Source organism: Microplitis demolitor, chromosome 6, assembly GCF_026212275.2.
Source record: "Microplitis demolitor isolate Queensland-Clemson2020A chromosome 6, iyMicDemo2.1a, whole genome shotgun sequence".
NCBI lineage: Eukaryota > Metazoa > Arthropoda > Insecta > Hymenoptera > Braconidae > Microplitis > Microplitis demolitor.
Genome location: NC_068550.1, coordinates 12,502,662 through 12,574,750, shown reverse-complemented (window position 1 = coordinate 12,574,750; position 72,089 = coordinate 12,502,662). Strand labels below are relative to the sequence as shown.

At 34.0% G+C, this 72,089-nt stretch overlaps 1 protein-coding gene across 1 annotated transcript; it reads right to left on the bottom strand.

Moving 5' to 3' along the window:
- Positions 1-46,813: 46,813 nt before the first annotated feature.
- Positions 46,814-51,939, bottom strand: LOC103573045 (uncharacterized). Its single transcript, XM_008551899.2, has 2 exons — positions 51,579-51,939; positions 46,814-47,115 (listed from the first exon to the last, which is right to left on the bottom strand). Exons 1-2 carry the CDS (start codon positions 51,937-51,939, stop codon positions 46,814-46,816), a joined length of 663 nt encoding a protein of 220 aa, XP_008550121.2.
- Positions 51,940-72,089: the final 20,150 nt, after the last annotated feature.

The window sequence follows — 72,089 nt, the reverse complement described above, 5'->3', positions numbered from 1 at the left end:
TTATTTTAATAATTTATGATTTAAAACACGAATGCGTGACTTTTGGTTATTTTAAGTACGTATTTATAATTTTGAATTAGGTGGGACGCATAATCCAGCGTTATATTATGCCCCAACAATTGTTATCATATTGTTTCGTTGGAACTTGTCATCCAACTGATGACGTCCAGTGATGTTTATTATTTGGGTTATGATTAATTAATTTATTATCCGATATGAAGGATATAGAGTAATAGTTCATATATTTAATTAATTAATTATATATCATTCAGTTGTCTGTGAATTTATGTTTTATATTTATATTTTTAATTTAAGTAGGGCCCAGGGCTGACAAATGTAATTATAATAAAAATTAAAGGGGACAGTAGTGTTATGTGTGCGACGACCAACAGGTGGAGGTTGAGACAATTAAGTTAGAAAGATACGGAGACGCATTGTGGACGGACGTGCATTTTCTTTTGTCGCTAAGCCATAAAGTTTTTTTTATTGTTAAAAATAAATTAGTTCACTGGGTGAATTAATAAGAATAGTATTTCATTAGTATAAAATTCATTATTATTTTGCTGATCATTTGTTGTTTTTGAGTAAGTACTTTGTATTTATTTCGCTGGATAATATTTTTCATTTGGTAACCTCCCCCGGTAGTTGTTGGTCGCCGCGGAGAAAATTATTTATCTGTATTTATTAATTATTTTTCGAATGATACATGATAGAATTATTATTAATTATCATTAAATATTATTCCGTATGTTAGTGAAAATATTTGGTAAAAATATATATATATATTGATAAAGCGTATGCAACGTCGTGAAACGTTGCCGGTACATACATATATATATACATATTGGTAGTGTATATAGCTGTACAATACACGCAGTACTTATACATTCCTCAAGCACTGATGTCAGCACTCGGATGAAAAATTCCCGAGTTAATATAATTATTATTTTTCTATTTTATTTAGAATATTTGTATAAGATTATCAATTATTATTTACGTTTATTATTATTTAACATAATTGCATAGCATTGTATTATTTTATTCTGATTATCTAGTACCCCAGCGGTCATAAAAATTATTATTGATATTTTTATTTAAAAATTTATAAATTTGTTTCATATAGAGGAATTCATTTCTTTTTTTTGAGTGTGAGTGAGTAACTTCCGTGTCTTTCTCTCTCTCAAGCGTGTTAAGAGATAAAACTAAGTAGGATTATTATTATTATTTTTATTTTTTTTGTCTGGAAAAATTTAAGTAAAATAATTGTTTTTTTTTTCTATTGAATAATAAAATTAACAGTGTTAATTAAATCAAATTATATATTTATTTTGGATTGAATTTAGGTAATATTATTTTTTTTTATAACCACCGAGTGTTATTATTGTGGTTAATTTAACAAAAATTATTTATTGTAAAGTATTATTAATTATATTGAGTACTGTTTCAATTAAAATACGGAAACCAACAGCTGTCGGGGAAAATTTAATATTTATTGTCCTGGATCTTTTCCCTATTGCTTTATTTAATTTTTCTGATTTATTTATTATTTGGTAATATAATTATTTATTATATATTTACTATTTTTCTTTTTTTTTCTTATTATTATTCATTTTATTTTATTTTCCCCAATTGTTTGTCCGCTTTGTCGTGTGTCAGTTGCTCGGATTTTCCTCGCAGATTTTCCCCCTGAATTAAATTTTGTCCGTTTTGGGATAAACGGTCTGGCGCCTGCGTGCACTAACCCAGCCTGAGGAGCTGGTTCAGGCACTCCAAGAGTTCATTATTTATAATTTCATTATTGTTTATAACTTATTATTTATTTTAATTTGGAGGAAACATTTAAAATCATTTATTTATTATTATTTATTATTTTTATTTTCACACGTGGGTGACCGCATACGGTTTACCGGTTAATCCGCGTCTCCGTCGCGGATATTAATTACGGTTTACGTTATACATGATGTCAATTTGCGTCGAAATGATGTCAAAAGACCCCAGATAAGCACAAAATAATGTCAATTAGCGTCAAAATGATGTCATAAAGATCCCAGATAAGCACACCAACAGCCGACACATTGTCATCAATCTTTAACTTACCGTCCGTCGATACAACAGATCAGGGGTTCGTGTCCATAATGGGCCAGAACTCTCTTAGCCTATCTACTGATTTTATATAATGTTCAATAAAATCAGTGTATTAAGGCAGGAATCAATATCAGGAATCAAAATCAAGATTTTAATAAGTTTTGACGTATATCAGAAACAATAGGATATGAAATATCCGAGAAAAATATAAAAAACTGTAAATTTTCAATTTTTTTGTTAATAATACGATTCAAGTTAAAAACAGGTTAGATGACGTTATATGATGATTGAAAAAAACCATAAAGAGAACGAGTTGGTATGATTTTACACATAGACATATTTTAGTATATTGTATTATCATATATCTGGAAAAAATTACATAAAATGTTAATTTTTCAGTTTTTCAACGCCGATATATTTTAAACTAATTAAGCGATTTTGACTTTTGAGCTAGCAATCGGCGCGTTTTATTAAATTCTAGAGCTGATTAATTCGAAATCGATCGGTTTAGCTATTTCAAAGATATTCGCAAATAACTGTTTTTTTTCATTTCTTTTTCCCGTGATATCTCTCGATCAAATCAAACGATTAAGATGGCTAAGGCGGTAATCGACGCGTTTCAAAAATTTTAGAGCTGATTAGATTCTAAAGTCGATCGTTCAAGTCGTTTCTGAGAAATCACTAAAAAACTAAGAAAAATTTTTTTTTGTAATTCGCAAATTTTTTTCGAGTCTACTTGATCAAATCGTCTGAAATTTTTAGGAAAGTCGAAAGCCAACAAGCTCTTTCGATTGCTACCTCAACCATCTGAATCAATTCATTGGTTAAAAGTTATCGAGAGTTTACACACAGCACACACACGCACGCATACACATATACACACATACACGCACACACAGCCGGACATCATTCTGAAAATAGTCAGAATAGCTTTCTAAGACTTCAAACCGTCGAAATCTGATGAAAACTCGATTTTCGAAAATCGGGGCGAAAATAATAACTTCTCAAAATTTTTGGAAATCATCGATTTTTTTAGCGGGAAGTTAAAAAAATAATTTAGAAATTTTGTATCTCGCGGTATTTCTCATGTCTGTGCAATAGCCGGAGCTCTTAAAAATTAAAAAGAAATGCACCGAAACTACAGATTTCAAGCTATGAAATGCTTTTTTTAAAATCGCGATACAATTATTTTTCACCTAGTTACAGCTTTCCAAAAATCACTAAAAAATTTATACAGTTTTTCTGTTCCTTTAATTTTGTATGTTTGTGTTTTTATTCGAAAAAATAGAAAATAATTCAAAGTTGCGAACTCGTTTAAATTATTCATTAAATCGTAAATTAAACAATCCATTTATTTGTTGAGAAAAATAGAAACAAATTCAGTTTCAAATCTGTTTGAATTCGTTTGAATTATTCATTCGAAAGCAAATTAAAAAATTTATTCATTTATTGGAAGAAATAGAAAATAATTTAATGTTTCGAATTTGTATAAATTTATTTAAATTATTCATTAGATCGTTAATCTCGAACCATGGAATTTTAATCACTATTTAATTATTGTTGATTTTACTCGTAAATTTTGAAAAAGATTCATTTTTTTGGTTCTAATTGTTTTCAATCAATATTTTCAATCACGGTATTCATAAGATTATGTTTTTATTCATTTGATCATTTACTTTGTAGTGATCTTTATATTATTCTATTTTATTATTTATTTATTATTGTTGTTATTTTCTTTTTATTCAGTAATTCATTCCATATATATATATTGAGAGTTATATTAATGATTTATGATTATTTCTCAATGCTATTTCATAAGATTATTATTATGATTATTTTCCTTTTACTTATTTAATTTTATTTATATTTTAAAAAAATTTAATACACAATTTTGTGTAGACATACTTACTTCATTGATACATATGTATATAGTATATATTTTGTGGTACTACGACAGTATATCCATCGATAAAATTTATAAAGTAATAATGGTCTTCAAGTGAGTCTCCACCGATTTTTGACTATAAAATGTCTTCTGTATGCAAAAAAAAAATTATTTGCATTAAAATAAATTAACATTTGCGATTCGTTCATGATTCCAGTGCTATTTGTCACACTTTTTTGTGTGTGAGTATATTTTTATAATTACCCACACACACAAAATTCGTAAAAAAAGGCGCTATTTTTCATACTTTTTTTGTGTGTCGGTACATTTTCGTAATAGCACACACACGAAATTCGTGAAGAAAGGGCGATGTTTTTCTCAACTTTGTTGTGTGTGGGTATATTTTTGTAATTGCACACACACAATAGAAATAAACGACTATTTAAATGTAATTTAATCATGACAAATGTATACTCGAGAATTTAAATGTATTTCTGAACTCACATATTTATGTCATTAGATCATTATATTTGCAGGTCATTAATGATATTGTTGTATAATACAATTATTATTGTAAATATTACTAATGAAACTTTTCAAAACTTGCTTGATAATTTCCAATTATCCATTATTGATTAGGTATTTAAATATATTGATTTGACGTTTTCTTTTTGTCTCCTGATATTTCGTCGTGTGGTTATTTTGTCGCGGTTATTTCGTCTTCGGACATTTGGTTACGAAACTATACCTTGTTTATTTTTTTTTAAAATAAGACATCATTATTATTTTATTTTTATGTTACTATGCTTAAACTAACTTATTTATTTTGATATCTCAATTATTGTTTATTCTGATATATATTTCTCTTTGTTATTATTATTATTATTATTATTATTTATTTCATTATTTTTTTTTACATTTATCATCATACTTACTTTTTTTTTGTTTTAAAATGAAAATAATCAAATCTAAAAATACTTCAAATTCCATTAATATATTTTTTTATAAGGTAATTTATCTCACTATAGCAGTAGTAATTTTTTTTTGTTTTTTGTTTGTTTCATGGTTATATTTATTTTTCTCATACAATTGTTTTGTTACACATATTTGTAGTGCAGTAATAGTGTTACATGTGCTGCGCATGCAATAATGATTTCCATTAGGATATAATATGTTGTTATTCATAAGTTTTTTTTTTTAAATATTAACTCTTATTTTTCATTTGTTATTATTTTTAATTATTCAACATTTCATCCCATGGCTTTACTACATACAATGATTTTTTTTTTGAAATGTTCTTCCTCTTTCCACAGTAATAGCTGTTTACATTTATCTCATGTTCTGGCTGGTTGAATTTCAAACAGAATTTCTCCACAACGATCACACCCCAAATTTCCCTCCAGAATTAATTTATAGAACTGAACAATATCTTCATATTCACGCCATTCTTCATTATTATTATTTAAATATAGCTCGCATAAACAAGCCTCGAAAATTTTATTTTCGTCAACCTGACCTTTATTTCTTACAAGTATTAAATTAGCGCCTTCACTTTTTTTTACGCAAATGAATCCTCCTATCTCCTTGAAAATAGACGGCAAGTTCTCTGTTATCAAATTAAAGTCTTAAATTCAAGCGTTTTCCTTTTTTTTATATAGAATTTGATTCCAATATAATATTTACCTTTCTTAATTACGATGTTATTTTGTAGGTGTTTTGTAATTATTACTGATTTACTGATAGACAATAGCCTTTCACGTGGGATAACGCAGCTACCGCACTGAATTAATTATTTGATTTTATCAATTCTTTGGATCGCAAGTATATTGCCAGTAACGTAAAGTAAGATCTAATTTATTTAAATTTTATTTATGCTATTTATTAACTAAACAATAAAGTGTTATCGCAAGACAATTGCCAGTGATGTATAGATAGTACTGGAAGTTAATTGCCGGGATTGATAATGAGTATACATGTAACTTGTCTGAATTGCAATTCAATAACAGAAAAATATACGTCTACACGCTTGTTGATCCAGGATCGAAGTGATTGACCGATTATTAAGGGTCTAGGTCTTGCCCCGGGACTCTGTCCCCACTTCACCCTTACAGATATGCGTCGACGTGGAAACGAGTCATGTGACCACGTCACTATGACGTACTAATTCAGACGGCAACGAGACGGAGAAAAACGGGAACCGCAAGGCTGAGGACGACGAAGACAATTCACATTGTCTCAATATATATATATATATATATATATATATATATATATATATATATATATATATATATGTAGTGACTGGGATGAGGTTCTTGGAACTTAATCACTACGATAAATAAATTATCTGACTCCAATTATTAGTGTTAACAAAATAATAAATAATTAGTTTCATTTGATTAATTAAATGATACAAAATAATGCTGGTCGCATTAGATACGTGTTAGCTAGTTTCCGTGTATGTCTCTAATGTACGCGTGTACTGTACTGTGTACTCGTGTGTACTGTTGCTACCGAATATCGTATCTGCGTGGAGGAATTATTCGGCGATCGATGATGATTGATGATTGACGGACTTATCCAAATTTATGAATATCAAATAATATAAGTAGTGACGTAGCCGCTACATATTGTGACCGGTTATTTAGTTCGCTCGGAATCCATCAGTCGAACTATCTCCGCACAAACTATTTGGCTTACCTTGTTCGGCTTCTGCAGTTGTTGGACGCTAGGTGACTTAACAATTACCAACGTACAATTATCGGAATAAGTCAGCTCAAGGTGGTGAATCAAGAATAGGACAGGCACTTAAATTAACGTCAAATAATTATCGGCCAGATATACAAGTAATCAGTATCTTTTAATAACAGGTAAATAATAACTCGATAATATTAAATAAAGAAGTACAATATAATATAACAACGAATAGAGTACAATAATGCTGACGATGACTCGAGCTAAGTATTGTAAACAACAAAATTACTCCGGGTATTACACGGTATTGCAACTTCACGGTAATGCGATGTCAATTCAATCGACAGCTGCACTCACTGGTAACTCGGTTTATCACTTTAATTAAGGTCAAAATGTTATCTTGACTAAATAAGATAATAACAATAATACTAATATAATAATAGTAACCGGGGTTCGGTAAATACGAAAAGAAACGCAAATAACGAGATGCGAAATACGCAGTATCAGTTAAACAATAATGATAAAAAAAATTAAAGAACTCAAATTCCACAATAACAACGTAAATCTCAATGTGATCAGTACATACCAGTACGGTATCAAAACACTGTCAATATTCAAAATACTACCAAAAAAAAAACAAGGAAATCTACAGGATTGGAATTTTCCCAAACAGATAAGGAAGTCCGAACTTGACTTGTTCAGTCACCGAATGGTGCCGATTTGGATCAATTGCTCAAAACATAAAAATCAATCTATCCGAACGCGAATTTAAAATCACCGATATCAGTTTATGGGTGCAATGATCTGCACTAACTGCTCGTCCCGATTTATCAATGACTTATGATATTACCGGATTCTCTGTGAATTAAGTATTGACACTCGAAGTTGATACTATTGTATTAATTTATTAGAGTTTTAATTACCAATCAATTTCGTAAAATCACGTGCTGCCAACAACCAGGTACGATCCAGAATGGCATCGTCTGTTTTTTTGTTTCAACCTCTTGCCTTCAAGTTCAGGACTCCTTTACTCGGCGGCGTGTCGGTAGCGTCACGAGCCAGGCTGCGAACCCCATTGGCATGGTTGATTTTATGAATGGGATTTCAAATCCCACTTGAAACGGTCGATGTCTAGTTACTTCTCGGGTACTCGATATCAATCTCGTTTTGACTATAAATACGCAGTACAAGCTACTATCTGCCGTAGAATCCTTTGCTCGATCTGTTCGTGCCCACGAGTTCGTGCCTACGAGTGATCTTGGCTGTAGTCATCGTTTCGGTCATGTCCTCTTGGGCTTTGGTGACCAACAAATGAGTAACTGTATCTTAAAACTAATGATACCAACTTAAAATAATTTAATTAGTAAGTAACTTATTACTATTATTATTATTATTATTAATATTTCGAGACTCGAATCTTTCTCGTACCAAGCTGCCAACTGAACGGATTTGTTAATATATATTACGCGGGAGAATCATTCGAACGTCGGGATCTGCCAAGTCAAAATACGGGAGCTGACAAAATAACATAACCTTACATTATTTAAAATAATGTAAGGATTAAACAAATTAAGTGACCACGTGTCGGCGTCGAATTATGCAGTGAAATTTGAAATGTCACAATATATATATCAACCACGTCACTACTTATTTTATTTGACATTCATAATTTCGGATAAGTCCGTCAATCATCGATCGCCGAATATTTTCCCCCACGCGGATACGATATTCGGTAGCAACAGTACACACAAGCACACAGTACAGTACACGCGTACAATAAAGAGATACACGGCAACTAGCTAACACGTATCTAATGCGACTAGCATTATTTTGTATTATATAATTTATTAAATAAAACTAATTATTAATTACTCTGTTCATATAATCAATTGGAGTCAGATAATTTATTTATCGTAATGATTAAGTTCCAAGAACCACATCCCAGTCACTACATATATACATATACATATATATTATAACATGAGGAAAAATTCGACATCGACTCGTGGTTCAATATTATTTGAATATAACGAAATTTTTGGTGACATCTATGATCACCATTCCGACTTTGAGCGAGCAATCGATCGACCGCATGGATTGAAACGAGAGATCCGGCTGAGACGTTGAATTGAACAGCTACGTTTTGGTATTTTAAATGAATTGACCACGAACGAACGAACAATTCTCAATTCCGTCTATTGAATAACGCTATTTACGTCTTTACGACGATTCCAAGTTTAATCAACGAACAATTACTCGCAAAAATAATTTTAACCTACAATAACCACCTTCGTAAACATGTAAATAAGTCAAAGCCTCGGCACGAGAACTGAATTAAGTGTACGACTGATTTTTTGAAGTTGACTCCTTAAGAATCGATTTTCATATAAGAAACCCGGTATGGAAAAAATATGAGGTGTAAAATCTACTCAACGAATGACCTTGTTACGTTTTTGTGCATAACTAATCCTGTGCACCTTTCACTTCTCCGGCGTGAATGTTAAGACGTGCATAGGGAATGCTACGGGGTAGCGTACGAATGTATTGTGTGTGTATAATATACCTACATTTATAATATATATAGGTATATAATAAATACTCATAGCGTCTTCAAATGATAAATATATATTGAGACAAACCGCTTTTCATTTCGCGATTTTTACCAGCAGCCACCAGAATTCGCGGGTTGAACCCTGGCTTAGGCTGGCCTCTAACAAATTTTATTTTACTTGGGACAGAGCAATGGGCTAGAGTTCTTGCAAAGCAAGGACCCGCACTTATTCAAACTCGGCAACGTATATAAAATTCTGTTAACTTACCTCACGGCTTATTATTTATAAATTATTCCTTATAATTAATTTATTTATCGTATATAACTTAGTCAATCAGTCTTATGTCTTATTAAATAATTTTACCAGTGATTTAGGATATGACTAAAAGGTAGTAGATAGAATATGAAGTTATACAGAAAATATGCAAGTTTATTGCCAGTTATAATAATTCTCAATTACTTACAATAAATGTCGCTGAACGATACAATTTAGGTGGTCCGAACAATGGATGGCCACGTAGAAAGCGTTGGTTGTTAATATCAAAGAATACACTGATTTTATATTTTATAATTAATACGCTGATACTACAAATGTATCAGCGGTAACGTACTAATGAACTTAACAAATTAAATATAAATCAAATAAAATATATGATATATAATGAAATCGCAAGCTAAGTTGCCAGTTAGATGTAAAGTATAATAAGTAAATTAAATAATAAATGAATATAATGCAAGTAAATTGCCGGCTAATATTAAATTAGAATATTCGAATACGTCTAGACGCTAATAGATCCAAGATCGAAGTCTGAATTGTCTAACCGATAATTGAGGGTCTGGGACTTGCCGCTGAACTCTGTCCCCACTTCACCCTTACGGTCATGCGTCGATGTGAAAATTAGTCATGTGACCACGGCACTATGACTTTGGTAGTTTCAGACGACAAGAAGACGGGGAAAAATGGGAACCGCAAGGCTGAGGACGACGAAGACAATTCACATTGTCTCAATCCCCCCCACTAAGCCAAGGTTACCCTTTTGACCTCTTGTCTAGGTTGTCTGAAAATATTGCGAGTAGATCGCCAGAGATGCAAGTAAATTGCCAGATATGCAAGTAGATTGCCAGATGTGCAAGTAGATTGCCAGTGATTCTTATACAATAGTAAAAAAAATATGTACATTTAATTATTTACATTAAATTATTTACAGCAGTGCGAATAAATCGCTTGAAATTGCAAGTTTCAAAAATTTTGCGAGTTAATCGCTAGTAATGCAAGTAGATTGCCAGTATGAATTTTAAACTTGAAGTGCGAGTCGATCGCCGGCTGTGCAAGTATATTGCCAGTGAATCTGAGTGTTTAAAAATGCGAGTCGATCGCCAGCTATGCAAGTATATTGCCAGTAAAAAATAATTTTGAAAGCGATCGCAAGCCGCTAGGAGTATTGTGACTTAAATTCCAAGTCCAGCCACTCTAATCTCAATCCCACTTCGATCCTGGGACCTCGATCTGGATCCGGAAATCTTTACAACTTACGAACTAAAAAAAATAAAATATACAATAAAAATAAAAATATAATTTTAAATATTTGTTTCCTACAGCCTCTGGGCTGTAAAGAAAGAATAGTAAAAAAAATTTTTTTTTTTTTTTTTTTTTTTTTTTTCTCTCTGCTACTAACTGCTACTGGACTCGAAGCTGTAATTGAAAATTATTACAATTGGCAACAATAATAAAATGAATTAATGAGATGAGTATGAGATTATGTATGTGTTTTTATTTAGATTTACAGTCTAAATCGGTAACGTAAGATATTTTATTCTAGTTTCTTGGTAGCGCGCAGGTGACTACGATGGAAGCGCTCAATGTCCTCCGGAGTGTACTTCGTTGAGATCCAATCTTTGTACCCCGGGTATCTGCGATTACAAAAGTTGCAGTGTGGGTCAAATAATTGGCTTGGGATGCCACAGCCTTGACAACGTCCCCGAATATAGTCTTTGTAGTTCTTGTCGTGTGGACGGAAGCACGTTGCCGTCGTCACTTGGTCCTGATAGCAAACATGGCACATGTCGGGTCGCCATGGTAATTGACATTCGGCAATTTTGTGGTCTCGTTGCCGACAATTCTGACACGCATTGGAGATGAACAACGACTGGGCTTGAGTCGTTACCGTCTGTGTCCATGATTCCCTCAATTCGGTATGGCATATTCTAGGCTTGACAGTAACACAAATTTTCTCAATTGCTTTACAGAAACTTGTGTAATCCAGAAAGTGAATACCATTATGGATCACAACTTGTGGTGTTGGATCGGTTGTGGCTGCGATGGAGTTTGATGCTGGAGTAGGTGGTAAGCCAGACAAAAATTGTTTATAAGCCTCTGTAGGTTGCAATGGAACCTCATACCTTGGCGCTGGAGCTGTCTGCGAATACGGTAACGAATTGGCGAACGTTACCATCTGGATCTTCGTTTTAATGTCTTTGGAGATGGCTCCCGAAGCTCGTAGTGTCGAAACTTCCTTTTCCGATAGCTCTTGGCGAGACATTCGCCTAGCAAGCAGTGATGATGGTGGAAATCTGGCATTTTCCGGCGGTGGACGTTGGTATGCACCATCGCGGGTCTTGAGTCCTGGATTCGGACCGCAAGCAGAAGCTTGTTGAGCCAGTAATGGCAACACCGCTTTGTTGTTTGGCGTGATTCCGATGTCATACTCTACTTTGACTGGAGTAGAGGTTGTGGCTAAGGTCGTTGTGGTTTGACAACTGATATCGGTAACGGTCCGTTGCGTTTGCGAGTTGATCGCCTGGAATTTCTTGGCAAGTTCTTCGGGGCTTGGCAATTTAATATTTGCAATCATCTCCTGGCTTCGCTGGACTTGCTCATTTAGTTGTTGAAGTTGAGCCGTGAGGTGAGCAGTAGCACCTGATCCTTGAGCAGTTGATGACGATTTTAAAGAATCAAGCTGTTCTTTCAGCTCCGCGACTTGATCAGTGTTGGTCTGGATGACAATTTGAAGGTCCTCTAATTTTTCATCGATGCGTTCCATCCACTGGATGTCGAATCTTGATGTCCCAGATGATAGTGACGTGACCGCCGGACGGTGACTTATGGCACGGTCAATGCGAGCATGTAACTTACTAAATTCATCTTTCATGAATTTAGTCATCGTCTCGAACATTGCTGATGTGGGCGTGGCTGATGGACTTGACACGTAGAGTGCGGATGATGGACGACCAAAGTCGAGGCCAGTCGTAGTTTGCCATGGCGGCAACGCAAATTGGGGTCCAGTCGATGTTGCTGACCCAGTAGACCATGTTGGTGATGCTGCAACGGTGGTTGCACTTATCGGTGCCACCGGTGACGAAGTTGCTGTTGTCTTCTCAATAGCAGGGGGTAACTCAGCAGTGGATGTTGATGCGGTGTTAAATATGGGTGATAATGAGTCAGATGATGGTATGACTGCATGACTTGATGATACTTCAGTATCAGACACTTCAGCCTCGGACTCATGAGATGAGGCTTCAGTATCTGATCCTGACTTTCCATGAATTTTAACTTTCATGATGAATGATCTGAAATATATTGAGAATAATCAGTTACATCTTCGAGACCGTCTAGGAATTTTTAAATCATTGTAATAGTATGTGCCAATATCGTTACCGGCATTATCTTGTAATTCAACTACTAAAGGACTTAAAATTTTAGAGACAATCGCGGGTCCCGAATACTTTGGTGCTAATTTAGCACTGTAACCGTCAACTTTTTTGCTTAATTTTTTATTTAGGTAATAAACTTGATCACCAATTTTTAAATCTATAGGAATGAGGAATTATTCGGCGATCGATGATGATTGATGATTGACGGACTTATCCAAATTTATGAATATCAAATAATATAAGTAGTGACGTAGCCGCTACATATTGTGACCGGTTATTTAGTTCGCTCGGAATCCATCAGTCGAACTATCTCCGCACAAACTATTTGGCTTACCTTGTTCGGCTTCTGCAGTTGTTGGACGCTAGGTGACTTAACAATTACCAACGTACAATTATCGGAATAAGTCAGCTCAAGGTGGTGAATCAAGAATAGGACAGGCACTTAAATTAACGTCAAATAATTATCGGCCAGATATACAAGTAATCAGTATCTTTTAATAACAGGTAAATAATAACTCGATAATATTAAATAAAGAAGTACAATATAATATAACAACGAATAGAGTACAATAATGCTGACGATGACTCGAGCTAAGTATTGTAAACAACAAAATTACTCCGGGTATTACACGGTATTGCAACTTCACGGTAATGCGATGTCAATTCAATCGACAGCTGCACTCACTGGTAACTCGGTTTATCACTTTAATTAAGGTCAAAATGTTATCTTGACTAAATAAGATAATAACAATAATACTAATATAATAATAGTAACCGGGGTTCGGTAAATACGAAAAGAAACGCAAATAACGAGATGCGAAATACGCAGTATCAGTTAAACAATAATGATAAAAAAAATTAAAGAACTCAAATTCCACAATAACAACGTAAATCTCAATGTGATCAGTACATACCAGTACGGTATCAAAACACTGTCAATATTCAAAATACTACCAAAAAAAAAACAAGGAAATCTACAGGATTGGAATTTTCCCAAACAGATAAGGAAGTCCGAACTTGACTTGTTCAGTCACCGAATGGTGCCGATTTGGATCAATTGCTCAAAACATAAAAATCAATCTATCCGAACGCGAATTTAAAATCACCGATATCAGTTTATGGGTGCAATGATCTGCACTAACTGCTCGTCCCGATTTATCAATGACTTATGATATTACCGGATTCTCTGTGAATTAAGTATTGACACTCGAAGTTGATACTATTGTATTAATTTATTAGAGTTTTAATTACCAATCAATTTCGTAAAATCACGTGCTGCCAACAACCAGGTACGATCCAGAATGGCATCGTCTGTTTTTTTGTTTCAACCTCTTGCCTTCAAGTTCAGGACTCCTTTACTCGGCGGCGTGTCGGTAGCGTCACGAGCCAGGCTGCGAACCCCATTGGCATGGTTGATTTTATGAATGGGATTTCAAATCCCACTTGAAACGGTCGATGTCTAGTTACTTCTCGGGTACTCGATATCAATCTCGTTTTGACTATAAATACGCAGTACAAGCTACTATCTGCCGTAGAATCCTTTGCTCGATCTGTTCGTGCCCACGAGTTCGTGCCTACGAGTGATCTTGGCTGTAGTCATCGTTTCGGTCATGTCCTCTTGGGCTTTGGTGACCAACAAATGAGTAACTGTATCTTAAAACTAATGATACCAACTTAAAATAATTTAATTAGTAAGTAACTTATTACTATTATTATTATTATTATTAATATTTCGAGACTCGAATCTTTCTCGTACCAAGCTGCCAACTGAACGGATTTGTTAATATATATTACGCGGGAGAATCATTCGAACGTCGGGATCTGCCAAGTCAAAATACGGGAGCTGACAAAATAACATAACCTTACATTATTTAAAATAATGTAAGGATTAAACAAATTAAGTGACCACGTGTCGGCGTCGAATTATGCAGTGAAATTTGAAATGTCACAATATATATATCAACCACGTCACTACTTATTTTATTTGACATTCATAATTTCGGATAAGTCCGTCAATCATCGATCGCCGAATATTTTCCCCCACGCGGATACGATATTCGGTAGCAACAGTACACACAAGCACACAGTACAGTACACGCGTACAATAAAGAGATACACGGCAACTAGCTAACACGTATCTAATGCGACTAGCATTATTTTGTATTATATAATTTATTAAATAAAACTAATTATTAATTACTCTGTTCATATAATCAATTGGAGTCAGATAATTTATTTATCGTAATGATTAAGTTCCAAGAACCACATCCCAGTCACTACATATATACATATACATATATATTATAACATGAGGAAAAATTCGACATCGACTCGTGGTTCAATATTATTTGAATATAACGAAATTTTTGGTGACATCTATGATCACCATTCCGACTTTGAGCGAGCAATCGATCGACCGCATGGATTGAAACGAGAGATCCGGCTGAGACGTTGAATTGAACAGCTACGTTTTGGTATTTTAAATGAATTGACCACGAACGAACGAACAATTCTCAATTCCGTCTATTGAATAACGCTATTTACGTCTTTACGACGATTCCAAGTTTAATCAACGAACAATTACTCGCAAAAATAATTTTAACCTACAATAACCACCTTCGTAAACATGTAAATAAGTCAAAGCCTCGGCACGAGAACTGAATTAAGTGTACGACTGATTTTTTGAAGTTGACTCCTTAAGAATCGATTTTCATATAAGAAACCCGGTATGGAAAAAATATGAGGTGTAAAATCTACTCAACGAATGACCTTGTTACGTTTTTGTGCATAACTAATCCTGTGCACCTTTCACTTCTCCGGCGTGAATGTTAAGACGTGCATAGGGAATGCTACGGGGTAGCGTACGAATGTATTGTGTGTGTATAATATACCTACATTTATAATATATATAGGTATATAATAAATACTCATAGCGTCTTCAAATGATAAATATATATTGAGACAAACCGCTTTTCATTTCGCGATTTTTACCAGCAGCCACCAGAATTCGCGGGTTGAACCCTGGCTTAGGCTGGCCTCTAACAAATTTTATTTTACTTGGGACAGAGCAATGGGCTAGAGTTCTTGCAAAGCAAGGACCCGCACTTATTCAAACTCGGCAACGTATATAAAATTCTGTTAACTTACCTCACGGCTTATTATTTATAAATTATTCCTTATAATTAATTTATTTATCGTATATAACTTAGTCAATCAGTCTTATGTCTTATTAAATAATTTTACCAGTGATTTAGGATATGACTAAAAGGTAGTAGATAGAATATGAAGTTATACAGAAAATATGCAAGTTTATTGCCAGTTATAATAATTCTCAATTACTTACAATAAATGTCGCTGAACGATACAATTTAGGTGGTCCGAACAATGGATGGCCACGTAGAAAGCGTTGGTTGTTAATATCAAAGAATACACTGATTTTATATTTTATAATTAATACGCTGATACTACAAATGTATCAGCGGTAACGTACTAATGAACTTAACAAATTAAATATAAATCAAATAAAATATATGATATATAATGAAATCGCAAGCTAAGTTGCCAGTTAGATGTAAAGTATAATAAGTAAATTAAATAATAAATGAATATAATGCAAGTAAATTGCCGGCTAATATTAAATTAGAATATTCGAATACGTCTAGACGCTAATAGATCCAAGATCGAAGTCTGAATTGTCTAACCGATAATTGAGGGTCTGGGACTTGCCGCTGAACTCTGTCCCCACTTCACCCTTACGGTCATGCGTCGATGTGAAAATTAGTCATGTGACCACGGCACTATGACTTTGGTAGTTTCAGACGACAAGAAGACGGGGAAAAATGGGAACCGCAAGGCTGAGGACGACGAAGACAATTCACATTGTCTCAATCCCCCCCACTAAGCCAAGGTTACCCTTTTGACCTCTTGTCTAGGTTGTCTGAAAATATTGCGAGTAGATCGCCAGAGATGCAAGTAAATTGCCAGATATGCAAGTAGATTGCCAGATGTGCAAGTAGATTGCCAGTGATTCTTATACAATAGTAAAAAAAATATGTACATTTAATTATTTACATTAAATTATTTACAGCAGTGCGAATAAATCGCTTGAAATTGCAAGTTTCAAAAATTTTGCGAGTTAATCGCTAGTAATGCAAGTAGATTGCCAGTATGAATTTTAAACTTGAAGTGCGAGTCGATCGCCGGCTGTGCAAGTATATTGCCAGTGAATCTGAGTGTTTAAAAATGCGAGTCGATCGCCAGCTATGCAAGTATATTGCCAGTAAAAAATAATTTTGAAAGCGATCGCAAGCCGCTAGGAGTATTGTGACTTAAATTCCAAGTCCAGCCACTCTAATCTCAATCCCACTTCGATCCTGGGACCTCGATCTGGATCCGGAAATCTTTACAACTTACGAACTAAAAAAAATAAAATATACAATAAAAATAAAAATATAATTTTAAATATTTGTTTCCTACAGCCTCTGGGCTGTAAAGAAAGAATAGTAAAAAAAATTTTTTTTTTTTTTTTTTTTTTTTTTTTCTCTCTGCTACTAACTGCTACTGGACTCGAAGCTGTAATTGAAAATTATTACAATTGGCAACAATAATAAAATGAATTAATGAGATGAGTATGAGATTATGTATGTGTTTTTATTTAGATTTACAGTCTAAATCGGTAACGTAAGATATTTTATTCTAGTTTCTTGGTAGCGCGCAGGTGACTACGATGGAAGCGCTCAATGTCCTCCGGAGTGTACTTCGTTGAGATCCAATCTTTGTACCCCGGGTATCTGCGATTACAAAAGTTGCAGTGTGGGTCAAATAATTGGCTTGGGATGCCACAGCCTTGACAACGTCCCCGAATATAGTCTTTGTAGTTCTTGTCGTGTGGACGGAAGCACGTTGCCGTCGTCACTTGGTCCTGATAGCAAACATGGCACATGTCGGGTCGCCATGGTAATTGACATTCGGCAATTTTGTGGTCTCGTTGCCGACAATTCTGACACGCATTGGAGATGAACAACGACTGGGCTTGAGTCGTTACCGTCTGTGTCCATGATTCCCTCAATTCGGTATGGCATATTCTAGGCTTGACAGTAACACAAATTTTCTCAATTGCTTTACAGAAACTTGTGTAATCCAGAAAGTGAATACCATTATGGATCACAACTTGTGGTGTTGGATCGGTTGTGGCTGCGATGGAGTTTGATGCTGGAGTAGGTGGTAAGCCAGACAAAAATTGTTTATAAGCCTCTGTAGGTTGCAATGGAACCTCATACCTTGGCGCTGGAGCTGTCTGCGAATACGGTAACGAATTGGCGAACGTTACCATCTGGATCTTCGTTTTAATGTCTTTGGAGATGGCTCCCGAAGCTCGTAGTGTCGAAACTTCCTTTTCCGATAGCTCTTGGCGAGACATTCGCCTAGCAAGCAGTGATGATGGTGGAAATCTGGCATTTTCCGGCGGTGGACGTTGGTATGCACCATCGCGGGTCTTGAGTCCTGGATTCGGACCGCAAGCAGAAGCTTGTTGAGCCAGTAATGGCAACACCGCTTTGTTGTTTGGCGTGATTCCGATGTCATACTCTACTTTGACTGGAGTAGAGGTTGTGGCTAAGGTCGTTGTGGTTTGACAACTGATATCGGTAACGGTCCGTTGCGTTTGCGAGTTGATCGCCTGGAATTTCTTGGCAAGTTCTTCGGGGCTTGGCAATTTAATATTTGCAATCATCTCCTGGCTTCGCTGGACTTGCTCATTTAGTTGTTGAAGTTGAGCCGTGAGGTGAGCAGTAGCACCTGATCCTTGAGCAGTTGATGACGATTTTAAAGAATCAAGCTGTTCTTTCAGCTCCGCGACTTGATCAGTGTTGGTCTGGATGACAATTTGAAGGTCCTCTAATTTTTCATCGATGCGTTCCATCCACTGGATGTCGAATCTTGATGTCCCAGATGATAGTGACGTGACCGCCGGACGGTGACTTATGGCACGGTCAATGCGAGCATGTAACTTACTAAATTCATCTTTCATGAATTTAGTCATCGTCTCGAACATTGCTGATGTGGGCGTGGCTGATGGACTTGACACGTAGAGTGCGGATGATGGACGACCAAAGTCGAGGCCAGTCGTAGTTTGCCATGGCGGCAACGCAAATTGGGGTCCAGTCGATGTTGCTGACCCAGTAGACCATGTTGGTGATGCTGCAACGGTGGTTGCACTTATCGGTGCCACCGGTGACGAAGTTGCTGTTGTCTTCTCAATAGCAGGGGGTAACTCAGCAGTGGATGTTGATGCGGTGTTAAATATGGGTGATAATGAGTCAGATGATGGTATGACTGCATGACTTGATGATACTTCAGTATCAGACACTTCAGCCTCGGACTCATGAGATGAGGCTTCAGTATCTGATCCTGACTTTCCATGAATTTTAACTTTCATGATGAATGATCTGAAATATATTGAGAATAATCAGTTACATCTTCGAGACCGTCTAGGAATTTTTAAATCATTGTAATAGTATGTGCCAATATCGTTACCGGCATTATCTTGTAATTCAACTACTAAAGGACTTAAAATTTTAGAGACAATCGCGGGTCCCGAATACTTTGGTGCTAATTTAGCACTGTAACCGTCAACTTTTTTGCTTAATTTTTTATTTAGGTAATAAACTTGATCACCAATTTTTAAATCTATAGGAATGTCAGAAAATCTTTGTTCGTGTTGTTTTCGCGTGCGTTCCCTAGCTTTTAACATATTTTGCTCAACAAAATGTCTCAGTTCAACTGCACGGTCCATTCGGGCTTGCCAAACGGTAACGTCAGACACATCTAGATTTTCAAGAGGATCAGTGTCATTAATTAGTCGTGCGTCACGTCCGTGGTTTAGATAGAATGGAGAGACGCCTAAAGCAGTATGTACCGAGGTATTATACGCGAATTTTAAATCATCGATATGTTCATCCCAATCTTTTTGATTTTTGCTTGTGAACGCGACAATCATAGGTTTAATTGTACGATTGCAACGTTCAACAGGATTTGCACAGGGGTGACCGATAGGAGTAGGTGTAAATTTGATATTAAATTGACTAATTAAATTAATTATATCTTTGTTGATGAATTCTTTGCCATTATCAGAAATAATTTGGCAAGGAGGACCCCAGTGATTAAACACAGACATCAGGTGATGTTTTATGATTTTCCCCGATTGTTGTTTCAGAGGAAAGATTTCAAGGTAGCGCGTATAAAGATCTTCAATAACCAGAGCATATTGGTTCCCCATAGTTGAACGGGTATATGGACCAATTGTGTCAATAGAGATAATAGACCAAGGCTGCGTTGGTGGTCTTGTTCCGATATATCCTTGCGGTTTTGTCTGATCACTTTTAGTCATTATGCAAGTTTCACAAGCTGAAACGTAAGATGAGACGTCTTTGAACATTCCTGGCCAGTAAAAATGATCTCGTATCCGTTGATAAGTTTTGTCAATCCCAAGGTGACCTGATTGAGCTTCACAGTGTGCTTTCTCGATGGCTGGACGAATTTCTGATTCGGTTAGAACGACTTTCCAAGGATTTAATTCACCAAGTATTTCCTTGACAGCTAGTGGATGGTAAAAATACAACTTATCATCTTCATATTTCCACTCACGATAATTCTCTGGATATTTCTGAACAACTCGGACTTTCTCGTCATACCAAGCGGAATTTTGAGCAATTACATACAGTGAAGATGGATTAGAATCTGAAGCAATTAAATCAGCAGTCTCTGGTTCTTCGTATCGACGCGAAAGTGCGTCTGGAGCTTCATTTTGTGTACCCCGATAATGAACAACGTTGATGTCATAAGCGGAAATGTCAATTGCCCACCTGGCCAATCTACCTGCAGGATCTTTTAGCGAGTGAAGCCATTTTAATGCGGAATGATCAGTGTAGACCGTGACTGGTAAACCTTCAATATAACCGCGTAGTTTCCGTAAGGACCACACGACAGCGAGACATTCCTTTTCTGTTGTAGTGTAATTCATTTCGGCTTTGTTTAACGGTCGACTTAAACAAATAATTAAATTTTCTCGATCGAGTTCTGGATCATACTGAGTTAAAACAGAACCTAACCCAGTGTTGCTAGCATCAGTATATAAACGATACGATAAGTCTGGACGTGGCAATGACAATGTTGCAGCTTTTAACAAAGCTTCTTTCGTTTCCTCGAAAGCTTTTTCTTCGACGTCTGTCCATTCCCAAGGAACTCGGGTACTTGTTAATTTATTTAAAGGACCTTGAACTTGTGCGACATTTTTAAGATGCTTATGGTACCAGTTGACTAATCCATTGAATCTTCGCAGTTCCTTACGATTTGTAGGTCGTTTATAATTTGCAATTGGCTCCAATCGAGCTGGATCTGGTTTCAAACCATCTTCATTAATGATAAAGCCCAGGAAATGAACTTCAGAGCATCCAAAATGGCTCTTTTCTTCATTCATTTTTATTCCAGCCTTACGGAATCCTTCGAAAACGGCTTGAAGAAGAATTTTGTGCTCTTGTAAGTCATCACTGATTATTATCCAGTCGTCGAGATATGCGAAAATTTTATTTTCTGCTTCAGTGTAAGAAAACTGGGTTTTTAATGACTCAATAATTTTTCGTCGTACTATATCGGAAACTTCTTGGTACGTGCTGGGTGCATTTGTGAGACCGAATGGCATCCGAATCCATTCAAATAATCCTCGTCCATCTACACAAAATGCTGTGTACTGACGGCTATTTGGCTCAACTAAAACATGATGGAAGGCATCACTGACATCAAGTACCGAAATTACTTTAGCACCTTGAAGACTTGATAAAATGCGGTGCATAATTGGTAGCGGATAAGCAGATTTTTTCGTGACTTTATTTAATGGCCGGTAATCGATGCACATGCGCCAAGTATTGTTCTTCTTGGGTACCATCACTGGCGAACATGCCCAAGCACTGTTTGAAGGCTGAATATAACCCTTCGCGAGTAATTCGTCGACTTTATCATGCATCACCTTCATTACTGGCGGACTTCGACGGTATGGTTTGGTACGTATTGGAGTATCATCTGTCAATTCGATACGGTGTTGAACTAAATGTGTTAAACCCAATTGGACTTGTTTATTTTTCTCAAATTCTTTTGCTAGGAAATTTTCAAGATCGACGCGTTCAGCTGACGATAGTACGTTTAATGATGCTTGATTTATGAACCCGGACCGAGAGAAAAATGTATGAATGACATGACTGGTCTTTAATTTCCAAATACTCTCCTTGGAATTTACTTGGATATCTGCTAGTTGCCAGAAATCAAGACTAAGAATTACTGGAGTCGACAATTCAGATAAAACACTTAACCAAGTGATAATAGCATGACCATCGAGTTTAATTTTAAATGGAGCTCCACCACGAGTTTGCGTGGACTTGGAGTTAGCCATGGTTACTCCATGAGTGCTAGTGGGGTCAGGTGTGAGGTCTTGCAGTTGATATTCTTTGAGTTGTTCGTACGCAATCTCAGAAATATAACTGCGCTCACTCCCACTGTCCAGTAATGCTTCGAGCTCACATTTACCGATAAATATATTGGCAATCATGCGACTTACTGTTGACGGAGCTGTGAGGCTGTCTGAAGGGGTCAATGTGCTGAATTTATTATCATTACTGAGCATTGGCAGTAATGTACTCTGTTTATTGTTTGAATTCATTTGAACGGTGAATTTTGGAGAGTAGGCAATGTTTTCACTCGAATCAGATCGATACTCATCAATCTCTGAATCATATAAAGGACTATTATCCTCCCTTAGATCACAGAGAGGGGCATCGTCTGTCTCCGAGGTACTCTCAAGCTTTGTGACAGTTGGTTGTTGCAGTTCGTTTATTTCCAGGTCTAGTAGTAAATTTTTAATTGGGGATTTTAATCGATTTTTATTAATTTTATTTTGAGAATTACGCGACGGATTTATGGAATTTTTAATTTTGGATTTTAAAACTTTTACAGAATTTTTAATATTTGACTTTTTAGTATTTCGAATTTGTTGAGAAGCTTCCGAACTGGTCTCCCAACTGGACTCTTCACTCACCAACTTGTCGGCAATTTGATCGAGGGGAGTTGAGAAATCAATTAAATCAGTATCGGGATTCTCATTACCAACCGATTTTGGAGTATCAGCAGCTATAGGATAATTTAAAAAGAATTTTCCACGACTGATGATGAATTCAGGAGCATCCGGATTTAATTTGAGCATATTTGATTTATCTTCAATATTGGCAATAGGCTTGTCCGAATTATTATTTGGTACAGGAGCCCTGGTAACGTGATTGGTGTCTACCAGGGCGCTTACGCGTTTTTTGGAATCGGAGGCCGTGGACGGAGAGGTAATCCTGCTTTAATACGTAATTCGTCGGTTACTGGTCCACAGCAAACTTCGGCAACGTGACCAATTTTTCCGCAACGACCGCAGACAGGAGTTTTTGTTGCATTATTATTTGATGATACTGGAATTGAATTAATAGGAGTTACGTTTCCCGAAGACATTTTTACCGTAGTTTGATCTAATTTCTCTAGAATAGTTTTCATCATAGACTCGAAATTACTCAATAAAGGAGAAGACTCAAAATCTACATTTTTACTAACTGGATTTGACTGTACTGAATTTTGAGTGTGTTTAGAATTATGAAAATTTTTATTATTGTTAAAATTATTATTTCTATTAAAATGATTGTTTCTATTAAAACTATTATTTCTACTGAGATTATTACTTGCGAAGTTATTATTGGGCGATACAGCAGAAGGCTGTAACGTCTCGATACTATTTACTTGACCTGTTTCTGTACTTTTTATAGAATTTAATTGGATGCGAGTTTTAATTCTACTATTATTTTCTTTACGAGTTTTAAAGTGAGGATTCAGCGCATCAGCTGTTGACTGCCAGGCGCTGACCCGCGTATATAATTCCGCGTAAGTCATAATAGTCGTATCCGAAAATTTTTGTAAAAACTGAGGATTAAATCGCGAGGTTATAATTCGAATCTGCTTCATTTGCGGTAACGGATCTTCTAATTTTGCAAATTCGCTTTGCATCCGATTAATGAAGGCAACTCCTGTCTCGTCGCTGCTTTGTTTGGCCGAATATATCCCCTGCAGCACCGACTCGTCTGTTTGCTGAACCTGCCAAATCTTAAAAAATTCCTTGAAGGCCACCCAGCTGTGAAATAATCCTTCATTTTGGTAATACCACTCGAGTACGTCGCCGCGAAGGGTGTTAGTTATCACTGCATGGAAATTTTCAAAAGAAAAATCGTTGCTGATCATCCGCTGCTCGATTATTTTTAGATATTTTTTGGCGTCAATGGGAGAAGATCGATCTTGAGCCGGGAACGAAACATTCCAAGATTTCACGAGACGACTGAGATCATACAATCGCATGGAGTTAGATCCGCTCATATTTGAATTCCCCGCTGGAACTGTATACGTATTGTGCCAGGTTGACGGCTGAGCGTGTGGGTATGCTTGTACTGATGAGGCTTGTTGGTATGTATTTGTAAGTACGGGTACATTATTGTTGCTAGATGGATGTATGTATGTGTACGAGAGTGTCGGCTGAGCATTCGTATGCATTGGAAGCGTATGAGCTGGTGGTGGGACCACTGAGTGCGCGTACGGTTCACGCGCAGGTAAGCCAGGCATGGTGAACTGTTGTCCGTTCGCTTGCGTTGCCGATACGGGTGCATGTGGCTGTGAGATGACTTGGCGAGTAGAGAGGGGGTTTGCTGCCTGTGACGTCACAGTAGCAGCAGGGAACAGCTCTCTCGGCATCCACATGCTTGATGCGTCTGGTTGAAAAGATGAGGGTGGAAATTGAGTACCTGGGGGTCGCAAAACCGTGCTCGATATACGAAGCAAGTGCTGACGTTCTGCCCGCAAAGCTTCGATTTCTGTCTGGAGGCCCGAAACTACATTTTGTAGTACGGCAACGGAGGTCGTATTTTGGGACTCTGAGATTGGCACAACCCCACTAACATTGTGGTTGTGGACGCTAACATTACCGCCCGAACTGGTCGTACAAACATTGTTATTATTAACAGATTGACTTTGGGTACAAAGGGTACTATTATGTATCTCATCGTTCTGCGTAAGATCTACTAGATCATCCATTGCGCTTGATGCGGTGGGAAAATGAATAAGATTACCCGGATTGTTGACCGAAGTGACTGGGAGAGATGATTGTGGAATCGGCGTTCTCGGTAGTGTCATTTTGGCGGGAAAGCTGTCTCAGTAAAATTTTTCAAAATAATAGTTTATAAAAGTTTATTATTAATAAAATTTTCTTAATCCGAACTAATAATAATCTTGTCAGATTATCAATAGATTTATTTAATCACGAGTTATTGTAATATGAAACTTTAAAACTGTCAAGATTAATTATTTATAACTTAATAATTTATTTAAGTTATTGAGACCCTTGATGACTAATAGAAATTTTATTTATAACTTGTTTTGGTTATTGAAATTTTCAATGACTCATAAGATTTTTATTTATTACTGCAAAGATTCTATTGATAATTTACTTAAGTGCTTAGTTTATTTGAGAACAATTTTGTCGAGCAAAAGATATTTTATTTTAAACCGGAAATGAATATAGTAATCTGTTGTGTCGTACAGAAAATAATAAAATTCTTTACTTAGAAAATATTTAAACCAAAGTTTTATTTTAATATTTTAAGTATTTATTTTTATTAGTTACTTTGGGTTGTCTTTTGTGCGTAAGCAGAGGATAATAAACTGTGAAGAGTAAATACTAGTGTCTCGAGTTACAACACGTGTAGCTAGTATACGCTCAAGGTCAAAATATACGGAAATATTTATGGGAACGAAACCGGCACACAATATTACAATGATAAACAATTTTTAAAATAAATAATTTATAATAAATTGATAATAATTAAAATAAATAAGTTGAAAGAGCAATTAAATATTTTATAAAATTTTAATACAGGTGAATGAATGATGAATTATGAAATGTAATGGAATGATGAATGTAGAAAAATGAAATTATTAATACTGGTAAAATTTTTGAGATTATTACTGAAAATTGTATAAAATTTTTGCTGTAAAGCCGTGAGAAAAATCAATAAAATTTTCTGTTACCCGTTTGAATTACTGCAAAGTCCCTGTTCGAGCGCCAGTTGAGACAAACCGCTTTTCATTTCGCGATTTTTACCAGCAGCCACCAGAATTCGCGGGTTGAACCCTGGCTTAGGCTGGCCTCTAACAAATTTTATTTTACTTGGGACAGAGCAATGGGCTAGAGTTCTTGCAAAGCAAGGACCCGCACTTATTCAAACTCGGCAACGTATATAAAAATCTGTTGACTCATCTCACGGCTTATTATTTATAAATTATTTCTTATAATTAATTTATTTATCGTATATAACTTAGTCAATCAGTATTATGTCTTATTAAATAATTTTACCAGTGATTTAGGATATGACTAAAAGGTAGTAGATAGAATATGAAGTTATACAGAAAATATGCAAGTTTATTGCCAGTTATAATAATTCTCAATTACTTACAATAAATGTCGCTGAACGATACAATTTAGGTGGTCCGAACAATGGATGGCCACGTAGAAAGCGTTGGTTGTTAATATCAAAGAATACACTGATTTTATATTTTATAATTAATACGCTGATACTACAAATGTATCAGCGGTAACGTACTAATGAACTTAACAAATTAAATATAAATCAAATAAAATATATGATATATAATGAAATCGCAAGCTAAGTTGCCAGTTAGATGTAAAGTATAATAAGTAAATTAAATAATAAATGAATATAATGCAAGTAAATTGCCGGCTAATATTAAATTAGAATATTCGAATACGTCTAGACGCTAATAGATCCAAGATCGAAGTCTGAATTTGTCTAACTGATAATTGAGGGTCTGGGACTTGCCGCTGAACTCTGTCCCCACTTCACCCTTACGGTCATGCGTCGATGTGAAAATTAGTCATGTGACCACGGCACTATGACTTGGGTAGTTTCAGACGACGAGAAGACGGGGAAAAATGGGAACCGCAAGGCTGAGGACGACGAAGACAATTCACATTGTCTCAATATATATATATATATATATATATATATATATATATATATATATATATATATATATATATATATATATATATATATATATATATATATATATATATATATTTGATTGTTTCAAATTAGGGGCCTATTTTCATTTTTATGATGAACATTGAAAAATCGAAAGGGTATGTTAAAGTATGGTGACAGTTAAAATTTGAGCTTTGAATATCAATATTTAGAGGTGGCTATTGATAATATTCGATTTTTTATTTTGTAACATGGTAAAAAATACATAACTTCCAGAAAAATCAAGATACAAAAAACCTCTTTTAAAACATTCTGTAGTGTTATGTCCAAACTAGTAGCTTGTACTGTGATGTTGGACAAGTTATTATAATTTTTATTTTCGGCCCTAGTCTGTCGACCAATAGACCGGGATCACGCTGAGTAATTATCTGGAAGGTTTGTTTTTAAATAAAAGATGTTGAATATACAAATTTAACTACTATATATTATACAGTAAATTTTAACAGTCTAATATATGTATATATACATATATATACATATATTAGACTGTTAATATATATATATATATATATTATGTATATTAGGGTGATTCATTTTCACAAAAAAAAAAAAATTTTTTAAGTGCTCAACCAAAATCTCTATCTACATTGATAAAAAAAATTCTCAGCAAAAATGCTCTTTCAATTTCAATGCTAAGTACTGACTATTTCAATTTGATTTTTTCCTATTTAAAATACACGTAAATTAAATTACTTTTTTTATTTAACTTTCTAATTCTCAGTTGCGTTTCATGAAATCAACGTGGATTTGGTCGCGAATTGTAGGGCATTTGGTGTTCTTCAAACGTGCCCATAGTTAGTTTGCTGTTGTGCCAGCGGTTTTACTTGTGTCCGTTGCGGAACTCATTTCTTCTATGAAATTGACCTTTATTGGCTTGCAGAACGTCAACCAATAAAAGTACACTAAAAATTCTAATGGAATTTTATAGTAAATTTTGTTCCCTTCAAAAAAGTGAGTCAAGTCACTTAAGTCCATAGTTTCTGAGTTATAATTATTCTAATTATTTGAAAAATAAAATATCAATTGTAATTTTTTTTTTATATTATATTTTTTGAATTATTAAAATGATTATAACTTGGAAACTATGGACTTTAGTGACTTGACTCAAAGGACTTTTTTTTTAAGGGAATAAAATTTACTATAAAATTTCTATTAGCATTTTTAGTGTACTTTCATTGCTTTACGTTCTGCAAGCCAATAAATGTCAATTTCATAGAAAAAATGAGTTCCGCAACGGACACAAGTGAAACCACTCGAGTAACAGCTAAGTCACTATGGGCACTTTTGAAGAACACCAAATGCCCTACGATTTGCGACCAAAACCGCGTTGATATCATGAAACGCAGCTGAGTATTAAAAAGTTAAAAAATAGTAATTTAATTTACATGTATTTTAAATGGGAAAAAATAAAATTGAAATAGTAAGTATTTAGCATTGGAATTAAGAACTCATATTTGGTTAGAATTTTTTTTTTTTTCATAATATCACTTTTTTCATAAATATCAATAATTAATATTATTATTGTGGAGTTTTAGTATTTATAATTTTATTCCTCTAAGTTGAAGTGATAATTATATAAGTTATGGCAGATAGTGGTGAAAATAATAATGCCAGAACATTTGACAAGCACGTGGATGCTAGGTACGTTATAATTTATGCATTATATCTTGTATGATCAAGTAGTATATTAACTTAAACTTAATTACACTAAATATTTATTTGTGCTGGATCGGGATGGTGGAAAAAATAATAAATCACTTGTTTGGTGTATCGTCCATATTTAATAAAAGTTCATCACAGATAATAGCATCGAGTACATAATTGAGCACGAGATTAGATAACAGAGGACATTGATATGTATAATTTCACTATAATAAAATCTTGTAGAATAATTGAGTATGACTTATATTACAGAGCACATTTTACATGAAATAGATTTCATCTAAGTTTTATATAAACTTACACGGCACCATACACGTGGATTAATAGACATATGTTGAGCGCAGAGACGAAGTAAATTATTAACAATTAAGAATTCACAGATATGACAATGATTTTATAATGTTAATTACAATCATAATAAATGTTAGTATGATACATATTAGACGTACTCTTGAACCGAGTAAGCATTTATTCAAATGAGTCAAGTGCCGAGGTTTTTCGTAAACTGAATGATTTGCAGTCACAAATAAAATTGGGTGATGATTTTTGAGATTATGGACATAACTGAGTGAATTAAATGATGACATCACCACACAAGTTAGCACAGAGTGGAAAATAGAATAGTCGAGTGATGAGTAATAAGTAAAAGATCATTACAATGTAACTTGTGATAGGAGTATTAATTATTTGTGACTTCAAATCATGTGATATCGAGTATATATATATTCACAGAGTTGAAATTAATAATAAAAGAATTGACAAAAGATAAATGACAAGAAATACCTGATATTTCAGCGAGTATGAATTACGTTGAATTCGCTTATAACGTAGAGTAATTAGCGAGATGTAGCTTGATGATTATTGAAATTGCGATGTAATTAAATAACACGAGGTGTTCTATAGCATGTGTTGTAGAAAAGTGGTAGTTGTCACGTAGCTGGCAATCGAGTTGAAATTCCGAGTAGCACAGGGCGCGTCGATAGCAGAACCTCTGGTAGAGTAGAGCGTCGAATTATCAACTGTTCTGGTGCGAACATTTGATAATTACGCAACAGAGCATGTGTGATTTGTATTAATTAAACATTCAATTTAATAAGAGTTATAAAGTGCATTCCACGCCATATCGACTATTTTTTAACCTCACCAAAAATTATTTTTTTTTTTAATTTCTGTAATTTCTTGAGATTGATCATTTTTGAGGTATTACTAAAAAAAAAATGACTAAAAAATATTATTACTATATTTAATAATCTAAATTTAATACTGTAAATAATAATTATTTATATTATAATTAATAAAAATGATTAGAAAATATAATACTAATTATTATTATTGATTATTAATTCATAAATGATTAATAACAATAATATTATAACATTATCATATACATGGGGCATTCCACACCAAATCGGACGGTTTGAAAAATTTTAATTTTAGATTTCTTCAATTTTTTTAATTTTTTTGTACCCATCAAATAACTTTTTCCAAAATGTCGAAATTTTTTTTATCACCGGTTTAAAAGATATCGAATTTTAAGGAAAACCGCTCTTTTTATGGTTTTTTACTGGTAACTTTTTAAGGAATGGTTTAAATCAAAATACTCACTAAATAAAAGACTAGCATTTCCCAATGTACTTTTGAAAAACAAAAATACAAAAAAATTATTTAAAGTGTTTTAATACGTGTTTTTTTATTTTTAAAATTCGAATTGCAATTTTTAAAGTGAGTGCATATTTTGATTTTCTTCAAAATTTCTTACAGTAAATTACTACTCAAACCACAACTTTTTAGGCCGGTCTAGTCGTGGGTTTTCCATGGCTACTATTTTTTGTCGATTTTTCAAAATTGAAAAAAAATTTTTTCCTCTATTTTATCAAATTTTATCACTGGTTTCTTGCTTTCAACGTATTTTGAAAAACTTCGCGTAAATTTTTTTATCATATCAAGCATAAGAAATTGTTAATCATTAAAAAAGAATACGCGATAGAGTGATGAGAATATTTTTAAATTTAAAATGAATGTTATTTTTGTATACTGTTATTTATCCGAATAAAGAAAATGTTTATCGCATGCGATTTTAATCCTAAACAAGCCATCTACCGACAAACCTTACCAAAAAAATATTCAGTACCGATTACTAAATATTTTTTTTTGGTGGAAACAAATATTTACTTTACCGTAATGAGATTTAAGTAAGATAAAAGAATGATTTATCAAATTATAATAGATTGTGTTAATAGGCACAAAATATTTTTCTCTCCCAAATACGTGACTAAAGATTTTGTTAATAAATCCATTTAGTACTCAGTAATAAATCCTTCTATCAGTGCAGGAAGTGGCATTGAATATAATCATTAGTCTTTTTTAATTATTAACAATTTCCTATGCTTGTTATAATAAAAAATATACATGAAGTTTTTTAAAATACGTTGAAAGAGAGAAACCAGTGATAATATTTGATAAAATAGAGAAAAAAAAAATTTCTTTTTATTTTCGAAAATCGAAAAAAAATAGTAGCCATTGAGAACCCACGACCAGATCGGCCTAAAAGTTGTGGTTTGAGTATTAGTTTACTGTAAAAAATTTTGAAGATATAACGTAAACCGTTTTTATATTCACGACGGAGACGCAAAACAAACCCGGAGTCGTATGTAGTCACCCAAGTGTACTAAGAAAAATGATAAATAACGATAATAATCACAACTAAAAATAATAAATAATTGTAAACAAAATATTGGTGTGCCTGGACTAGCTCCTCAGGCTGGGTTAGTGCACGAGGGTGCCAGCCCGTTTTTACAAAACGGACAAAAATTATAACAAATCAGTGGAGATATCACGGGACAAAATCTTGAGCGAGAATGTATGCACCAAGCGGAATGACAACCAAATAAATATATAATGAACAAAAATAATAATAAAAATAATTACTACTAAATATATCTAGGAAACAAATAAATAAATATTGACTATCACTATATTCCTTTTTTAAAATTATTTAACTAAAATATATTGATAATCGCAATAAATGATTACAATACCAAACATCAATTTGCAATTATTCATTCTTTGTGATAAATTTTTATTAAATCAAATTATACTCATAGAAGCCAAATAATAATAATAATCAATTCAATTTAAATAATATTATTAAATTATCCACTGGGGAAACCAAATTACAAATTACTAATTTTTACCCAATATAATTAATGTAGATTGTAAATAAGTAAAATAAGACGAATCTTTTTCTTTATTTTATGTTATTTACTCTGGGAACAGAAAGACGCGGGTAATTAATACATATTCGGTAACACTGGGTTGCATACCATTAAATTATAAAATAAATTTTACCCAGAGAAATAATATTTAAAGTACTGTCGTAAGACAAGGAGCTACATACGCTATCCTTGTCTAATCTCCTAAAGAATTTACTCGACGCGTCTTAGTACATATGCATCCAAATGCTGTGACGGACGCCAAATATATGCAACTTATTATAACACTAACTCAGGTTCAATTATTTATGAAACAAATTCCGCGATCAACTCTACTAAAGAACCAGTGATAGCCGATGCAACAAATGATGACACAATTGACTTACCGGCGTTGATAATAATTTACTTCTGGAACTATTTAACCATAAACAATACTCAAACTATACTTTTTACTTAATATAATAAGATACTAATTATCCAAATCAAACAAACTTTAACTATGTAATGATTTTACTGTGGCATCTGGGCCAGAACAATTTACTCACAAATAACCACGGACAACAACGCGTCCTATCTTTACAAAATCCCGGTCCTCTCTGACTATATTTCTGCGTCGGTTTTCCGAGGGATTGGTATCCCTCACGTGTTATTCCCTTTCATGACCTCGGACCCGAAATAAAATATTTGAAATCATTAAACGACCTAAGTTATATTATAATAATAAATTAAATTATATTTCCTATTTATCAACATAAACATAATAATTATTAACCCTCTAAACGATAGAATAATAATTATTTCAGTGCACCACGTGGCTGGAGAAAAATTTGATTTTTATCCTCACTATGTCGACTTATTCTTCCTTCGGTCGATATTTTCTTGTATGCTTTACACACACGCGTGCTACTGACTGAAATAAAAATATCGATTAAATACACAAATTCAAAATAATTATCAAAACATATATATGAATATAATAAACAATAATATCAATAAATTCATAATTAAATCATACTAAACTAATCCATCAAAATAATATAAATATTTGAATAATAATAAAATATAATAAAGAAAGGCGCTTGATTTGAGCTAGGAGGTGTTGCTAAATTCACGGCAAGATGGAAAAGCGCGCGCAGCGATTCACGTTTGAATCGCTACGTGACAAAGAAAATCAAAATATGAACTCACTTTAAAAAATGCAATTTAAATTTAAAAAATAAAAAAACACGTATTAAAACACTTGAAATAATTTTTTTGTATTTTTTTTTCCAAAAGTACATGGCAAAATGATAGTTTTTTATTCAGTGAGTATTTTGATTTAAACCATTTCCTAAAAAGTTATCAGTGAAAAACCATAAAAAGAGCGGTTTTCTTTAAAATTTGATATCTTTTGAACCGGTGATTAAAAAAATTTCATCATTTCGGAAGAAGAGTTTTTTGATGAGTACAAAAAAATATAAAAAATTTTAGGAAATCTAAAATTAAAATTTTCCAAACCATCCGATTTGGCGTGGAATGCCCCATATTTATAATTATATATTGGTATATTTATTCATTGAAAAGGTTGATTAATTCTCAGCCCTATTCCCCGATCCGAATTTTAGACAAAGTTCAATTTTATCAATTCAGTACCACGACGTTACGACATGAGCTCTCATATTATCCTCAGGTGAAATTACAAATTATTTAAGTATGCAAATTAATTTTTTTAACAAATAGTACAATTTTAATACCACGTCATTGTATTGAATTAATAAAATTTAACTTCGACTAAAATTTGGATCGGGGAATTGTGCTAGGAATTAATTAACCTTTTTAATAACTAAAAAAATCGATCTTCGAATTATATTTTAAAATATTAAATATATTTACAATAATAAATATAAACCAAAATTTTTATGAAAAATTTTTTTTATTCACTTAATTTTATACGCTTTGTTAGTTAGTAAAAACATTTTTCCAATTATTTATTCGTAAATTTTTCAATTTTTTATTTTTTTTCACTAGCAAAAAATCTAAACCACCTCCAAAATTTCCAGCCGAGAGACAGCAAAAGTACAGACTAAAAAAAAAATTAATGAGTGGAGCAAAAAATCCGTCCAAGTCCGTCGTATTCGCAATCACTACACAGTTTGCGCTATTAAGTCCTGATATGGGACTCACCATCATACAGCATGAAGCAATTATCGAAACTGTACCATCTATTCCATCGAATAGAAAACGAAAAGCTCAAGAAAGTATCAAGTATCGAGTAAATACAATCGTCAATTGAGTAGACTAAAACAGCCTATACAACCGCAAAACCTTCATGATGGCGAGTATGCAGTCAGTTATTGAAGGTGAAGAAATTGATAATGCAGATGATTTTAATTTAGATGAGATTTTACTAGCAGAAGATAATTCAAGTCATTCATATAGCGGCTATCGTTTGCATCAATCAGCGCATAAACTATTACAAAAGATATTCGTGGAAAATGATTTTGGACACGTCTGTAATGTTTGTGATCGTCTATGGTTTTTAAATGATCTGAAAAATGGACTACTTGAAGATGAAAATTTTCTTAAACAAATTACGGTACGTCGAATTTTTTTTTTTTTTTACATAATTTATTTTACTGATACCTGATTAATTCTTGTCGCACAATATTTTTTTGTTTAGACCTTTATTAACGTCGCTGACGTCAAGATGTGTAAGACTTGCAATGTCAGTGTTATAAATGGCAAAATCCCGTCTTTGGCAACCTTCAATGGTTTTAAATATCCAGATAGGCCAGCGGACTTACCAGAATTAGACATCATTGCTGAACGACTTATATCACCGCAACTCCCTTTTGTGCAAATAAGTAGATTGCGGCATTTTAACGGTAAATTCGCGATAACCAGGCAAATAATTAATGTACCTGTTTCAGTTAACAATATGATAAAGCTTTTACCCAGGCCACTAGATGGTGAAGAAGAAGATTTTTGTAATAATGTACACATCAAGAAAAAGCTTACTCGTAAAATGATTTATCTTCATGGGCTGGTTAGAAGATCTGTCATCAAACAATGGTCAACATATCTGGCCCAGACACCTTTATATATGTATTTTGATATGAAAGTAGATTATTCCTGGTTTGCGACTAATGATAACATGATAATTGATTACACTGATTCTGCAGATCACATCATACCTGTTGACCCAGACTCTGTACAAACGCGAATACATATTGATGAATTAAGTGGGCACATTACAATTGCTAAAAGTCTTATAGCCCAACAGCAAACTCTTATGTTAAATGAAGATAGATTCTTTCACATCGCTCCAGGTGAAAACAAAACTCCAATAAGTTTACTGTTTAATAAATATGCAGAAGAATTATTGTTTCCAGCCATTTACTTAGGACAGTTTTGTGTATTCCGAGATGACATTACAGTGACGCCATTTATGATGGCAACGAGCGAGTTGCGTCGTTCTGATAAGAGGGGAGTGGCACCATATAAAGTTCTTTATACTGCGATGAAGATATGGCGAATTAAAGTTTGTGATGATTCAAAAATTGGGTTCAAACATATCGGCACGGAAAACAATATTTTTAAAGAGCAAGTTTTATCTGAAGATTATATTAACACCTGTTTAGAAAGCGACTTAGCTTTTATGAAACCGATACCTAATTCTGCAGCTTATTGGTCAGCGCGTAAGTGGGATCTGTTTGCAATGATGCGCCAGTTTGGAAAACCAACCATGTTTTTGACGATAAGCGCTAATGAAATAGGCTGGCCGCATCTTTTAACCCTTCTTCTTAAATTTAATAATAACGGAGAACAACTGACAAAGGAGCAGATTGAAACGTTAAATTACTTTCAAAAAACAACCTTGGTCAATGAAGATGCCGTAACTTGCGCAATTTACTTTAATAAGTTGGTTATTATCATCATGTTAATTTTACAATCAAAGAAAGTAAGTCCGTTTGGAAAATATAGTTCTTCATTACTTCAAACGCATTGAAATCCAACATAGGGGTAGTCACATGCCCATATATTATTATGGTTGGATAATGCACCTAGGGATGCGTTGGGGGCAGAATATGAAGAAGCGATTGTCTTAATTAGTGCTCTTATCTCAGTAAGTTCATCAGAATCTTCTGAACATATAAAACTTTAAACTCATAAGCATACTTTCACATATTATAAAAACACTCGCGCGAATGCTCGGCAATGCAGGTTCGAGGCACCTTTCTTGCCTATTCGTTGAACAACCATTCGAATACCTCTAGAGAAAGAAAATCCAGAGTTGAAAAATCTACAATTACAGTACAAAAATATACGAAAAAACTTAGGAGATAATGATTACGACAATATTGAAGAATTTTATCGAGCTAATCACATAATATCAGATGACAATTATATGAACATTTCACGAGCTGGAATAACTCGACCGCGAGTATTTATAAAACGGCAACCTTCTGAAAAGTAGTATAATTGTTTTAATCCTTTTATTCTTAACCTGGTTGGGTCTAACATAGATTTTCAATTTATCACTGAAGAATATTCATGCGCCCAGTATGTCGTTGATTATATCAATAAGACAAACAGAAGAATTAGCAATTTGCAACAGAAACTCGTTGAGATTATAAATTAGAATCCAGACTTTGATATCATCGCTGCAACAAAAGAACTTAGTGTTAACGTACTCAATAGTGTTGAAATGTCAAGCCAAGAAGCTGCTTGGTTTTAATTACGGGAACCTTTGTCCGAGGCGTCGGCAGCTGTTGATTTTATACCTACTTATTGGCCACAACACCGAGAAAGAATCAGAAAAACTGTAAAGGAACTAGCACAACTTCATGATGAAGACGTACGCATATGGAAGGAGAATTGGTTTGATAAGTACGCAAAAAGACCCAATGAACTGGACCACATCACTCTAGCTCAGTTTGTTTCTCGGTAAAATGTTACTGCTAAAGAAAATGTCAAATTACGGAAATCTCCTAAAAGTATATGATATCAAAGTTATGACATGGGAAAAGAATTATCGGAATATGAGAGAGAAATGGTTACTCTGCATATTCCTTTTAGGATTGAAGAATTTGGTATTCTGACAGATATTAAATTTTTACCTATTTCTGATAAAAATGAAGCCGTTATAATGGAACGAAGAGAAGAATTCGAATCTAATTTAGATATAGCCGAAACTATGAAAATTTGTGCGCAATTATGTCGGCAAAAATTGAGCTTAATGATTCACAGGATCATCGAAATCAGGTTTATGTCGAGGATATTCCTGATCCATATCAACACATCTTCAAGATCGTCATTCAAGAGTCAACGATGACGTAGTGACAGCGACGATAAATAAGCTCGGAGCAATATGGAAAAAAAAGACAACTTGATGGAGACACAAGAATTTCTCCAGTTGATGAGAAAATCAAACACGAAGCAATTTGAATTGGCACAACATATTAAATGGTTGTTAACTTCCATAAATCCACTACCGTTACAACTTTTTTCAACTGCTCCTGTTGGATGTGGGAAAACATTCCTCATTAAACTTATTATAAAAATTTGTAATCGCTTTACTGATACAGATGGTTATTGTAATGGTTATCTTGCATGTGCATCTACAGGGAAGGCCGCAGTTGCTTTAGGAGGCACGACTATTCAGACCGCATTCAAAATCACTCTTTCGAGTTTTCATACACCATTATCGAACGAGGTCAAAGGCTTATGTCGAACTTTTTTCGAATACGTTAAGATGATACTGATTGATGAAATCAGTATGATCAGAGCTGAAATGTTAGAACCTATTGATCTAAGACTAAAAGAAATAACAGGCAGTTTTGATGCTGCTTTAAGTGGATTACATATAATTCTCATTGGTAATTTGAGGCAACTGCCACCTGTTAGGGCTACTTCCATTTGGAAACAAAAAGTCCGGCGAATCGATGGTCAGCAATTATGGAGAGGAATTGCTCTTTATGAATTAAATGAAGCCATGCGTCAAGAAAATGCTGAATTCTCATCACTGTTGACAGAGATTGGTAATGGTGATCAATTGGATGAACAACAGTTACAAATGATTGAATCAAGGTCCTGTTCAGAGATAGAAGCAGAAGAACACTGTCCTAGTGGAATTCGTTTATTCAATGACAGCCATTCAGTTGATACTTATAATTGAAAAATTTTGAGTTCATCAGATGAAATGGCACATTCAATTGCTGATGACGAAATAATAGGATGTGACGGGGACAGTAAAAAAGAAAAAGCTGCTAGAGAGAAGCGTCATAAGCTCAGTACAATCGACACAGGAGGATTACCATACGAAATTATTTTCATTGTAGATAAGCCATGCATGATAACAACCAACATCGATGTCGCTGATGATTTAGCCAATGAAGCGGTTGGTAAATTGTCATACGTTGAGTTAGGTGCTAAAAATAAAGTACTGTGAGTTTAGCTTCTATTTCCAAACGGCGTGGGTGATAAAGCTCGTGAAAAAGTGGCTGGTTATGCAAACGCAAAAGGACTCAGTAGAGAATTCGTTTCAATGAACCGTAGATCTGTAACAGTGACTCTCAACCGAAATAAATCCATTCATGCTAAAAAAAATCATTTTCCACTCAAACCGGCTTGCCCGTTGACAATTCACAAGTTGCAATGAAAAACATTTGATGAAATTGCGTACAAATACAACAAGACACATTCGCAACCTTTGGTCTACGTAGCCTTATCCAAGGTCACGTCTCAAGAACGTCTATATATTGTTTCTACGGATAACCGTCAACGTTTTTATCATGGTAGACAACGGAACGAAACAATGCTTCTTTTACGGTAAGAATTTATCAGGCTTTCTACTGTTAATCTAACAACAATTGATCAGGTTACACTCAATAATATAAATGAAGCTTAATAGCTAAAGCCTCCAGGCGCATGCAGGTGATCTCCGTGGTAACATTATTCAGGAAGCACATATTTTAATGTTATCGGAAACATAACTTCGCAGTGAGGAACCTGTTCAAATTGAAAATTTCAGATGTGTATCGCAATGTTAAAGACCTAACATTAATCGAGGGGGCGGGGTCAGTATTTATCAAAATGTCAACGGTCCACACCATGTACTTACTGGCAATAATGACACTTTCCTAAAGAATGCTCAGCACTATAGCCAAACACATTCAAATGTGGGAGACATTTGTGCAGCGAGATGTAGTTTGCCTAACGGTAAGCACATTATTGTCGTCTCAATTTACATTTCTGTCAATCAAAAGATTGATGATGTAATAGATTTCATTCATGAGGCATTGTTAGCTTACACATAAGGTAGATCGAAACTACTGAAACAACAGTATCATGCACTTCCACTCATACTTACCGGTATTTTTGATATTGACTTTAATTAAGATGACGAATTGAGATTAATGCAGTTCTTAAAATCCGAACTCAATTAAGATATTATTTCCGATAAAACACTGGCGACAACGAGGTATGGTACAACTATTGATGCGGCATTTTCAAGATTTGTGAACCACATATCTACCAATGTTCATGCGTCGTATTTCAGTTATCGTAAACCTCTTGTCGTAGTAATGAATAACAATAGCACTATTGATCTAATTAACATGAAGAATAGTAATAATAACTAAGACGATAATAATAAAATAATTAATCGACCTTCCTCATAATATATTGATGGATAATATGTCAAATCTATTTTTGTAAATTATACGATATATAATAATTTTCCGAATAGTCGTAAAAAATGTAAATAGAATAAAAATGCATAATTTAAGTATTTTTATTGATTCGTTTATTTATCGTTTGATATGGTATTAATCTTTTCTTAGACTAGCAAGCCTGTTTTGTGCCTATTTCGCCGATCTGGAGGAGTAAACTCCAATTGCGCATCGGAGCTGAAACACTCTCTTTGTTTTTATGAACAAATGAACTGCGTTTTGTGATATAATAATTAAGTAATTACTTACGTGTAATAAATTTATGGTAGTGCAATATGAACACGTTACCGAAATAAAATATTATTTTATTTTATTTCATTCTAGCAATTCGGAGAATTACAGATTGTCCGTGTCTCAATCGTTGCGGTAATAGAGTCCTGCCGTATACAATATTCTGACGTCAATCGTCAAGTACTCTGCTGATACTTACTTAGTAGTCAAGCTGGTAGAGTTCACCCCCCCCCCCCCCAATAAAACTGATTGTGGGTTCTAGTCCGTGCTAAGTTACCAACGGAGGAGAACCTGCCGGCGGTCGGTGCACTGGTGGATGGTGAGACCTGTATTCCTGACTACTCTCGGATTAGCAGTCAGTAAGCCCTATTTAATCGTCTGTTTTGATATGGCCCGTCGGTTAATTTGGTTTGGCAGTCGATTGGGTTATGTTGGCGATCTGTAAGATCTATTTAATCGACTATAACACGCTTTTGAGGTTTTTTTTTTATGTTTTTTAAAGTTATCTACAATGGTGATTGCGAAAAAAACGTAAAATGCACTCATCTTTTACAATCTAGGTTGGGTCATGGGCAGCCTAGCAGATTAAAGGTGGCTGAGTAATTAGCATCACCCTCAGAGCTGGCACAAGCTGCCTGCCATCTACAGGTTGTGTTAGTGTGTGTAATAGCAAGTGTAGTTACTTCAAGTCTTACATGGGTCATTCTCAGTTAAGACGTAAATCGCTTATTGATAAAACGCGGCACGATAAAAAATTTGAAAATTTAGTTAAATTTTATAATGTTTCGATCAAAACAACCATTCTAAACGTTTCTGCAAGGCGGTCAGTCAATTTATTAATTTTATCTTGTTTCATAAGAAACTAGGAAAGATACTCAATCCAGAGGAGAGACTTGATAAACAGAGTTCCATGTTCTGTAAAAAAAGAACATAATAATCGATTTTTTTCAATGAACTATATTGTGAATATATTCATACGTTATATTAAATAACAATATGCAACCTTTAAACAATAAAAGAATAGTAAAAAAAATCTAGTTTGAAGTATTCATATCTCCCCTAGATATCGTGTCTTTCCCCTGGCATGTACAAGACAAGGGAGATACACACAAGGGAGATACTTATTAGTAACAAAAATAGAAGTAATGACAAATGTATTTATTATGCGCAATCGACAAAGAAAACTTAGAATCTTTACACAACAAGAAATGAAAATACAGATGAATTAAAATTTTTAGATAAATATTTTTAAAATAAAACTTACCAGGGGAGAGACTCCATTCACTCAAGATCAACTGTATCCACAGTTTTACATTTACTCGCTTGATTACGAGAATTGATTTAATTTATTTTGTTGAAATATATAATTTGAATAATCTATTTGATTTCTAAGAACTTTAAATTACTAAAGCATAAACAGAATCAGCCCGCAGACAAGCCAGGGGAGTAATATTTCCCGACTTGGAGATGAAATTATAACTGAATTAAATAAAGTAAATATTTTGCCAACCAGCAAATTTAAAGAATTAGAAGTTGGCAAAATGTACAAAATTACTGAATTTAGAAAAAATTTCAACGCAGTATGGGCCCGAAGTGGTTGCCAACTTGATGGTACATTCACAGTCTTCTTTCTAACACAGACGAACAACCAATTAATTGCCGATGAAGACACATTCAAAAACCTTGTCAACACTGTCGAAGAATAACAAAAAAATAAAATTCAAAATGCAATTATCTTTTAACTGATAACTTTATAGGCCTGTTAATCGTAAATTTTATGTTTATAGTTAAATTTGAATTAATAATAATAATAATAATAATAATAATAATAATTATAATAATAGTGATAATAATAATAAAAATAATAATAACCATAATTATCATAATAATAATAACAATAATGATATTATTAATAATAATAATAATAATAATAATAATAATAATGATAATAATTTTCGGGAGTGAAAAAAGTACCATTATGCCACTGTATTTAAGTAAAAAATGAAAGTCTGAAGTGAGAAAAATTAATCTTTTAATGGTGCAGGCGAACGTAAATTTAAATATATCCAATGAGAATGATTTTAAAAATTATAAGCCTGTTTATCATTTTGCCTTAATTGAAAATCCATCGCGATTAGTAAAAAATCAAATTTTTAAGGCACATTGTGAATTATATTTCTGTGATAGATGTTTAAATCACTTTAAAACAAAATCATCTATCAATAATCACAATGATGACTGTTTCTAATTATATAAAGTCCGTATTAAATTTCCTACTAATGAAAACAAAATATTAAAATTTGAAAATTATCGTCATAAAGACTCGTTACCGTTTGTTGTCTACGTAGACTTAAAGTGTACACTAGAGCCTCAGGAGGATGATGAAATTCAAAAACTCGTTCCACACAGCATTGCATTTTATCATCACTGTAATAATGATAATACTTTGTTAAAATTTGAAATTAATCGATCATCTGATAGCGTAAAGTGGTTTGTCAATAAACTTGAAAATTTGCATTTGAAGTTGAGCAGTATTTAAAAACACCTATACCTATGAAATCACTTGACCGGTAGTTTCCCACAATTTATCTGGGTATGATTCTCATTTTGTAATTAAATCATTAGCAACTGTTTTTGGAGGTAAAGTTACATTATTGCCAATTAATAAAGAGCGATATATCTCATTTACAAAGTCTATTGACGATATCTTCGATATATATCCGTGTCCTTACGCTTTATGGATTCATTTAGATTCATGGTATCAACTTCAGAAAAATGAGCATCCTATCTTGATGATGATAATAAACAAATCACAAATCTTCATTACCCAGATCCGGAAAAATTTCATTTAGTTACTCGCAAGGGCGTATTCCCGTATGAATACATTATAAACATTGATAAGCTTAATGACAAACAGTTGCCCGATCAAAACTCATTTTTTTTTTTTCAAAATTATCTAATACTGGTATATCTGACGATAATTGTACATTTACTCGACTTGTCTGGGATAAATTTAACATCAGTACCTTAGGCGAGTACTCTGATCTTTATCTTAAGACTGATGTACTATTCTTGGCCAATGTATTTGAAAATTTCAAACAAAGTTGTTTAAATAATTATAACTTAGATCCGCTGCACTATTATACAGCACCTGGATTAGCTTTTGATGCAATGCTGAAATACACTAATGTGGAACTGGAACTGTTGTCTGACCCCGAAATAGTGCTTTTCATTGAGAAAGGTATACGAGGTGGATTGTCTCAGTGTACTAATAGGTATGCGACGGCCAACAATCAGGTACATAGGTAGTCAATTTGATGTTAATAAACCCAAGTCATACTTGATGTATTTTGACGTCAATAATTTTTATGGCGTGGCAATGAGTATGCTACTACCTATAGGCTCATTTGAGTGGGTAGATGAAAATGATTCAAATGATGTAAATAAATTTTGAAATACCAATGACAATGTAGGATCTATTTTAGAAGTAGACTTGCACTATCCTCAGGAGCTACATGAGCTACACAAAGATTTACCACCGGGTAGCAAGTCTAATAAATCATGTACCACTCTGTATAACAAAATTAGATATATAATTCATTTTGAAAATTTGAAACAATGTTTAGATTTAGGAATGCAGTTCAAAAAAATTCATCGCGTACTCAAATTTGAGCAACCCTCGCGGCTAAAGACATACATTGACAAAAATACAGACTGTAGAAACGCTGCCCAAAATGAGTTTGAGAAGAATTTCTTCAAACTTATGAATAACGCAGTCTTCAGTAAGACTAAGGAGAATGTTAGGAAATACAAAGATGTTCAATTGGTTATTAGATGGTCTGATCGATATGGTGCATCAGACCTCATTTGTAAACTTAACTTCTATAGTCTTACTATCTTTGACAAAGACATGGTTATAGTAGAAATGAAAACTATCCAGGTATACTTTGATAAACCTATATACACTGGGTTCGCGATTTTAGATGTATCGAAAACATTTATCTATGATTTCCACTATAACTGAGTCAAACAGAATATGACAGAGGGGTTATTCTTGCCAAGTCTGGTCGCACCTAGTATTATAGTCGAAGAATAGAGTGCCACTGGAAGATGGATTCAGCCTTCCAAAACCGGATAATGTAGAATTTTTATTTTGAATAAATTAATTATTTTAATTACTCAGGGTCGTTTGCAATATTTTGTGAAGGAGGTGAGGAATCCTAAAATAGGCTGAAGTAATGTTGATCAAATTTTGTTTTAATTATATTTAAATTAAGCACCTTGCTTTTATTTTATTTAACCTTATGACAATAATTATTCTTATGACAACCTAAATATTCTTATGACAAACTAATTGCGTCCTCTGGACGTTACTTATGCCAGACTAAGATTCTTATGACAACTAATATTCTATATGTCGTCTCCCGGACGTTTTCCACACCCACACACCCACAGTAATTATCTCGTCCCCTGGACGGTAAACCAACAATTTATTATAAAACCATTCCCTGGATGTATATTTATTTTAACAAATATGTCCACCGGACTTATCTCAGACGCCGTTAACTTTATTTAAAATTACATGACTCGATTTTGAACTCTATTTTATGCCGTATCAACAATGACATCACTTTTTTCCAAATACTAGGACTTGACTAAATTTTTCACAGTAATTAAAATTCTACCAGGCTCATTCAATTCACTTATTTTCATTAATCAATTAATTTTGTTCATTTGTTGAATTATTAATTATTTAATTTTCCTTACTGATAAATCTCCTTAACATGTGCATCCGAAATTCATATATTCAATTTTACTCAACTTTTACTGATAATTTTCATTAACACGTACTTCAAAATCTTTTTATACTCAATTTACTACTGACAAAATATTCCGTTTCTAACTTTCTCGACAACAATGTTACCGTAAATTTCTTAGCGTCTTTAAAACTCTAATTTGAATTGATTTAGAAATTAAAATTATTTTAATATTATTTGAAAAGTATTTTAAGACTAAATTTACGACTAGAATTACGTTTAAAATGAACTAGATTATTCGGCCAGTGAATTGGCGTCGCGAGGCCTGAATTTAGGATTTTACAACACGGACAAATTTTGTCTAAAGCGGCTGACAGGCCTAGAATAATTTTATAATTAATATTGAATTTAATTTAAATTATTTACTGGACGATTCACGCGGAAATTTATTTTATTCCAGCCGAGAGGCCTCGAATAGAATAATTTTAGATTAACAGACAATATGGCGGGATCGAAAGTGAGACGCGGTCAAATTTTCTAGAACATTACACGAGAACCTACACGTGGTTGTAACGGCTGACGGTTCTGAGACTTCCAATTGATACGCGAGACCAGTACAAGCAATAACTTACAATTAATTCGGCCAATCAATTATTTAACCCGGGGCCTTAAATTATTGTAATTTACCTCGATACCATATTTTGCAATCAAACGATGCACTGCTAGCTGATGTTCTGCCTTTTTTCTCTATAAGCTGATGGTCGGCTGGATTTAGCTGGTAATCTGCTTTTCTTAACTTTGTTGGTCTCATCTCGTTCTCTCGTCTCGTTTCAATTAAATTATCCTTAGTGTTATAATCTGTCAATGATAAGTACAAATTAGTAATTATAATTTATTAGAGGTATCGGCCGAGGAGGGCCTGAGAAACAAAGTTAATGTTAAAATTTCATCGCCTCGTTCCACGTGAAGTGGACGTAGACTACAATAATTACCTGATCTTAATTTATGCGTCCATCACCTTTAGTCGTCCGACTCACTCTCTCGATTTTTGGTTCCGCACCCACTTATATCTTCCACGATTCGGGTCTCTTCGATTTACCCCCGGAAAACTCATCCCCACTAATTAATTAGCCAAGTAGAGGGACAGATGTTCGGGTCTCACTGATTAGCGACACCCGGTGACCCGTCAAATCATTTAAGTTAAAAGACCGAATAGTATTTAGGACCCGTTATCGACCGTGGGCAAATTGAGATAGTAATAAATAATCATGGGAATCTATTTTACCCTGTAACATGAACTTGACAAATCAACAGTCGAATTTGATATACACGGACACTGACAGTTCAATCTACCACTTTACAGTACCAGACATTTACGAAATCATGATCGTGATATTTGAAAATTTGATGCGTCGGACTACATCCCTGAAAACTCGTACAATATGCCGCTTGCCAACAAAAAAGTCCCAGGTCTGATGAAAGATGAGAATAATCGAACAATTATGACTCATTTCAACGGACTTTGGGCTAAGCTATATGCGTACAAAATTATGAATGATGTTGATATGAAAAAACGAGCAAAGAGAATCAAAGGTCCGACGTTGCGAACTATCACGTTTGATGATTTCGAGAGATGTCTTCACGATCACATTATCTTGACAAAAAAAACAGTACTTAATCAAAAGTTTAAAACATGACGTGACGACAGTAGCACAGCACAAAATTGCCTTAAGCTGGACAGATGATAGACAACATCTTTTGGACAGCTCAATAGACACATTGCCATGGGGATTCAAATTAAATCATAATGATAAAGATGATGATGAAAATGTTACAGCTATTAAAATAGAAAACTTTTGTAAAAAAAAAAAAAAATAAAAAATTTTGTAAAAAATTAGTTTTTTAAGTATGTAAAAAAAAGTATGTAAAAATTAGTTTTAAGGATATGTGTGTAAATAAATGAATCAAACACTTATATACAAATGAAAAACTTGTTTTTTATTTTATAGATATAAGTGTATTTTATAAGTTTATTTACAGATCAGATTTTTCAGTCCAGCTGTTGTGGGAGCTATCGAAGCCGAGCTACTTTACATACAATTTACTTCCGCTTATTTTTATAATTTTCTCCACTAGATATACATCTGGATATTTGACTTTGCTGAGTTCTTCTGCATAAAATCCACCTTAAATAGGTTTATCCCGATAGTCTACGAGCTTATACGTTGTCGGCTTCGTTTTCTGCACTGTCTTAATTGTAAAAATTTCAGTCGTCCAGTTGGGTGTGTAACCTTTTTTTAACACATGTTTGTACTTGCTGATTCGAACTTTGTCTCCGACTTTGAATTTATTTTTTCGTGCTTGTTGCTGAGCTTGAAGAGGTTTGTATATTTTTTCCAGCAGTTCTTTTTCATTAGCAGCAGTATCATCCGCAGGTTTCACTTTACTTGTTCGATGTTTGGTATTATTGTAAGTATCCAATAAGTCTGCTAGTATATCAATTCATTTATAGGTACCACGTACAGATAATTCACGCCACATTTTATTTTTAAGTGTCCTGTTAAATCGATTACATATGGATGCCTTAAAGTTGCTAAATGTCGAGTACATGTATATGTTTTTACGTTGCATAAGTTCCTGAAATTCTTTATTATAAAATTCTTTGCCTTGGTCAACGTGCAGATTTTTTGGAACACGTCCTAGTTGAAATATAGATTTCATTGCACTAGTTTTATCACTGCCACTTTTACTCTTAATCGGTACAGCCCAGACGTACTTTGAAAAAATATATATGACAGTTAGCAGATATTTGTTTCCTTTGCTTACTGTTGCATAAGGAATTATTTCAACTAAGTCAGCCTACCAAGTTTCATCAAGTGCTCGTATGTCAACATGACGACGTTAATAATTTTTGCGTGCTGGTCTGTGCAGCTCATACGCTATTACTAATTTATTTTCCTTCATTGTCGACGAAAAATTCTACCCTCCAATTCCTTTCTTCGCTGCGTATTTCTATTGATTAAGTCTTTTTGTAAGTTTATACGTTTTATTTTAACTTTTAGTTTTTGATTTTTTGTTTTTAATAGTTTCATAGCAGAGTCGAGTGTTACCACTTAAGAGTGTAAATGTGAAATGATCTCAGAGTGATCATTCCTTATACTATCATACAATAAAGACAGCTTGTGATATACAAGATCACCTGTAAATTTTACAGTTGCTGCATCGCTATCTTCAGAGGTTTGCCAACATGACATAGTCTCTTGCTCTCAACATTATACTGTCCGTCGACAGTTACTTTGCATGTTTAGCGAGACAATCGGCAATATAATTATTATACTTGATTGTCGAGTCTTCATATGAACTACCATCTGGTTTATGATTTTTTTTTGATTATTTGTCATTTTAATAATTTCGAGATATTTATATTTATCATTCTGCGTGACAATCAAATCATACGGCGATTTTTTAAATAATAATTCCAATAAACCAGGAGGCACAGAGCAATTTTTATTTTTTTTACTAATTTTATTATCATCAAAAGTTATTTCAGAATCACCAATATAAAAATCATTGAAACGTCGACAGACGCCACATCTCATATCAATATCTTTACTTGTTTATGGGGCATTCCTCGCCAAATCAGGGTTTAAAAAATTTTAATTTTAGATTCCCTCAATTTTTTTTATTTTTTTGTACCTATAAAAAAACTCTTTTTCCGAAATGTTGAAATTGTTTTGATCACCGGCTCCAAAGATATCGAATTTAAAAAAAAACCGCTCTTTTTTGGTTTTTTACTGATAACTTTTTAGGGAATGGTTTCAATTAAAATACTCGATGAATAAAAAAATATCATTTTCTTATGTACTTTTGGAAAAAAAATACAAAAAATTATTTCAAGTGTTTTAACACGTGTTTCTTTATTTTTGAAATTCAAATTGCATTTTTTAAAGTGAGTGCATATTTTGATTTTCTTCAAAATTTTTTACAGTAAACTACTACTTCAACCACAACTTTTTAGGCCGGTCTGGTTGTGGGTTCTCAATGGCTACTGTTTTTTTTTCGATTTTTGAAAATTAAAAAAATTTTTTTTTTCTCTATTTTATCAAATTTTATCAGTGGTTTCTCGCTTTCAACGTATTTTAAAAAACTTCGTGTATATTTTTTATCATAACAAACATAGGAAATTGTTAGTAATTAAAAAAGACTAATGATTATTTTCAATGCCGCTTCCTGCACTGATAGAAGGATTTATTACTGAGTACTAAATAGATTTAGTAATAAAATTTTTAGACACTTAGTTGGGAGAAAAAAATATTTTGTGCCCATTAACATAATCTATTATAATTTGATAAATCATTATTTTATCTCAATTAAATCTCATCACGGTAAAATAAATATTTGTTTCCACCAAAAGAATATTTGGTAATCGGTACTAAATATTTCTTTGGTAAGTTTTGTCGGTAGATGGCTTGTTTAGAATTAAATTGCATGTGATAAATATTTTCTTTATATGGATAAATAACAGTATACAAAAAAAACATTCATTTTAAATTTAAAAATATTCTCATAAATCTCTCACGTGTTCTTTTGTAATATTAACATTTCCTATGCTTGTTATGATTAAAAATATACACGAAGTTTGTCACGTAGCGATTCAAACGTGAATCGCTGCGCGCGCTTTTCCATCTCGCCGTGAATTTGACAACACCTCCTAGCTCAAATCAGGCGCATTTATTTATTAAAATTTATTATTGTTTAAATGTTTATATTACTTTAATAGATTATTTTAGTATGATTTAATTATGGATTTATTGATATTATTGTTTATTATGTTTATATATATGTTTTGATAATTATTTTGAAAATTATGTACTTAATCGATATTATTATTTCAGTTAGTAGCACACGTGCACGTATGTTATAGATAAAAATATCGACCGAAGGGAGAGTAAGTCGATAAAGTGGGGATATAAATCAATATTTTTATCAAGCCACGTGGTGCACTAAATTAATCATTATTTTATTATTTAAAAGAGATAGTACCGATTATATTTATGTTTATTGATAGGAAATATTATTTAATTTATTATTATGATATAACTCAGGTCGTGTGACAATTTTATGTTTTATTTTAATTGATAATTTCGGGTCCGAGGTCATGAGAGGGGCTAAACACGTGAGTGATTACCCTCCCCGGAAAAATCAGGAAAAGATATAGGGAGAGAGGACCGGGATTTTGTGAAGGTAGGACGTGTTGTTGTCCGTGATTATTTCTGAGTAAATTGTTCTGGCCCAGTTGCCTTAATGAAATAATTACATAGTTAAAGTTTGTTTAATTTGAATAATTAGTTTTTTTATTATATTAAGTCAAAAGTATATTTTAAATATCGTATGGTTAAATAGATCCAGAAGTAATTTTTGTTAACGCCGGTAAGTCAGTTGTGTTATCATTTGTTGCATCGGCTATCGCTGGTCCTTCAGTAGAGTTGATCGCAGTATTTGTATCGTAAATAATTGAACCTGAGTTATTTATATAATAAGTTGAATATATTCGGCGTCCGTCACGGCATTCGGGTGCATATGTACTAAGACGCGTCGAGTAAATTCCTTGGAAGATGAGACAAAGATAGTAGCGTATGTAGCTCCTTGTCTTACGCTAGTATTTTACGTATTATTTTAACGTTATATTTCAGCATTTAAAATATTATTTCTCTGGGTAAAATTTATTTTATGAATTAATGGTATGCAACCCAGTGTTGCCAAATATATAGTGAGTACCCGTGTCTTTCTCTCCCCAGAGTAAATAATATCAAAAAAAGAAAAAAATTTGTATTGTGTTATTTTTTACAATCTATATTAATTGTATTGGGTAAAAATTTGTAATTTGGTTTCTTTAGTGGATAATTTAATAATATTATTCGAATTGAATTGATTATTATTGTAATCATTAGTTGAGTTTGTTTACATATATTTTGAATTTAATAATTTAGTAAAAGGAACCCAGTGATAGCCAATATTTATTTGTTTGTTTCCTGGATATATTTAGTAGTAATTATTCCTTATTATTTTTTTTATTCATTATATATTTGTTTGGTTGTCATTCCGCTTGGTGCATACATTCTCGCTCAAGATTTTGTCCCGTGATCTCTCCCCTGATCGTTATTGGGTTTGTCCGTTTTGTAAAAACGGGCTGGCGCCCTCGTGCACTAACCCAGCCTGAGGAGCTGGTCCAGGCACACCTTTAGTTTGTTTATAGTTATTTATTATTTTTAGTTATAATTATTATCGTTATTTATAATTTTTTTAATACACTTGGGTGACCACATACGACTCCGGGTTTATTTCACGTCTCCGTCGTGAAAATAAAAACGGTTTACGTTATATCTTCTTAAAAATTTTTTAAAATACGGTGAAAGCGAGAAACCAGTGATAAAAATTGATAAAATAGAGAAAAAAAAATTTTTTTTAATTTTCAAAAATCGAAAAAAAAAATAGTAGTCATTAAGAACCCATGACCAGAGCGGCCTAAAAAGTTGTGGTTTGAGTAGTAGTTAACTGTAAAAAATTTTGAAGACAATCAAAATATGCACTCACTTTAAAAAATGCAATTCAAATTTTAAAAATAAAAAAACACGTATTAAAACACTTTAAATAATTTTTTTGTGCAAAAAGTGCATGGAAAAATAATAGTCTTATATTCAGTGAATATTTTGATTTAAACCATTCTCTAAAAAGTTATCAGTAAAAAACCATAAGAAAAGCGGTTTTCTTTAAAATTCGATATCTTTTGAACAGGTGATCAAAAAAATTTCAACTCTTCGGAAAAAGAGTTTTTTAATGGGTTCCAAAAAATAAAAAAAAATTGAGGAAGTCTAAAATTAAAATTTTTCAAACCGTTCGGTTTGGCGTGGAATGCCCCTGTACACTTTAGCTAAATATGATTTTATTTTACTGCTAACTGGCTTAGCAAGAGTACTTGATACAGCAGGAAATATTTGTGTTTCTTTCAGAGTTCCACTGCTTTCTTCAGAGATGATACTATCATAATTACTGGCATCATCAAATTCTGTATCATTAATCATCATTGAATTATCATCATTTAATTCTTTGTTGACTTCTTGTTTGATTTTATGCTCAGACGATTCGACTACACTCTGCAAAGGTCTAACAATAGGCTTAAAGATTTCACCCATTGCCTTCTCAGCTGTGTCTTTACCCAACTTCAGCATTCTGTGCTTCTGTCGGATAGCATCACTAGCCTGAGATATTTGATGTAAGACATCTTTCTGCTTTGAAAGCTCTTCGGTCTTCATAGTGATGGGTTAAAGTTCACTTTAAAATCATGAAGATGAAAAAAGATTCGGAATAAGGTTGAAGAAGAGAACAGCTGGAAAAAAAGGCTAGTAAGAGGAAGCCTACTAAGAAAAAGAGTGGCAAGAGGAAGACTAGAAAGAGAAAGACTAGCAAGAGGAGGACTCGTGTGAAGAAACAAGTAGCATTAAAACAAGTTGTCACAGCTGCCAAAAATCTAATGACTTTCGGAGGTGATCCAATTAGAACAGCGTTGTAATAAGTTCGTCAGGCTGTTAAAAAATCTGGTGGGAAAAAAAATATCCGGCTGCCACGAATTTTACCGGTCCCATCCAAAGTTAGTGGTGTACTGCCGTTTGTAATACCACTTTTTGCTGGCCTGAGTGCAACAGCAGCTTTAGCTGGGGGCGCTGCTGGTATATCGAAAGCTGTAAATGATGCAAGTGAAACTAAAAATCGATTGGAAGGGAGCAAACATCATAATTTGAAAATGGAGCAAATATCCATGGGTAAAGGTTTATACTTAAGGCCTTACAGACGTGGTATGAGTTTATATTTGAGACCGTATCCAGTAGGCAAAGGATGCAAGTCGAAAAACAAGTAGAGCTACCACATCGAGCACTCACAAACATCGATTTATTGAAATACGCTAAAACTCTAAAAATTCCAAACTTTCATGGTGTTTTTATGAGAAATGGTTCACCTCAAACTGGTCCAAGAAAAAAAGAATCAGCTGATATTGATCTTGATAATAAACTCGGACCTGGTACTCATTGGGTTGCATACAAGAAAAATAATGATAAAGTTGTTTACTTTGACAGTTTTGGTAATTCACAACCACCGCAAGATCTTATGGAGTATCTCGATGTTGGTAGCGTAAAATATAATCACAAGAGATATCAGGATTTTGATAAAATTTTATGGGGACATTTATGTCTGAGTCATTCACATTAACGTTAACAGGATCCTCATCCGTGTTGGAGGCCAACTCTTTCCCTCCGAATGAATTATCACCAAATGAAAATTATGTCCTGGGACTTGTAGAGTTATTAACATTTAATTCAATACCTAATATTGATGTTGGTGCTAATAAATTCTATGTCTCTAATCCTGTGGATAATATTGATATCAAAAAAATTGATACAAATGATAAAAATAATGTTGATGAAAGAAAAATAGTCAAGAACAAAAGAGCAAAAAGGAATGTAGTAATAATTACAAAGTTTGATGACAATGTCTCACTAACTGAAAATAGTAACAATAATGATGCAATGAGTGAAAATATAGAAGCTGCAAAATATGAAACAGTTGAAGAGGGAGTCTTGACAATAACAACAGGAAGTTACGAAATCACTGACATTCAAAAATACATTCAATAGAAATTACAAAGACTCAGCATCAGCATAAGAGCCGATAATAATAAATTGAGAAGTTAAATCAAATGTGATCAATTTTTAAATTTTACACCCCAAGATTCTATTGGTAGACTACTGGGATTTACAAACCGAAATTTGACACCACACAAACCTTACTCATCAAATTTACCAGCGAAGATATTAAAACTCAATGCTCTAAGGGTTGAGTGCAAAATCACATCAGGTCCTTGCATAAAAGAACACAAAGTTCACACTATTCATGAATATCTTCCAAATGTATCACCAGGATCTAAGATTGTTCAATCGCCATCACACGTCATTTATCTACCAATCACCGTACAAGCAATACAGAATCTCAGACTGAGAATTGCCGATCAAGACGGAAAACTGGCTAGTTTCAGAGGTGAGACGATAACCATAAGACTGCATATAAAGTCTATAAAATAATGGGTATCGTGTATGAGACAAAAAGTAGTGCTAGCTATAAAAAGATAGGAGCATGGTCGAGCAACATTAGTCGCCGAGTACCTCACATGGCGTTAACACATCAGATAAATCATCTTTGATGAGTCAATTGCGTACTATGAAGCACATGCTTATCTCCCGTATGCTTCATCAACATTCAACAACAGCGATGAAATAAGAATTACCGTTCAACATCTAGACTTGTGTCTACTTCCAAGTAAAAGTACACTATATGTGTACGGTATTCACAAAGTCACAAATTCACAAAGTCTGATGGTACAGCTTTAAGTGCAACTACTCACATGGTCAACATGACAGTCTGTCATATGTTTGAAGAAATACGCTATAAACTCAATGGTGTTGAGATTGATCGTAATAAAAATGTCGGTATTACAAGTCTCATGATAGGATACACATCACTGAGTCCAGCTCAACAGAATACTCTAGAAAATTCAGGCTGGATTATGGATGAAGCTGTAAACAAATTATACAATTACAATAGCTACTTTGATGTATCTATACCACTGAGTCTTTTGCTTGGATTTGCTGAAGAATACCTGTTCAGTCACGAGCTTGATTAATTTGAATCAAGCTTCGTGCATTTCCGCTCGGTTCGAGAGTTGCCCAGCTCGCTACTGACTGAAGGTCAGAATAGTGACGGTTTACTCGCTATTTGGGCCCGCCACATACAATGTCTAACTCAGGACCGTGTCAAGAGTCCTGAGAACCCGCTACAAGCTGGCCAATCACATAATTTGTTTTATATTGGTCAGCCAATGAGAGAGTTAGCTATCAACTGCTACCTGTTGGCGCGCTTTTAAGCCAATGGGAAAATTCGTTATATGCAGCAAAGCTGCCACGTCGACACCAAGCTTCTCGACAACTCAACGACGCTACTAATTTTCATTCTACAACGTGCTTCGCTACTTGCAACCTCGTGCTGGAAACCGCTCAGTAATTAATTCTTTTGTGATATAAAACTAAACCGTTACGCTGAATTATCCTCAATATTTAGTCAGTATATCAAGGCTGCTATTTATTGAGAATATATAAATTGTTCTTTTGCTAGAAATTAATCGTAAGATTAATTTCCGTTGAGTTAACCGCTACTGACCACGCATCAATTTATACGTGGATTTTATCTTTGAGTTTGCATTCGCTATTGCGTATTATTTTCTAGTCACATTCGCTCTTGAGTATAAGTTCTCACAATTTTAAAGTGTAAATAAGTGTAAATAAATTAGGAATTTGAATCTCACCATTGCGAACAATCAATATGCTCTGTTGTATGACATGTATATAAATTGCCAAATTTCTTACTGCAACAAAGAACCTGAACCACTGCGCTGACGACGAAAAAATTTTTGGGACAAGCGCTGCTGTATGTTATCGATTGCTCGAAACAAAACGAATCGATAAAATCTGGACCAGTGGACATTCGCTTGGAATTTGAATCTACAAATCAATTTCCTGCACACACATCAGCTTACTGCCTCACAATACATAATCGCATAGTCGAGTATAATCCTATAAGCAGCATCGTACGAAAACTAATATGGAGACTGTTAAATTTAATCCAACGCCAGCTATACATTACATGTATGGAGATTTGCACACGAGCAACTAAGAATAGGTGAATGGGAACAAGCAGCAAGAGATCGAAAACGATTCAAACAAAGAATAAATAAATTTAATATAATAATTGAATCTGTATTTGTTCAACGAGTAGTCTGCCGGTAGTAGAACTTTATATTGAAGCGAAGTCTCACGTCATAAATTTGGTGGCCTTGAAAAAGGCCGTTGTGGTCTTGAGAAAGACCGTTTGAGAGTGACTTTGAAGCTGAGACGACGATAAGAGTTGACTGCTGGTTCTTAAAAGAACCGATTGTTTAGGCGAGTAGTCTAGCTGGAGACCCTGAGGTCTCGTGAATTTGAAAAGTTCTTGCAAGACTAGCCCTGAGACGAGCTAGTCAGAACTTGACGAGAGAGTTCTAAAAAGAACTGATGGTGTTGAGACGTAGCTGGAGAATATTCAAGCCTTGCTCGCTTGAATAGTTCTTATATATCGCTGATAGCCTTTCTCGCTATCTGAAGAGTATTCTTCACAGTAAGACTGATCAGAATGGAATATGCTGCCGCTTTCAGATCACCTTCTTTTATACCCAAGAGTCCGGCTTCTAGAATGTTCTCGACGGAGTGGGAGACATCGGTATCTGCGCTCCAATGAGATGGCTGGCTTTCAAAGAAAAGGGGAAAAGTTAAGCGCTGGCCAATGAGAAGTCTTAGCTGAGTGTGAAGGGGGTCGAGTTAACTCCTATTGGTCGTTCGCGTACTCAGAGCGAGCAGTCTCTCTCATGGTCCGTGCGAAGTTGATGAGCCATGGTATCTCTCCATGGTCCGCGTAAAGTTGATGACTTACTTTCGAACAGTATTAATTAAAAAACTTACATTTATAAATGAGTAAACTTTTAACTTCCCGTTAAAAAAAATCGACAATTTTCAAAAATTTCGGGAAGTTATTGTTTTCACCCCGATTTTCGAAAATCGAGTTTTCATCAGATGTCGACGTTTTATGGTCCTAGGAAGCTATTCTGACTATTTTCATAATAATGTCCGAGTGTGTGTATATGTGTGTGTGTGTGTGTGTGTATGTATGTAAACTCTTTGTAACTTTTGAACTAATGAATCGATTTGGATGGTTGAGGTGGCAATCGAAAGAGCTTGTTGGCCTTCAACTTTCCTGAAAATTTCAGATTATTTGATCGAATAGACTCGAAAATATTGGCGAATTACGAAAAAAAAAAAAATTTTTTTTTTATTTTTTTATTGATTTCTCAAAAACGACTTATACGATCGACTTCAAAATCTGATCAGCTCTAGTACTCAATAAAATGCGTAGATTGCTACCTCAAACATCAAAATCGGATAATTCGTTCGAGAGTTATCGCGGGAGAAAGAAATGGTGAAAAACGGTTTTTTCTAAATATTTTCGAAACGACTGACGCGATCGATTTCAAATTTTAATCAGCTCTAGAACTCAATAAAACGCGCCGATTGCTACGTCAACTATCAAAATCGATTGATTAGTTCGAAAGATATCGGCGTTGAAAAGTTAAAAAAATAACATTTTATGTTATTTTTTCCGGATAAATCAGAATATAACGTACTAAAATGTGCCTGATATCATACCAACTCATCTTTTTTATGGTTTCTTTCGATCATATAATGTCATCGAAGTTGGTTTTTAGTTTAAATCACATTATCAACAAAAAAATCGATAAAACGTAGTTTTTAATATTTTTATCGGATATTTCATATTTTATTGTTTCTTACATGAGTCAAAACTTATTTAAATCTTGATTTTGATCCCTGACATTGATTTCTGCCTCAATACACTTATTTTACTGAACATAATCAGGAACTAAATTTTAAAAACCGCTTCATTGATGATTTTCGATTCTTAAATTTTCAAACTTCAGCATAACAGGTAACTTGTTAGACCTTGAAAAGATCGTAAAAAAACAATTGCATGTGATAGAATTTTCGAACTCGAAAATATATCTACACTAATGTTTTCGAGCTCTTTGAGGTCGAAAACAGCGGGAAGTTTTGGGGCTGGCCCGCAGGGTCAACCGACGCCCAGATTTTTTTATATCGATATATATTGTTTTTTATAACTTATAACCTAAAATATAGATTTAATTATAACATAACCTCAAATATATAATAAACTATGAATATTTTTCTTATCCTAAAATATACATTTCAGTCTTACATAAACTATAGTCTTTTTTCTTAACCTACAACTATACATTTTAGTCGTACATAACTTCAAATATATAATAAACTATAGTATTTATTTCTTAACCTTAAAAATAAACAATTTAGTCGTACATAACCTCAAATACATAATAAATCATAGATATTTTTCTTAACCTAAAAATACACTACAGTTAGAGCAACCTTTTCTAAATGAATATGCAAAGCTATGAGGGATATTATAACAGGGATAATCTAAAATAAATTGGTTTTAATTGTAAATTAAGATTTGAATTTGAATTTGATTCGACTGCGCTCTCGGCCCACGCATCTCCGTTGTCCCCACGCCGTCGATGATCGATAACCTGGGACTCTACTAATTTATCGGTGCATTTGGCCGTGCGACGAATGGGTGCTTTGCGAGGGCCCCAAGTCCCGCCATTTCTAGAAATTTAAATTTGGGAAAATTTTGGACGGTACGAGCCTGACATGGGACTGAGAGTGGGGAGCTGCTGGCTTCGCGGCGCACCGAGAGGCACCTGAGCGTCACTCACTGCCTAGAGCTGCAAATAATCAGTCGTATCCTAAGCAAAATTAAAACTAAATTTTACTAAAGAAGATAACTTGATGGTGAGTCGTGAAGACCCCGCATTCGTGGAGAATCAATCAAATTACGGTGAGTCTCAGTCTGACCCCGGACTACATTAAAAATCCACGTTCAGGATCATTCACAAATTTCGCTGAGTTTAGCAACCGCGTAATTTATTTAAAATATTAATTGGCAGCAGCAGGAGAAAGAAGATTGGAAGCCAACAGCACCCAACAGCATTCTTTGAGAGCGGCGTCCTCCTCCCACCATATGGCGTCGTCATTTTCACCAGCGACTACTTCGGTAAATTTTGAAGTCTTTTGGTTCAATTAATTCGTTCAAACTTCTCTAAAAATATTTTAATGGAATAACATAAATTTTTAATTATATATATAAAATTTTACGAGATAAGATTTATTGGTTTTCGCGGCGTGGGTTCGAGAGCGTTCGGTCGCCACTTTGTATAAGTGTCTGGGCTTGTTTTACTAGGTAGCGTCATAATCAAAATTTTCTCAGTTGAGTCTAGCGACCACTGATTAAACAATTGATAATTAACATTTAAGTTTAGCAAACTCTAGTCGGTATTTTTCTAGAGGTACTGAGTCCCAAAGACCGTTCTCTAGGAGGTGCCAGAAATTTAGTTTGAAAGTGACCGTGGTGCTGAGTCTCACCGACCGCATCACTGGGAACTTTATTAAATAAAATTTAACTAAAATAAAATTTAGGCTAAAAGACAACCCAGAACTTAAGGCGTTATTTAAGAACTTAAGTTGCGGATAGACTGCGTGTGAATATGAGTTAATTTATTTATTGCCTCGCCAGCGAAATTATTGTATATTAAGGAGAAAAATAATTGTTATTATGAATTAAGGAAATTTTGTATTAAATTTAAACACAGTTTAAAATACGTAAATATTGTCGGAAATTTAAAAAAATTTTATATTAACCAAACAGATATATCCGTTACCAAAGAGATATTGTAAATAAATTTCGAATATTTTATTAAAATCATATTTACTAAAATAATTATTCTCAATCGATTAGTGACGCTGAGTCTCACCGACCGCTCATTAAGGGGTTGATAAGAACCTAACTCTGCAGCTGTGTGGTCCAGTCACGATAAGGAAATTTTCGAACTCGTCCTTGAGATTTTCATTCCTCTCTGCTTTGTTTGCCTTGCACACGATACTGAGAGATCGTGCAACTTACTCTCAGTGGCGCCCTTAGAACTTTTGAGTTCAAAAGGTGTCCAAATCGTGACCTCGTAAGCCTCGTCGTCAAGACCACGGAAGACGAGGGGTACCCGGTTATAATATCATCGTGAAATATTTAATGATCCCGACACCTTCGATAGCCAATTAATTTTTCAATATTTTTTAATTCTTGTCGTAGTTTGTGCCAAGCGAAATCGATTTGCTGGTTGCATTTTCAGGGATAAATGTATCATTAAGACATGTGATATCTTGATCATTCATGCACGGTAAATTCTTCAATTGATTGAAGATCTGAACTGACGTCTCGTAGGTTGGTTGAATTCCATAGAAATGCCATAACCATTTCTTGAGCTCTTGGACATTTTGCAATGCACATGAAGTATCCAACTTTTTCAAGTAATAGGAATAATATGGACATCGATATTTCAAGAAATCATTCTTTTAATAGAGTGAGAAAAATTTTATTTTTTCTAAATCGATAATTAATACAACAGTATCATTTAGATCTTCAAGCTATTTTTTCTTCTGCTCACCTTGTACATAAAAGGATCGTGTACGTTTGACCATAATTTCAAGAATTTCTTTCAATAATTTATATGGTAGCAAACCAGCTATCCATGATATTGAATGTTAATGTCCACAGTGATCAACACTTTTCTGCATTACAGCAACATCGACTTGGTCCAAAGGTGGTTCAAACAACCAATGTTCACATCGTGCAAGTCCATATGTACCCACTTCATCACAAATATCAGTAGCACACAGTTTTTTCACCACAAATTTGCCATCAGACATCTCGAAACCCACAAAATTAATTATTAGTTCCATACTGTTTACTAGCGTTAAAAAATAACTGGGTAAACATGAACGTAATTTTATGACAAGCCTGTTCGTATTCGCAGCGATCTTTGAAGCTGAGTAATAATTTTTTCCAATGCTTCACTTGTAAATCGATTTCATTTTTTTTATTCGACCAGCTTATTCAATTTTTCTTGTTCTTCGTTATGACGACCAAAGTCATTAACGTGGTCGTCTATTACATCCTCGAAGTCTATCTGCGCATCATGGAAGCATACATCCGTACACACATGTGGCCTGGAAAAGAAATATAATCAATTAGTTATTATTAATAAACGACTATAAAGCAGGTTATTCAAAAAATTATTACTACATACCTTGAAGAACGACTCATCGTGATTATTTATTTGCTGTACGCTTCCCCAGTTTCACCAACTATTCAGTAGTTTTTATTAATCTTCTCGACAAAATTCTCCTGTCGTTGCAGCTCATACACGATGCTTCTACTTGAACACTGTGGATTATTTCCGTGTTTTTCGCGAACGCAATTATATCGTCAATAAATTCATTGATAGACTCAGGAGGAGGCACGTCACCAAAAAACCCTTCAAGAAGATCTTCGAAACTTTCCGCAGAAGGGTAATTATTGCGAACAAAAATCTTCTCACTTTCAGCTAATTCAGCTATAACTATAAAACACTGGCACGTAAAACTGTTCACTTCAACTCTTCTCAGCGTAAGCTGACTGGATGCAAGCTCTCGAGCTCAGCACTCAGACCAATATCCCTCACCCTAAAATATAAAACAAGTTTAAACTAGTCAAATGACGTCACAAACAAAGAAAAACGAGTTCAAACATGTTAGATGACGTCGTAAACAAAGGAAAACGAGTCCAGGCCTGCTAGATGATGCCATCTTCAAGAAAAGAGTGGGGACACTAAACCACTAAATGACATGCACTTCGCAAGTTTTTTGCATGTACTCTTACACACTCCTGTTTTAATGTATAAAACAAAATATGGAGTTGTAGCTGGACCTCGTGATGACGCTCAAGGCCGTTATACTGGAAATCGTCAGTCTTAAGCGCCATCACGAAGTCTATTTTCTTTCAAAATTTCCCGCTCAGAACAGACGTTAAGCGACATTGAGTAAAAAAACGAGCTCAGTTTAACCAGCAGAGCTATATTAAGTGCTCAAAACGGCTGCTATGAGCTCAAAGAGTACCATAAAAATGAGCTTAAAAGCGAATTTTGGCCCGATATAAGAGGTTCTACTGACTGTCGAAACAAGCTGATCGACTGCCAATGTCGATACAATCGGTGAAACAGAACTCACTGGATGCAAATACGAGTTCGTCGACTGCCAATCCGAGTACCATCAGTAAAACAGACCTTACCGACCGCTGACAGCTTACCCTCCGTCAGTAAACTTAGTACGGACTAGAATCCACAATCTGTTTTATCGGGGGGGGGGAACTCTCCCAGCTCAACTGCTCCTACAGTATATGAGTGTCTCCGAACAATAAACTAACCGAGTTGTAGTTCGTGAAAATTAAAATAAGTTTATTGTATTTCATCAACCGACTGTTTGTTTTTGAAATACGAACTGATTTTATCTGTCGATCAACTGCGACTTTTGCGAGCAATTTTTTTTGTTTATGTCGAGTCAAGCCGACAACGGTATTCTATATTTTGTTGTAACCGATTATTTTTGTGATACCGATCAATTTATTTTTGTTTGCTTAACATACGACAAATTATTTTGTTTAATTCTGACCAATCACTTATCGCAATCTTATGCGCCTGATCTTTCCTCGATCCGCCACCCTGACCCGACATTTTCGACAATTATTTGATTATGGTGATTACAAAATCACCTGGCGCCCAACATTATAAACTTTGTACAAGGTTATCGAACAGTACGCGTACTCGGACTTTACTTGAAAGACCCCCGGTATTGAAAAATCGGTTACAATATATATATATATATATATATATATATATATATATATATATATATATATATATATATATATATATATATATATATATATATATATATATATATATATATATATATTGTGACCGGGTAGATAGCTCGACTGGAATCCGTCAGACCAACTATCCCCGTACAATCTATCTGGCTTACCTGGTTCGGCTTCCGCAGTGGTTGGGCGCCAGGTGAAGTTTCAATCACCAAGTTCGATGCTCGGAAGAAGTCGGCTCAGGGTGGCGGATCGGGAATAGGGTAGGCACTTACAATTAACGTCAAATAATTAACAGTCAAGTAGGCAAATTTTGTAGTACATTGAAAAACAAGTACATACCGCAACAAATCGATGACAAATAAATTTAAGAAATCTTACTCTAACAACTAGACCAACTAGTCAATGCTTATACTTCACTAGCCGGATTCGGCAATTGACACGATATAATGTAATAACGAAATATAAATTATAATACCACAACGTACTAAATTATAATATTAATTATCATGACTCGAGGTAATTATCGTAACAACAATTAAACTCCGGGTATCCCTTGATTTGCAACTTAGCGGCAAAGTGATGTCAATTCCCTTGACTTTAACACCCGTCGGTAACTCGGCTTACCACGTTAATTAACCTCCAAATGTTAGCTGCACGTCCGAAGATAGCATTCGTACTGAGCTAAGACTAATGACCACCGGAAGGCGGTGATATAAACAGAATACCGAGAATAAGACCGCCAATAACGAGACTCGACATGCGCAGTATCAAATCAGTTAAACAATAATCAAATAGTACGAAAAAAAAATTAATAAAGAGATCAAACTTTAAGATAACACTTAAAACTTAACTACAACTCAAACCGAAGTTTTAAATTTGTACCAGCGGAATAAGTCGAGTTAGGACACGCCGTACCCAAATAGAAGTTATCCGGTCTGTTTGTAATGACTCACAACTTCGGCGTCAACTCGAGCTATTCCTCGAAATAAATTGATCGGACTCGCTCACCGGTCGATGTTCTCGAAGTACTTGGTCGTCGTCTCCACGTAGCCGAAGAGCACTCGATTCGCAGGCCGGGAACGGCGTCACAGTCCTTCCAGAGCCTGGCTACTCACTCTAGGGTGATCGTGAATTGCTCGATCACTGACGGTTGATATGCGTATATTTTTTGTTGTTATTGAAAATGTCTCAATATACACAGTTATCCGCACGCGTAAAATTAAATCACCGGTATCGATATCTTCGTGAATGATTGCCGGGCAAGAGCGTATTATGTTTATTTCATTTATAATAATCGCGATAGTTCGGTTACAAAACCACGTGTCAGCTTGCAACGAGGTACGATCTAGAATCGCGTCGTCGGTTTTTCTTCTTTTCAGGCTCCCGCCTTTAGTTCCAGGCTTCCTCACTTGGCGGCGCTTCCATCGGGCGTCAACCAGGCAGTCATCCCCATTGTGAAGGTCAGTTTCAACTCCCACTTGAGACGGTCGGTCACTTCGAAGTCACTCCGGTTCTCCGGGTAATTAATCAATCCACGCTACTATCTGCTGTAAACTCATCTGCTCTAGCTGTTCGTGTTCCTTAACTAGGCTGTTCGAAAATGTTATTCGTCCGGCAGGCAAAATCACGATCCGCTGTCAACTTCGGAGATTTCCGCTAGCGGTAATTTCCATCCTCGGTCATGTCCTCTTGGGCTCTGGTGACCAGCAAACGAGTACCTATCTTACAGCTACTAGTACCAACTTGAACTAACTTAATTCCTAATTAACTTAATACTATTATGACTAGGACTAATTTTGCGAGTCTCGGATCTTTCTCGTACCACGCTGCCAACTGGACGAATTAATGATTTTAAATCACGCGGGAGAATTATTCGAACGTCGGGATCGGCCAAGTCACAATATTAGCTGTAACATAACCTTACAGTATTTAAAATAACGTAAAGTTTAAAAAATGACGTACGAATTGAACCACTCCAGTGACCACGTGTCGGCGTCGTATTATTCATTGAAATTTCAAAATGTCACAATATATATGGGTCATTCTCAGTTAAGACATGAATCGCTTATTGATAAAACGCGGCACGATGAAAAATTGGAAAATTTAGTTAAATTTTATAATGTTTCGATCAAAACAATTATTTTTAACCTATTCTCAAGGCAGTCAGGCAACTTATTAATTTTATCTTGTTTCCTAAAAAAACCAGGGGAGATACTCAATTCAGGGGAGAGAATTGATAAACAGGGACAAGTCAGGGGAGAGATGTTTTCTGACTTTAAGATGGAATTGTGACTAAATTAAATAAAATTAAAAAGTGAATTCGAATGACCAATTACAGGAGCACGAGTTTTAAAAAATAATTACATTCATTTTGATAAATTTTTTAAAAAAGATGATTTTTCACCGTGGACGTCGAATTCACGTCTTAACTGAGAATGACCCATATATATATATATATATATATATATATATATATATATATATATATATATATATATATATATATATATATATATATATATATATATATATATATATATATATATATATATATATATATATATTGGGGTGCTTCGTTTCCGGCGAAAGTATTTTTTTCGTTGCTCATCAAACAAAATATTGTTTTTTATGCTAAAACAAAAAATTCCTACCAAGTTTGAGCTCTTATTTCCAATCCTAAGTACTTTCCATTTGATTTCCAAGATATTCCATTTAAAATACACGTAAATTAAATTACTTTTTTTTTAAACTTTCTCATAATCAGCTGCGTTTGATGATATCGACGCGGTTTTGGTCGCAAATTGTAGGGCATTTGGTTTTCATCAAAAGTGCTCATAGTAACTTAGCTGTAATTCGAGCTGTTTTACTTGGGACCGTTGTAGAAGTCATTTTTTCTAACAAATTGGCCTTTATTGGCTTGCAGAACGTAAACCAATGAATGCACACCAAAAATATTAATGGAAATTTTATAGGAAATTTTATTATTTTCAAAAAAAGTCATATGAGTCAAGTCGCTAAAGTCTACAGTTTTCGAGTTACAGTGATTTTAATAATTCAAAAAATAAAATATCGATTGTCTTTTTTTTTTTCAATATTGTATTTTTCAAATTATTAATATTACTAAAACTCGGAAACTACGGACTTTAATTCTCGCTCGGTAGTCATTGCAATCACGCTACCATGTTTTCGAAAAATAAATTCAATTCAGTGTAATTTATTACGATCTTATTCAATACAATTAAATTAAGTGATCAATAATATTATAACTCAATGAACTCAAATATTTACGCATTTTGTGCTATTAAACAATAATTCAATTATCAAATTCGCTTGGTAACCGCTGAATTCATGTTACTTATTCTCATGACATTTTTGCAATCATCTCAGTGTTCAATTAGACTTAATTAATTATTTCAATTATTTTCTTTAGTTCAATTCCATAATTTGTATTCAATTAATTACGCATTCATGAGATCAACAATCACCAGAATTTATAAATTAAATCAACGATTCAATTTTGTAACCCAGTGATATTATGTGCTGTGACAAAGAAAAATATTGTTATATTTTTTAATATGCGTATTTTTCCAACATCTCAACTACCAACGAGTACTGGCATGTATTTATTGAATTATTATGACAACACCCGCCAATCCCAGAGTGGGTGGACTTTTCCTTCTATTCCGTTATTAATTGAAAAAAAATTTTGCCCAGTTGGGCTTATTTTACGAAACATCACTCTGGAAATTTATGAGGGCTTATAAACGACTTCAGAGTTCGAAAAATTAAGACGAAAATATCAATCGAGCTGTAATCCACGAAAAAATTTGGATTTTTTTCAAAGAAGTGAAAAACAAATTGAAGATACATATGAATAATTTTATTGTGATTTTTTTTTAAATCTATACGTGAAAACGGAAAAATTTTTGAAAAATTGCCATTTGGTTTATTTTTTACCAAGCCACAAACTTTTGAAATAGCGATGCACGTTAGATTTATTTTTTGAAAGCCTGTGACTTGGTCAAAAATAAACCGAATGGCAATTTTTTTTCTTTGTTTTTAGACGTAGTTTTTGGAAAAAAATTAAAAAAATTATTTATCGGTATCTTCAAAAAATTTTTTTTCGACTGATAAAAAAAATAGCAGGAAAAGTCCGCCCACTGTGGAATTGGCAAAATAAAAAAAGATGGCGAACTTAAAAAAAATAATGGTTTTTCTAAAAAAAACTGAATGTTTCATAGAGTTTTTCATCTTAGAACTTTTTTGGTTTTTCTTAAAAGTACATTCATAGGCAAAAATTTTGAAAAAAGAACGTCCCAATTAGTCAATTTTTGAAGAAGGTATATATAGCAATTTGGAAAAAAAAACCTTATTTTGAAAAAATTTATAACTTTGTTTGGGTTGGTGAAAGAAATTTGAAAAATTCCTAGAAAATGATTGTAATGGGGTAGAAAAGGAAAAAAAAATTGGCCAAATCGGAGGGCTCAAGGTCTAAAGAAGTTGATTTGGCGTGGTAAATAATTATAAAATGTAATAACATTCAGTTGATATAGTTTGAGTGAGACACAAATATTCAAAAAAAGCAGAAATAAGCCGTATTTTGATTTTAATTGGAAAAAACATAATTCGTAACCACAAAACACCACTCTGAATCAAGAAAAGACACAGGTAGGCTCGCACTGCACACTCACACATATACATGTGTTTGACCGTGTACTTAGCGCCAGACACTATCGTGTCTCTGGATTTCTACCTTTTTTAGCCAAGAGATGTGCAAACTTGAAATTTGAAATAAAAATTACCTACAATAAAAGGTAATAAGTAATTGAATATTTTCTTAAAAATTGATTCTGATGTGATTGTGCGGGGGTGCAAAAAATCTTAACTTTCACTTTTAAAGGACAAAAGACCGACAGATCCGGAATTTCATATGAATATTATCTACGATACGAAGAAATAAATGGTATAAATTTTTTCATAAAATTGACCTTAGTGAGTGTTTGCGTGAGCGTAAGAATTAAAAATTTTCACGTTTTTCGGCCAAGAACTTATAGATTTGTAATTTGAAATAAAAACCACCTTTCCTTGGAAATTTTAAGTTAACTTATATGGTTAAGAATATTTTAATTTCAAATTAAATTTGTTTAAATTGAATTTTGTATAAAGTTAAATGTTATTTATTATTTTTCCTAGTACAATTTACACTGTATTTGTAGTAGAGTAAATGATATATCATGACTTATTATATTTATTTTCTTTGAATACTGTATAGATACCAATTTCTTGCTTTCGACTTTGGAGAATGTGTGGATACTACTAAAGATAATTGTCGCTTACTTCTAGTCCGATTGAAAATGGAAGGATGGATAATTGGAAAATCTAAAGTGTTTCTAAAATATTACAACGAAGAATATCTGTCAAGGTTATATGAAACTCAAGTAAGAAAAATAATCAAAATCCAAAGTATGCTGAGGGCGTTTTTGGCATGCAAAAAACTCAATAAAGCGGCTCAGAAGACAAAAATGAAACGTAAATATAATTATTTTATCATTTTGCAGCATTACTTATCATGATATTTAAATACAGAGTACAGATTGATTGTAAAGAATTATAATGCATATCACATGAGAATTCACTCTCATTTGCTTGCTATCGTAGAATCAACCTTGTTTCTTTTGGAAACCGTGAGACTGTCGCACAGTGGCACTGATAGTATTACGAGATCGCCTAAAATCAGAAACGTTGTGATAAGAGAATATATCATAAAAATTTGTTTGTAAGTTAGCCAGCACTTTTTGTAGTCAAATCAAAGTTGAGATCAGTTTGGGAAAATTCAACGGAATTGTTAGCTGGTCTACCCTGTCCTACCAATATTTGACCTGTAATTTTTTGCAGTGCTACCGGTGGCACAAAATAACTATTCAAAATACTAGGCGCTGTCAATGGCAGTTCAATGAGTTATCCTAGTCTGGACGCTGCTACCGGCTGCCCAGCCATCCTCCGGAATCCTTATTCTTATATCCATATATTTATATGGAGAATAAAGACAGATATTGATATTGTATTAATTTTATTTTGCGAAAATTAATTAATAAATAATCGATGACCAGGGCCCACCGGGGGTCTATTAACACTCCAATGAGACCGAACCTAGGCTAAATATAAAAATCAAAGTATTTTACATAATACCGGGAAATTTCTAGCATGTAACGTTATACTTGTTTTTACAATAATTTTTTTATATTTTGTCATTTAAATTTCGATGCCCGGGAAAAAAATCATTTTGGCTAATTATGTATATATCGAAAAGTTGGCGAAAAAAAAAGGAAACTCTCGCCAAGAAAAAAAATACTATCTTCTCCAAACTCACACACATACCTCCATCCGTCACGCCGACTCCTTGACCACCGTTTCCCCCCATGCTCTTCTGAACATTGTTTTGGCTTTTTTAATCTGAGCGTCTTTAGTTGCAGAATGTTGAAAATTCATCAGGAACTAAAAAAAGGGATGATAGCTTGTTTAAAACTGAATGTTAACCAGTGGAGGAAACTCTTTTCAGAGTATTGAGGAAAAGTTGCGTCTCACCACTTATTTTGACGCAAGCTAATTGTCAGCACAGGGAAACTGTTACCACGGTGGGCCTTTCCAATCTCACTTCGACCAGAGTCTCTTTCCTAAGGTGCTACTAGATACCACTCGCAATGAGAATTTTTGATTATACCTCCTGTTAACGTCCATCTTATTCGTTTATCTATTATCTTTTCGGCTAAGAGTGTCACCTGGGGCGGGAGTATGGATAGTCTTGCGACAAGTGTGTGCGTAAAAAGGTGAAACAACAGCCTCCCATAAAATGCAGGTGGGCTTTAGGCCTATTACACTAATTATTTGACCTCTGCCTCCGCTGCAAAATTTTACTCTTGACTTCCATTGCACTATGCTTTTTTTACCTTTCCTCTTATACTTTTTATTATCTACAACCAGCTCTCCTCCTGCCTCTCCACCCTCAAAGCCTCAATCCTCACCTTCAGCAAAGCCCTTCCCGACCTGAACTCAGATCCAATCTCCCACACAACCTTGTATTCCTATTCTCCCGATATCTACGTCCCTTTACTCATTTCCTAATCTGAATTAAGTTATCCGACTCAATTTTTTTCCACTCGATCTTTTCTTAAAATATCCTGACGCCCTTTACTAATTTGTAATCCTTATTACTGCATGACTCCATCATCATATGCCACCTATTGATCTCTCGCTCTCTTCCCTTCATTGCGATTAAGTGCTCTTCCCTCATCAGGCCACCTCCTTTAACCCTCATTCAATTTCCATCTTCTAGCTTCAAAGAAATCTTTGCTCTCTGCCTCCCATTCAATAGCACGTGTCCCTGCTTTATCACTTTTCCTCATATTTATCCTTTGACTTTATTCGTCACGATATTTTAATATCGCGGCAGTCTCGCATCAGGTCGGTGAGCAACAGAGGGCAGCACACGCTGCTCACACGTCTCATTCGACACTGTATTATAATTATTGTTTGTTTACATGTAAGATTTTATTCAATTATTGTATTAATAATACTTCATTAATTTATTAGGTATAAATTGTATGGAAGCAGGAGATTTCACTGACTAATTTGAGCATATATTTGGATTTTGTAGCACTGGGGAAAATAGTTGCGCATTTCATTTATGTGCTTATGATTATTTTGAATTGGTTGGCGCATGCGCGTCAACGCAACAGTTGGCATCCGTAGATTTATTTATTATAAATAAATCTACTAGTTTTATGAATAAATCATTGGTTGATTTATCGGTAAATAATATTAAGAATTAATTATGGAAAATACAATTGGTCATTTAGCGTCGGGAACTTGATAAATTACACGGCCACAGTAATGTAGTACGTTGGTGGTACTGTAAAGCAATAACATGCGACAGTTGTATATCTCTATTGGGTGAAGTGAGATATACGACAAAATGGCGTCGGCCTAGGTGCCGGCGTGAGATTCACGTGCTGCCATGGTCAGACGTGGGATAGTCTCTGTAAGAGTAGCGTGTGTGCTCTGTTACATTAAATTAATTATAAAGTTGTTGCCATTTGGTATTTTGTGTAGAGAATATACACTCATTGGCATTAGTTTAGCATTTGGATAACTCACATAAAGGAAAATACATTTACCGTATTAGCGTGCAACCAAGGGAGCTGAATAATACGTAACTGTAAGTACTTTTTGGCTAATACATTGGCGTGTAATTTTGGTTCCCGAGTTGGTGATCATTTGTATATAGCCTAAGCGTGAGAGAGAGATAGTAAATTCTGAGTATTAGTAACTGGTCGTAAGCATATGATGGAATGCGTGAATGTTATACTCAGTAAATACGAGTACAGTCAGTGAAATTATTCAATAGTTGAGTATTATTTATGAATTAGTATTGATTTGATTTATTAATTATTATTCAACGGAATATTGCTTACGAATTATTATTATTTAGCGTATTGATTATTCCTAAATTGAATTATTAATTATTATTTATTTGAATATTGGTTAGGAAGTATTATTAATTTGCGTATTAATTATTATTAATTTGAGTTATTAATTATTGTTAATTTGAATCATCATTATATTTATTTTTGAGTTGATTGATCAAATAATTATTTTATTATTTGCGTTCAAAACAAAATTATTTTGAAATACCGTAAATTCACCCTTGGAATTTACTGGGAAGTTGTATTGGAAAATACTTCAAATTCTTATCTAAGATTATTTATCTATTATTTCCTAATTTACATTTGTTTATGTTCACGTGTGAGTGAGACTATTAATTATTAATAGCTGTATGTTTTACAATACATTTATTGTTCATGCAATAGTATTATTATTTGAATTAAGTTTATATGCGCATACTATTACTATTATTTTCTTTTGTAAGTGATTTATTATTATTTTTTTGAACATTATTTATGTGAGTATGCGTTATATATTGACTGATTATTTTAATTAATTAATGGATAATTAAAGCAAATGGTCATCAACCCGGTATTTATTTAATTTTATTATTTTAATTACTGCTATCTTTCTTGCTATCCTAATTCCTAAAATCTGAAATCGCTATCCTGTTATTTATTTTATTTTTCATTTTCATTTTATCCGTTGTGTTATTTTCGAGTTAATTTTGTTCGTGGGGCACACGAACTGGCGCCCAACTAGGTTTTCTAACCCAGCCTGAGCAGAGCAGCCAGTCCAGGGAGATTCAGGATATCTCCAGGTGGGACATTTGGTTCTGGGTTTATTTTATTTTCAGTTTTCGACCAACGGAGAGCCATAACGGCTATTGAGCGCCAACCACACTCCGCCGTGGGACGCGTGAAATAGAGGAGAACGTTATATATTCCAACTTCGTTCCTTATCTTTTCTCAAGTCTTTTTTTATAACCCAATGCCATCTCTGCACGTTCTTCAGATGAATTCCTTTATAACTCATTCCTTACCATACACCTGCAACCTACCTTGACACCGCAAGTACTTATTTTAATCCCATAGCAAACTACATACCACACTAACTTGTCAAACAACCATACTCTTTGAGTCCAGTCCGTACCAAAGAGCAAAGCCGGAAAAGCATACTGAATCGGCCCCCACGGGCCGATTTTTCTATCAGCAATGTAGGGATTAATTTGGTATCAAATACAAAAATTCAGTCAGAATTTTAGCTCATAATCTCAGATAGATTTTAAGTTATTCAAAAGAAACCTATTTTTCGATTTTTATTATTTTTTTTTTTTTTCAATAGTCCAATTCAAAATTAATTAATGGTGATTCTTTCTAGATATAAGTAAAAGCCATAAAAAAAAACTCTTCCAATATGATTCCCGACTTGAAAGCCGATTCTTAACAAAAGGAAGAAAATTAAAATCAATTTTTTTAATTGCGTTATTCAAAACATTCAATCACCAAATTTTGTAAGAAAA

Excerpts from the sequence above, each read along its gene's own strand:
- LOC103573045 (XM_008551899.2), bottom strand. The coding sequence starts at position 51,939 with ATGAAGACCGAAGAGCTTTCAAAGCAGAAAGATGTCTTACATCAAATA. Across the intron at positions 47,116-51,578 it reads TCTTGCTAAGCCAGTTAGCA|CAGACTTATTGGATACTTAC; the intron begins GTAAAATAAAAT and ends TTGATATACTAG.